The sequence below is a fragment of the Electrona antarctica genome (genome assembly GCF_951216825.1).
Source record: "Electrona antarctica genome assembly, chromosome: 18".
Taxonomy (NCBI): Eukaryota; Metazoa; Chordata; class Actinopteri; order Myctophiformes; family Myctophidae; genus Electrona; species Electrona antarctica.
The window spans coordinates 38,099,997-38,171,126 of NC_136799.1; the positions used below are offsets into that span (position 1 = coordinate 38,099,997).

Below are 71,130 nucleotides of genomic sequence, written 5' to 3' on the forward strand. Positions count from 1 at the left end.
TGCTCTGCTAGGCTGCACCTAAATCTAAACAGAAAATAGACATTTATCACAGATGTGTGCCATATCAATCGTTTTACTGAGATATGAGTTTAAGAGAACAAACTCAACAAAAAAAATCTACAGCCCTGAATTGCATTTGGTCCATTTCGGTCATGCGGCCGCATGCGCTTCTAGTGCAGAGGTAGTGAACCCATGTCACCCTCTGCTGGTGACAAATGGGAATGTCAATGTTCCCTTGTTTTCATTTGGTTGGTGACAATGAATGAATGAAGACTTGTTTGATACCGTTACTGGTCCATTACTTTTGTTGTTTTCTGAGAAAGGGAAAAATCATATTCATTATGTTATTTTTCCAAACAAATTGATTAAATTATTTCTCAGAGTAGGTGTTGCATTCTTCATATATTGATGCCAAGCTAATCAATGTCTATGGTGAATGGTGATAAACTTGCACAGGTCTTGCAATTATGATTGCACTGTTTGTTTTTTTATAATTTCTATCCCACAATTTTGCAACCCATTTTTTTCACCCAGTGTCAATTATCTAATGTAATCCTGGGCGCCACACTTCGTCTGCCAACCTGGGCGGACTGACCTCATGCTTCGTTCTATGCATGAGGAGTCCAAGCTGCTTCTTTTCACCTGACAGGGGGGAATTTCCCTGGCCGGACATAGCGCGTGGAAGGAACACGTTATTCCGACCAGTTCCTTTCCCCTCCATCAGGCGCCCCAGCTGGCCAGGGGGAGGTAGTCTAGAGACCAGGACTACTGTATGTTTTTGGTGAGGGTACCTACCTAGGGGACACAGGGAGAAAATGCAAACTCCACACAGAAAGGCCCTTTTGCCAACCCTGGCACTGATGACGCAGAGGAAGGAACACGCCCCCAGCGCCCACAGCTTCCCTAGCGGAAATCGAACCCAGGACCTTCTAACTGTGAGGCGACACTGCGACAGCACTACCGACTGTACCATGCAATGTTAAACATAAATACTGTGCCCAGGGCAAACTCACTACTAGCTAGATATCTATAGTATCACATATTGTACTAGGAACTAAGCACAAAATAACACCTGATGGAAAAACACACATTCTGTGAGTATTCTTTTTATTTAGCAGTCCTCATGGAACATAAAAACACTATGTACACAGGTATAAATGTTTAGATGACGATCTTAATTAAGGAATCATTTACCCATCTTATGTTTGTGAGTCAAACTGTTCAAAACATATAATTAAAAATAAACATCCAAACTAAAATAACAACTTCCTCAAAATTCAAACACTATGTACACGTTCCAACAAGCCACACTACAATGTGTAATAAAATGTGAAAGAAACAAAGTGACAGTAGCAAGACATTGGGAAGTTAAAACTGAACAACCTTCAATAAGTATTCAAACACTTTTTTTTCCTTTAGTAGAAATGTGAAAATTTGACTTTGAGGTCAAATACCGGTAGATATTCTGTAGCATTTACAACTCCCTATTGTTAAACTAAACTTAAAATAACACTCACATAACCCGTTGCGGTGTGATTCTGCTATGAAGCTGAAAATACACTGATCTCTCTTATATGTACACATAAGGCAACTGAAATAATATAGTTATGTTCACAAATACAAACTCAAATTCAGATATATAATATGTGACATCCAGTGGCATTTCACTGTAACCACACTTAAGCCCTATTAAAAACAAAACAAAAAAATCAAACATTTTCAAATCATTTTTTTCTTCACTTTTTTTTCCTTAGCTTAGATAAATAGTGGGTCTACGTGCTCACACAATGCGTTGCGATGCGACACACTGTAAGCTTATAGATCTAGCCATTTTCAAAAACGATATTTTATGTTCGGCTACAATGACCCCAACATAGGGAAGCCAGGGTTTAAGTGGTTATAGGAAATGACCACGTCATCCTTTTTGACATGTGGCAGTCTATGGCAGAATGGACCTAATTGTGGTAACACCAACATCAGAGTAGTTATTTTGATGAAGTGTGGTAAGTTGTATGTGATTTTGCTGTGTTTAATATATGTTTTTAGAAGCATCAGATTACAATAAGGGAAATTATTTAAGAAATCCTAATAAAGTAAGAGTGACAAAGGACCCAATTGTCAAAAAGGATGGAATGGTCACTTCACACACATGCCATTACCTGAGTACTGAGTTATTGACCACTTCTGACAGACCACTGTGATGAGATCAGTGCCATTCCACAGATTGAGGATTCCAAAAGCATACACTGGTTTAAAAACATGCTTCGTGTTAAAAACGATAAAGCAGATTAGAACGTATGCGAAATAAAATAAAAACAGACTTTCCCCTTTAGCTAACTCGCTTAACCTTCAAATATGAGAGGTGAACGTTGTTGTCTTTTCCCCCTCCCTTTGAAGTTTGAATGCGTTACTGAGATATTGAGTTCATATGACACCCTTAACTGAGAGCGTTGAGAGGTCAGGGGTTAAGGGCCATGGAGGGTTTGGGAGGGAGGAGGTCAGATGGGCTTGGTGGTGCTGTTGTAGACCAGGCGCTCTGTGTCCTCCATGGTGGTGACCTGGGAGCCGTTCATGGCCACTCGCTGGCGCTGCGGCTGCCTCTTCTTTCCCTTCAGGCAGCAGTAGGCCAAAACACAGAGCAGGATGAGGATGGCCAGTCCCAGGACAGCGGCTGCAATTATGATACCTGACAGAGAGTGAAAATATACATTGTGCACGAGGAGGTTATAACCAAGGGCAGGTGTAACCAAGGGCAGGTGTATCACAGTGATACGTTGTTTTTCACATACCCATAAAATGATTTGGTCACAAACACAACACAACAAACATTTTGATCAACATGTATTAATGCTGAGTTCTCAACCTATTTTCAAGCAGTTCGTTACAAATGCATGTAGTTAAGATACCTGGGTAAAATTAAATAAAATGTTTTTTTCATACCAAAACACTCATCAGTTATAACCATCAGAAAATTGTATCACTGTTCAGTCCTTACTAAGGTCAAATAAGGAAGATACATGATAAAGGTTTATTTTATAGATGAAACCCCACTTCAGGCCAACTAAAAGTTATTGTCAACATCAAAACAAAAAGTTAGACAGAGTAATTGTGTCATGAAGTATGTATGTTTAGTAAAAACTTTAACTAGTGTTTTGGTTAGCGAAAAATGTCAGGTTTAGATGGACAACTACGAATCAATATAGTATACCATCTGCTGCATTCAGTGCCTCAATGTGAAAAAGGAGACCTGGTTCCAAACTTCCATAGCAGTACTTCTGACCAACAATGGCCCACAGCACGTAAAATCTCATGGAGCAGAAAATGACTTTTAAAAGAGTCATTGTTAGGATGTCACTTAAAGAAAACCATTCTACAGAGACAATAGCCTCATTTTCCAGAGTTATGGTGTCATGAAATTACTCACCCATCTCGCCGTTAGACTCTTGCCGTTCAAACTCTTCCTTTCTTGCAAATATGTCCTTTTCTAAAAGTCAGAGATAAAACATATTGGATTCAGTTATTTCAACATCAGTTAAAACAATTTAAAAAAATCACACCAGTCTGAAGTGAGGGGCACTCTTATCATCATACATCATCTAATTCTTGCCAATCACAATTTGCGTCCTTACTTTTGTCTTCAATGTTTGCGTTTACACACCTTTGTCTTCATGTTTGTGTTTACACAGAGACCCTCAAAGCTGGACATAGGAGGGGCTAGCGCCCCTCAAAAATGTAATTTTACTGTTTTTGTCTTGTAAGATTTTTTTTTAAAGATTTCTTTTCTTTTCTGCCATTGTTGATAGTATCAAGTGAAGATGGACAGGAAAGAGGGAGAGAGAGAAGAGGAGAGACATGCGGCAAAGGTCGTCATGAACGGGACGGGAAACGAACATGCAACGCGTTGTCAGGCCTATGTGGCATGCGCCTGGACCACTTGGCCAGCGGGTGCTCCTCGTTATATTTTTGTGATGTCTAGAAGTCAACCCACGTGTTACTCCTCTGCAGGTTTTCAAACATGTCGCCTCATCTTCAAATCGGTTCTCGTTGCCTCTGCAGCCTCCGTAGTTGAAGCGGAAGCAAGCCAGATCAAGGGGGTTGTAGTACCACTTCGTCACACTGTCCCTGCAGCCACCTGTGTGGGGCGGATCTGTGCAGCGAACTGTGGGGAAGAGAAACATTTAACTACTTAAAAAACCCAAACTGGTGTCCCTATTTTGGGCATATCATTATAGGTGACAATTCTCAGTAGCCTATGCTTATACGTTATACATGTTGTAAACCAGTGTTGCACAGCAAAAATAGCAGATCATAAGCTCACGACACATTTGCAGCGTGTTGTGAGCTCGTAGATCTGCTATTTTCGTCATATGATGTCAGACTTAAGTGGTTATGTTCATTTCTTATTTATATAGCCATCATGTAAAATATCTCAAAAGGTATTCACGCTACCACATTTGTAATGGCTAAAAGACAAAAGAATAATAACAAAAAGGAACATTGGAGTGTCACACAACACTAAAATGTACATTCATACGCTGTACATAAATGCATGTTAAAGAAGCATAGGGGATGATACGGCCAAAATAATGCTAAGGATAATAAATACTATAGGTTTGGACTTTATATCTATCCAAAGATTTTGCATTTATAAATTTCCTTTAGAACCAGTTTTCTCTTTCTGTCAGTCGAAGTGATAGACAATCACTTCAGCAGCTGTGAAACACATATTTCAATCTTAAAGAACATTTTCAAATTCACCTTTTTGCTCGTCGACTGGAATTTGCAGCAGAATTCTAAAATTCTTGTCCACTGATGAAGGCATGAGAAACAGAAGTTAGGTTAGACAAGTCTTTCAAAGAAAACATTTTCATTGCTATCAAAAACCATCGCTGCATTTACGTTAGCAGTGAACCAGTATGAAGATTAAGCGTATAGTTTGCATAGACACCGCTCACAGTCTTGGCACTTTGCCTCGTCTGAACCGTCACTGCATTGTTGGACCTGGTCACACTCCAAACCCTTGTCCAGACAACAGTCGTTGGCGCAGGTGAACTGTTCAGCAGTGCATGGAGTCCCACATAGTTCTTCTGTAACACAGAAACAGTGTTGTGAATGGTTATGATTAGGGGCAACAATGGATTAATAATCTATCCGTATTGTGTCATTTTTTTTAAAGTTTAAAAAGAAAATGGTAAAAAAAACGATATAATAGTGAAATAAACTACAAGCTTATAAAGCTGTTATTTTCACTATTGTTGCACAACACTTGTGCGACAAAGTATAAAATAACATTAAGTACTTAACTTAATATACAGATTATTCGATTAACCATAAAAGTAATTGAAAGAATAATCTTTAAAAAGATCATAGTTGCTTGGAGCCCTACAAGGCGGGATTTTTGTCAGTTTAGCACATTCCATACACACTAAATATTAAATAAATAAAGCATTTTAACCAATAACTAAATATTGTATGATAATACAATATAACGAGTAAAGCTGCAGTGGTAGGAGGAGCCCGTCTCCGCTCTACTCTTCCATTGAGAAATGTAGACTGTGGTATCTGTTACAATGTCAATAAATGTAATGTAAAGGGGTTGGAGGTGGGCGCATTTATAAGCCTGCATTAACCCATTTAGACCTGAGGACGCATCTGTGTCATATTATAGCTTTTAACCCATTTTGGGCGGGAACCCCTTTTGGTGTTTTAACTAAGCATTATGTTATACTTTAGCTATTGAAAAATAGCAGATCTACAAGCTCATAGCGCGCCACCGAGTGGCGCGCTATGAACTTGTAGGTCTGCTATTTTTGAAAAATCGTAAAAATGCGGCACAAATCTTTGAATATTATATTCTTTCAGAGCGAACGTTTTTTTTTTATTTCGACGTCAGGCCTGAATGGGTTAAGTGGAGAGAGACAGGAAATGCATCAAGAGAGTAGGGGAATGATAATTCATCAAAAAGGTCCCGCCAGCAGGGAATCAAACCAGGCAGCCAGGGAGCAGCTGGGTCGTTTTGTAAAAAAAGAAATGTTTTAACATAAGGCGATTTAATAGTCCGATTGATACGGTCGCAATTTACTGCCGTGTCTGTTTATGTATGGTCCAGCGCTGTTGTTGACGTCATCAAGTTGAAACGGTGCCGATTGGCCGTAACCGTGGTATCAGATTTTCAACCGAGGCTAACATAGCCATAGACGGTCAGTCACCAGACCCTGAATCGCAAGAACACATTTTCTTTTTATGTTTTTTTTAATGGGCGTGGCTAGCGATTCAGGGGCTGGAGCCAGGCTAGTTGGATCCGGGTCCTCTGATTCCATCTCACGTTCACACACATTTGTATGCAATCATCATTTACTTAACAGAAATCACCTACTTTTGCCACCAGGTACCAATCCTCTTCCGGTTTTCTCACCTCCTTTTTCTGAAACGGACACGGCACAACATCCAACGTTTTTTACTCGGCAGTTCTAATTTGCTGTCTCCATTATGAGTGCATATATTCTATAAAACAAGAATATACTGCAGTGAATTTTGATCCAGCTATTGGTTGATTCACTGTAATATCAGTGATGTGGGATTTTAAGATACTACTACAGCTACATTGATTATATCTGGATGAGAACATAAGCTTGATTCATACAAATGGAAAAGAAAACAATAAAATGTACTGTAGTGTAGAAGATTAACCTGAATGCTCTGTGGATTATTTATGGTGGATAAATAGTACGAATCCAACAGATTTTTCTCAAAGAAATACTTAGAAACATGTAAACCTGACTTCAAACTACAATATCCCCATAACAAAGTCCAGTATAAGACGACGAGTTGATGACCTACCGGAGCCAGAGCAGGCAGTGACACACTCTTGGTTGGACAGGTAGTTGTTGTTGTTGGGTCTGCAGCCTCCAAAGTTGAACTGTTCACACTGCTCTGAGGCAGCGTTGTAGTGCCACCGAGGGAAGGAACCGCGACATGGTCCAATCTTCTTGGGAGCCATACAGTGGTCTGATGATGAGATAAACAACATGATATTTACATTTACGCTGGACCATATTAAAGTGTATATGATGATCTCGTACATATCACACCGCCATCAAAAATCTTGCATTTATTTACCAAGTCTGGGAGTTTAGCGACAGTCTCACCAATACACTTCACCAATAGAGGGTATGCGCATGCTTAAAGTGAATGGCACATCGAGTGGCAAATCGAGTGGCAAAGCAACAGGCAAAGTGAGTTTAACATTGTTTAATGCAATCAGATTTCTTTTCTGTGTGGATGTATGGGCTGTCAAGGCCAGGAAAGTAGTATTCTGCCACTCAGTAGGCGTTCCTGCATAACTTCCTGGTTTGATGATGATGTCACGCGCATACCCTCTATACACAATACACATCTCTAATTTACTTTTTAGTCTTTTCAGGGGTTTAGTTTTCAAAGAGTAGTCTTAAGTAATTAGTAGTGTGAACTGTGACTTCAAATGGGTAAACCGCTAAAATACATACAGAAAAAAAGAATACATTCATTTGTTTTATTCCCTTTTAGCAGACACAACCACATATACTTTAGGCTAGATATTGTACTAGAGTAAACCTATCGCTGCAAACAAAACTGATTATTGTGACCCGTCCTACACATTAATAATACTTTAGCTGGTTCTAAAGATCATATTTTACCATAACATGAGCCCAAAGGCACCTTTGTTGATACAATTCATACTGAATTCATGAATATGCTTTGGGAATGTTCCTTGACTTATCTTTTAATTATAACCGTCAACAATTTGTCATCATTAATGGTAGGTTGAGAGTGCCACTTTAACATGTGGGGTCCCCCAGGGATCTATACTAGTCAGTTCTCTATCAGATGCAGGGGTACCCAGTAAAGAGCTATAAAGCAATCTCATCAAATTTTACTTAAAATAATCATTTCAAACACAAGCTTAGAACCTATTTAGTTGAACAGATCACTTAATTTTTTGTTTTGTTTGTTTCATATATACGGCAATCATGTATTTTGGAAATTCTATATTTCTTGTTTACAATCATGTTCTGGATGTTTTATTGCGTCTTACATAGGTAGCAGCCTCGTATAAGCCCCTTGGGCTTTTTGCCTCATCCTAGCACTTTCCCTTTTCTATATTTGTTGTTTATTGTACTGTTTTTATACTGTGCTAAAAAATACAAAATAAATTTAGAAACCTGCCTACTTTTGACTAGTCCAAAAATAGATCTGTCTAATGTTTGATAGATGTGTGTGTGTGTGTGTGTGTGTGTGTGTGTGTGTGTGCGCCCCCCGGCGTTGTGGCACTTCAGTTTGTCCTGGCGTGGTGACAGACACACATGGGTGCACAAGGAAGTGGTGTCTCTTGAGCAACACTGACATGTTTATAGATTAGATGAACCAGTTATGCTTCCATGATGTGGCCGTTGTTGATGCACCATGTTGGCAAGGAGCACCGCTGTGTTTCATCCGAGCCAGTTCATGATAATGAAAATAGTAAAAACAACCTCAAAGCTACACTGTATTTTTCACAGTTTGGGTACTGTATGTTGTTGGCGACCCCAAGTGGCAGAGGGAGTTATCCGTTTTGACATACCGGTAATGTGCCACTGGTCAGCACAAGACCACTGAAGCTCATTGCAATAAATGTACAGAATTTTAACAAAGGGTGATTTAAAAAAAGAAAAAGGATTTAGTTTGTTTTAAAATCTTGCATATAGTGCAGCATTAAAACAAAAATGTTGACTATAAAAGCTAGAAGGAGCAGATCGAATCGATCTGCTCATTCGATTCGATACAAGATGTGGCAGCTACACAGTAAAATCACTATGAGATCAAATAACACTCAGGATATTATCGAGTAATAGGGCTGATATGACTTCTTTATTTCAGTGGAAGTCTAGTCGACTTCCACTGAAATAAAGAGATGCCTCTCATTCATTAAGCATGGACCTGTTGGGTTCCATGTAGCCTCAAGCCCCTAAAATTTGCACGTAAGCAATGTATTTAGGTGCAAATTTACCGAGACCGACATCTGGGGTCACTGCTGTGCCTTTGGCCTGTTCCATTGAATCACATTCCTAACACCACTCAGGCTTGTTAATGGCTAACTGAACCAATGAATGGTTAAAAGTCTTTCTTCCCTTTTCTCCAGACTAGATAGGCTTTCATTCAACCAGCAACATCTAAAGGATGGGCCTGACGTATTCAGAATACAGGACAAGAGATCATTGTTAGTATTAATCAGTGTTGAAGACTATCATGACGGTGACTACAGTCCTCGTTTGTGAAACCCGAGCTGCTGAAACCAGACCAACAGGTTTTGTGGAGTCAGGGGTGGAGAGAGACTGGGATCACGTCAGGGCGGAACGACAGAAACGAATCACAACCGCTGCTCGTAGTGAAACAACTGGCAGGTCTAAAACCTCCATGTTTTTCCTGGGAATTCCATCTCCATCCATTCTATTCCATGGAATGCCTACTCACTGCATAACGTCAGAGGCTAGCCACACTGAAAATCATGATTCTGCTTTCAGGTGGATAGACCAAACAGACGAAGACTAGCAAAATGAACAATATGTCACAGTACTGCAGTTAGTGGCCCCAACGCTTTCCTGAGATGGGGGTTTTCTGGCATGTTACTGAAATAGCACAATTTCCCACTCTTGATGGTATTTCAACTTCAAGATTCAATCCACGGGAGCGTGCTTTGACCTGTCTCATCACAACCAACACGGCAGGGCTTGTGTCTTGTTGTGAAAGACGCAAATAATACCAGAAGAGTTAATAAAATGAAGCGTAGAGTCCCTATTCTGGGTCATAAGTGAACATTAAAATCAAATAAGTATATAGGATTTAAGCGGTCTTAATGATATTTTAACACAAAGAGTATACCGAAGAAAGGGTTTAAAGCCAAGCATCTGTGTTACATCATCATTCCATCCACATTGTACTGAATAAATGTAATATAAATGAGATTGAGAGTTTTGCGAGTACAGATTCGTACAGCAATTTAAAGTACTGGTAATCTAGATATAAATTCTACCATTACATCTAATTTGTGTAGCCTTTTCATATTCCATTTTGCATGCATCCATCTATTTAAATGACCTTTATACAGACTATAACTATGGCATCCATACTGTAGCTCAGGCACGTGCACACATAGACATCAAAGGGGGCTTCAGCCCCTGCCCTTTTACCCGTCGGTGAAATAAATGCAAATACCCTCTCCTTTCCATGCCATACCCGATAATTGCTTTTTTCGGAACTCTCCTGATCTTGAACTCAGCATTTTGCATTGAAAGAATTTGTTTAGAAATCCATGTCATCGCCGCATCTCCAGTAGCCAACGAGTGCGGGGTCGCACCCTGGAAGATCTACAAGAGCTACAAGATCTACAAGCTCTCAATGCGTCGCGCTGCGACGCGTTGAGAGCTTGTAGATCAGCTATTTTCTTCCAAAAGTGCCCTCTTACGGAATTTCAGCCCCTGCCTCTCTAACACTCTCTGCACGTCCCTGCTGTAGCTTCACATCAGTCCATTCAATCAGGATCATACACACATCTTGTCCACATTCTGCAGAAGATCAAATCAAATTTGATTCTAAATTCTCACTTCCCTTTTTACCTACTTATTATAGAAATGGGTGTGCTAACTTAACAGATACACACCCAATTGAAAAACATCATTCTTCATACAGTTATCTTCTCCTTCAAAAAGATGGAAGGCTAAAAAAATACAGTAAGACAAAGTTAAGATATACTGTATCGAGTCCCCCCAGGGGTCTATAGCAGAACAGCTCCTTTATCCTCAGTCTACACACCACCAAAATCACTTCAAGCTGACATCTTGTTGCAACAGGACAGTAGGATACATGTCGTTGGCCCATCCTAACTATTAGGAGCAGTGTGCAGCCAGCTCAAAGGCAGCGCCTTGCTCAAGGACACTGGCAGATGTATGTTCCCAACATGCTTGTCTAGGCAGGAAACCCACATAAAAAGGCCTAGGTCCTTCCTGGCCTACATCCACACTAAGCTATTTTCAAACACAGCATCCATGCTACCCTGGTGTTTTTGACTTTTGAGCACTTAAACTATAGACATTTCAAAGCACCGCTAACCCCATTTTGCTGTGAAATCTCCGCCATTGCATTTTACTTTAAATGGGCAGGAATGGAGTCTTTTGAAAACATTCTTTGAATGTACAATCTTTGTGGGACTACTGTTTCATAGATATTGTAGCAAATGGCTGTCCAATTTATGATCGCACAACACGCTCCTTGCATCAAGATGTTGTCTGACACACACACACACACACACACACACACACACACACACACACACACACACACACACACACACACACACACACACACACACACACACACACACACACACACACACACACACACACACACACACACACACACACACACACACACACACACACACACACACACACACACACACACACACACACACACACACACACACACACACGATGTGAGTCTGTGTCCTGATCTTACAGTGGTAACAACAGATTTAAATCAATTACCCTAATTGAATAGGCGTAGTCTAAATAAACAATACATAAATCTTCTGAGTTGGTGAGGCAATAGTGCTAACCACTGAGCCTCTGTGAAACCACTAAATCAGTGGTTTCTAAACACATTTATGGGACATGACTGACAAGTAAATACGCCTTTTTTTCATTTACTACCTTTTTTGGAAGAAGACAAGAAGACATTTCTCTTCTGGGTCTCGGATTATAAAGGTTTGGGGACTACTGCCCTAAACCCTTCTAAATGGGTTGTCCCATACACACGTCATTACACTGCATCAGTGACAGATAAGAAAAGACATATGGGTATCATGGTTCTCTCACCATAAACTAAGCAGGTGACTCTTCAGAAATGTCACCAAATACCAAATACAAACATGACTCATGTTTGTACTTGAGCCAGTGAGTCAGTTCCACAGAATGAGAACAACCCCTCGTAGAATTCTAGCCATATTTCTATTCTGTACCCTTATCCTAAGTAAATAAAGTATTTTTGCAGACCTAGGAAGGAATGAACAGCCAAAACGTCCAATATTCTGTCTTCACTTACAGCTTAGTCTCGCGTTGCCAGACTGTTGCCTCAACAATCTGATCATGAGCAAGCACTAAAGCGGAATTGAAGCCTCTCCTTTGGCTTTACAGTCACACAAATTTATCCTAATATAAATCGAAATCATCTAAGCATATGTACCTTGCTGCTTAGCAGAAATGGAAACAAGAAATAAATAAATATATTATATATAATATATTTTCGTGAACGGAAATGGCAGGTTCCTTGGAGGTGTAGTTACAGACTATATGCATTCGGAGATTGTAGAATAGTTGTCTGGCTATGCGAGACTACTTACAGCTAAATGTATTGAAGAAGCGTTTTGGTCAAATGAACTTCATCGCAAGTCTTCAGGGTCTAAGTCTAGACAGTGTGTAGAATCGTTTCCTCTTCTCTACATTCTACTGTACGAGTGTACGTCTAACATACTTTCAAAAAAGAGAACTTCAGAAGCAACAGACCAGGCTGATATTGCTCTGTGAGAAATGCAGGGGCTGATATTTATTTTCTGTTGTATGGTTTTTAAGTGACCCACCTCACCCAGAATCACTCCTACTCTGACAGTACTACTGTAGAACTGTGTTTTCATTCACTTCATTTTAACATCTACTCTGGCTTTTTGGCCCTTTTAGTTCTTGTTGAGCCTAGGTGTTTGCCACTGTACATTAGCAAATAAGTGCATTTTGTCCATTACCCATCCTGATTCCTAACCATTAGGAGCATTCAGTGCCATTAATATAGTGTCCGTGAGCGGTTAGGGGTTAAGTGTCTTGCTCAGGACATTCAGGATACTTTGACACAGACTGGGCAAACCAAGACCTTTCCCATTCCCGTTATTTAGCTATGGCTGCCCCCTAATATCAGTAATATTAAGCTGTGGTCCTAGCCTTTTGAATGTATTTAAATGCAGTTTCATTATTTCAGTTATTATAAAAATCTTTTAACAGATATCTTTAAATATTGATAGAATATGCTGGCTATTGGCTCAGTCAGATTCCTAATACATATTTATTGGTGATAGAAAACCAACAATCAATCCCCTAGGATAGAGTAGCTACTCACCGTCAGACTGTTCAGGCGTTAGGACCAAGACTGTGATCTGAGTCGAACCGGTTTGGCCGCTGGAATCGGTGACAGTCAACATGAACTTGTACACTCCAGAGGTCAGATTGGACACGATGACTTGGTCTTCAAAGTTGGTTTTCTATGTAGCATGGAAAGAAACACCTTTAAAAACAGCACAAACCTCTAGGATTTGAACAAAGTATTACAGTCACATGAAAACATGCACACAAAAGGCATAGCAGCTGTATTTTACACCATAATTATTATCATTTAAAAAGAGTAATTCCCACTTTCTCCACAGGGTTAGAAACCAACAAAACGTTATCATATCTGTGCCCACCTCCATGACAGCGAAAGGGTTTCCAGACACTTGCTGCCACTGGAAGAACGCAATCTTACGATCGTCTTTGCTCTGGATGCCATTGAGCGTCACACTGTCCTGAGGTTGGACCACCTGGTCCGGACCAGCGTTAGCCTCGGGTGGGTGGTCATGCTCATCTGGAACGACACCACGGGTTCAATGTACGTGCATAGCAAACACGCACGACAAAATGAGGAGAAAGTTGCTGTCAGACAGGAATCATTTGTAACTACCGTGTACCGGTACACAAACAGTCGTTTACATTTTAGCCAACACGAGAGCACTGTTTTCAAAGCAGGTTCATGTGGCTGAAATGTTTTGTGCCTATTCAGCATTCACTTTGTTGTCGGTACCAGAGACAAAACACTTCTTGGAGGAGCCACCAGCTCTCACAGGACATGGTTTGTATAGAGAACAGAAACCTAAGCCTGTGACAGGAGACATAATGAAATCTGTGCATGTGTGAACATGCAGCGAGGGAGCATTCTCCCATCCGCCAGGGGCCTAAATAACAACAGATTATATGCCCGACTTTGAACCACCCAGGCCACAAAACAATCATTTTACTTGGATCACATACACTACAAAAGGGAGGTCAAATTGTTCATGAGTAAATGGCTCAAATAAGACCATTCAGTAGGACTTTTAAATACTACAATATAAAACTCTGGAACCTTATGGAGCTGTAGCTCCATTTGTACTGCTCTCAGGATACAGGAAGAGTGGACACCTAAAAACATTGTGGGCACCTCAATGTTAACCACTAAAACCGGGAAAGCATCTGTGTCGTTGTTTTAGATTTGGGCGTTGGTTGGATATTTAAAAAAATAGCAGATCTACATGCTCACGGTGCATCACGTCATGCTCCACTGGGAGCTTGTACATCTGCTATTTTTTAACATTTTAGAAAAATCTTGAAAGTGTGAGAACTACTGATTTTAGAAGACATTTGTAGAATGGGTCTAAAAATTAACATAACATATAGGACTTTACTTTGTATATGATTTGCATCCTCTGCCAGGTGACTTTCAAACACAGAGTCCCGGATGTAGCTGATGTATCCCTTTTTCCTGACAAATCTGCAGGCGTATTTGCCGCTGTAGAGGCAGTCGAAGATGTAGCAGGACTGGACTTTGCTGGTCTCCATCTCCTCCCCTGCCACCCCTCCGCTGCTCTCCATGAACGCCACATTGCAGCGGGGGTTCAGGCAGCAGGCGCGCACGCAGTCCTTGTAGCTGCTGACCTCCGGCTTGGCGATGAACGTCCCCCCGGCTTTCACAGACTCGTCCGCGTCCAGGATGAAGTCCTCCCGTCCCCGTTTGAACTGCGCCAAGCACTGCTCCCCAAAGCCCTCCTGATCCTGGCCATGCGTAAAGCACAGCAAGCAAAACAATAACACCTGGAGGAGGAGTCCACTTTTTTGGATCTGGAGATGCGTCATTGTTGTGAGAATTTATAAACTATTAAAATTAAATTAAAAATAGATAAATCCGATCTGGTGACCTGTTGGGAGAGAGATAGATGTTTAAAGGTTATAAAATAGCTCAAGGCTGTATTGCTGATTACTTAGCTTAGGACCCCCGCAGTGGTGTCCGGTTAGAACTTAAACCAGGATGCTTCGACTTCTGCCTTCTCCCTGAAGCCGACCCTCTATATATTCTCCGACCAGGCTTGTCACGATGACTAAGCCAGTTAGATCTATCCATATATGGTTCTATCCATATATGGTTCTACCATATCTATCGATATCAGCACTAGGTCGGCTCGGGCCCAAATATAGGGATTGTCGGCCGAACGGATAGCGGCGCGGTCTAGATACCGGAAGGTTCCCAGTTCGAATCAGCCGTCCGACACGTTAAAATTACCACCGCTGAAATGCCCTTGAACAAGGCATCAACCACTACGATGAAATGTGTTCTATGAGCAGGGCCTGGCTGGAAACAAGTTCTTGAGCTTAGCCCAGATACCCTGGGTAAATATAGATTTCATTTAATTTCATTTCATTTCAACATGTCATATATCATATAGCCCAACGTCCTAGTCAGAGTCTTCGTTACAAAGGTAGTTTAAAGGTTCTATATTGTGATAGTGCTCATTGCTATAGTGTGTTTGTTCAGTAACAGGGGACTCCATGTCTCTCCAGCTATATTTATTAAACAGAAAATGCATTTCAAGTCGGGATACCAATTTTATCCAATCAGGATATAGAATGCAGTCAGAGGATACAGATTAAGACAAGTGGAATTGTAAGTGATGATGACACAAATAAATGAGCAGACAAAATAGCTGTAACACTATAAAAGATTAAGCTGATAAATGGCTACTCTAGACTCTCTGGCTGAACTTCTGTCAGTCTACTTGAAAAATGTTTTTTCTGTTTATTAAAGAGCTGGAGCCTGGAGACAGTGAGACTCCTGTTACCGAACAAACAAACACTGTATTATATAGCAATGATTACTATCAGAATATAGTGTTTTAACATGTTAACAAAAAAAACGTTGTTTTAACCAAAAAAGTATCACTTACCCTACCTTTAAGTTAGATGGGAAATTATAATAACACACTAAAAGAGAGGCTAGTCAAGGCCGCTAGTCTAGTTGCGCTTTTCTCCTCAAATCATGTTTGAAGGTGAAAAAAGCCCAGACAGACAGACCTTTAGACTAATTTATGGTTGTAATTCCTGTTACATCTCCGACAATGAAAAGGGAGGCGGAATTCTCCAGAAAACACAAAAACACTTACCGGTTTGAGTCGAGACTCGAGACTTCTACGGAAAAAAACAGGAACAGGTACAGGAACGGAAGGTGGTGTAGGTACAGGAAAAGGTGCGTCGTCGTCGTCGTCGTCAGGTAGGCGTGCGGAGACGGAGACGCCACTCCCACAGCCATGACACGGACGGTCAGCAGTATCGACAATGTTTGTTTGTTTCCTTTTTTGATGTGTAGTGGTGGAGTAGAATTAAAAGTAGGCTACTGAAAATTGGAAATACTCCAGTAAAGTAAAAAAAAAAATACCTCAAATTGTAGGCTACGCCATCGCCTAGGCTAAATGTACAGTTACTTTTTATTGTCATCAACATTGCATAACATCACGCTTTTGTACTGGCCCACTCAGTGCTGTTATCATGAAATAATAGAGTACATTTTTAAATGTCTGGGCCTCTGGCTATAGCTACCTTTTATGGGCTATGCGTCAAACTGTTAATAAAATAGGCTATGCGTCAATTACAGTTCATAGCATTATATTTGCAGCATAATTTTGATTGGGGGTGGCTGAGAAATGTATAGAATTATAGAAGTTGATGATAAATGTAGGCGTATGTGCTGCCCAGACGATTTTAATTGTAATCCACAAGAGGGCACTATATTCACATAATCCTTTTGTTTTCAACTGGTGGTCCGTGAAGGTATTGCATGTGGTCCCTGCCCATGCATTTAGTAATGTAGGAAAGTGAAGATTTGTATTTTAATTTATTGTACTGACGACAAGTTGAGAAAGAATGGCGTAAATTACCTGGTGACATTATGATGACGCGTCAATGTTGTCAGTTACTGGGAAGTTGGACGTCAAGAACTTACACAGAAAAGGGAGTTAGAAGCTCAAGGGAAAACTACTGGATTGCCTGGTTGAGTCACCATTATAAGGAAAGGTACATTTTTCCCCCACCTCCCAACACAACAGTGGTCCCCAGGTTGATTCTCAGTCAGGGTGGTGGTCCCTGATTCATAATCAGTTGAAAACCCTTATCTTTATTAGACAATGAATTCCTGAATATAAAAAAGGGCTCTCATAAGAACACGTCCACACCCTCAGCAAATCTTAACCTTTTTAATTGCAAGGACCAACCAGCAATTTGATATGCATTGGGTCTCTGACCCCCCCTTTTTTACAGATGGTGTGGTCTGTCATCTGATACAGAATTATTTTACTGTCTATTGTATGTGTAGAGATTAAAATACCCTATATTCTATGTTACCTGGGGATCCCCTCTAACTCCCTCAAGGACCCCTGGGGGTCCCCAGACCCCACATGGGAGACTGTTCTGTCATTTGATAAGTAGAGTCATCAGTCATCTATAAATTATGTGATGAGACATAATAACTCCATCCATCTTCTCCATCCACCTTCCATATAGCCAGAGAGCATGAGAAACAAATAAATAAACCAATCTCTAACTTTAGAGTGGAGAGAGAGTGAATGCATTCTTAACTTTAAAGCCTCTTGAAATATGCCAGTAGACAAACAGATGAACACTGAATAAGCATAGATAAGGGAAAAAACAAACAAATACTAGCTTCTGGCTGCTCGCATATAAAATAGATCCAGTTTATCAACACAGTAACATTTTCAATGTGTAACTCTGAGTGTACAAATGCAAATCCAAATAAATTTGTACACTTTCAGAGTTAAATTACCGTTTACTCATTTAGCATGCCTAAATTGTGGAATCAGATTAAATGGCATGAACCATAGTCAACAAATGATGTAAATAGTCATATAAGTAGAGTGCAAAGAGAACAATGTAGCACTTCAAAGTAACTAGGATACCAGGTACGGTAAACATCAAACATTCTTAACATGTGTTGTCAATCAAACACAAATCTAAAATAACTAAAACATGTTAACAAGTAGTAGTATCTATCAAAAAGGTGACAAGAAGGGAGAGAAGTGTTATGGGTGAGGTCTAAAAATGAACACCAACACTCAGGATTTCATAGTAAACTGATGCTGGCTGCCTTTTCTCCCACCTATAGAACGAGATCACTCAGGCAGGGTGGAGGAGAGTTCTCATATCCAGACAAGCTGATGGAGTAGAACTGAGCAGCAGAGGATGGCAATGAATGAATATTTGTTTGCCTGGAAAGGTGAGCTTTCAGTTGGTCAATAATTCAGTGTTTGTAACAGACGGTGCATCAGCGGGCGAACACGCACAGCTACGCTGACTGATAGTCCCCTGCCAAGACAAAAAAAAAGCCAAGCCCATTGTTCATATCGTAATGGGATCTGTTGGAAAGTCCATGGGCCGATGTCTCCCTCGTCTCAATTGTCATAATTTGGCAGTGGAAGTTGCAGCTATGAATGTTTGACCGTGGGGTACTCCTGCTCCTGGCGACATTTTACTTTTTCAAACATTAAAAAAACAAAAACACCTGTTGGTTGATTTCCAAATGACCATAGACAGTATTTGCAGATTAATTTATTATTCATGACGACGTAACTGAGGCCGCCAATTTTGGCTTCAAGGCTTATTAAGCGTACACCTGATAATGGCTCTATAAGGGACAGGGTGAGTATCACTCCTGTGGAACCCTGGTTCACCTGTCAGGGGGACCCAGCCATTGTTGTTAAGTGTGGACAGACAGAAGAGAGAGAGGACCTTGCTATCTATAAACATTTTGATCTATTTGTCGTCATTGAATAATTGTTAGGGTATAGTACTTTTGGGATGTGTAGATTATTCAATCAAATATGTCAGACATGATGGCATGTGTCCAGTTCACATTACATTCATTACATCACATACATACATTACAGTCGTCAGGAGCACAACATTTTTGATCTTTGTGGATTTTTTCTCCATACTGAGTCAGCCACTTTCAACCTGGTGACCCAATTTTGAGCATGTGATTATAAGTGAAAATTCACAAAAAAAATCCAATCAAAATGAGCTAAAATAGCCAATTTATTATGCGTAGTGAGCTACAGATGTTTCGCTATTTTTTAAATAGGGATTAATCTCATAAATATGAGATTTAAAGCAATGCTTTTTCACTATTGCACTTGACTTGGCAAACTCAAATTTGACACATTGATACACCACATGAACCTTAGCTTCCCTATTCTGGGCATGTCATCATAATGGGTGAATATTCAGTGAACATAGGCAAACCTTAGATCTACAAGCAATTGTTTGTGTTGAGATTTGGTGTATAGGGAACAAAGGAGCGGGGGACATACAGACCCCTGGGGGACACTGATCAACAAAATATAGAGGGGTTAGTTTAGTTTAACTAAGAATTTCTTTAGTTGATGACAGTCCTGCAGGGTTGAGTTAAATGTAGCTAGCTGTGTGTATAAATGAGTAGCGTTGCAGTGCGTGGGTGTTGGCAACCAGGGCAATATTCCTGGCATTCGTTTGCCCTCTCACCCTTTCCCAAGTCGTTATCACCGCAATCGACCTATGCTCCTCACCATAGCACAGAGAGAGAGAGCAAACAACACACACACATTAAGTCAGACATGCAATCGTGAGTGGACACACACACACACACACACACACACACACACACACACACACACACACACACACACACACACACACACACACACACACACACACACACACACACACACACACACACACACACACACACACACACACACACACACACACACACACACACACACACACACACACAGGCGTATCTCATTTCCAGGAGGCAGCGGGCATTGCAAGGGGAGGGGAGGAAGGAAGGGAGGGCAAGAGATAGTGAGCATTAGAGAGAGAGAGAGAGAGAGAGGACGAGCAGAGAGCTGGCAAGACAGTGAGCCAGCACAAGAGAGAGAGAGACAGAGCTCAGCTACAGAACAGCAGATTCAGTAGGCGGTGGGGAAACGACAGCAGGAGAACAGAGAGAGACTCAGAAACAGTGCAGAGAGAGGAGGCACGAATCAGCCGCTGCGAGTGACTGTGCCTCTGTCGCTTGTGTGTGTGTGTTTGTGTGTGTGTGTGTGAGCGTTTTCCACGGTTCTCCTGAGGCCGTGGCATCAGACATGGCGTCGGAGCCCGCCGCTCCGTCCAGGGTGATGTTCCAGGCGGCGGACAAGGCGGAGGAGCCGCCGCACCGCAAGCTGGGCAAGCTGACGGTCAAGTACAACCGCAAGGATCTGCAGAAGAGGCTGGACATCGAGGAGTGGATCGACGGGCAGCTGCACCTGCTCTTCGACTGCGAGGTAAGAGCAGTGGGGAGGGAACACACACACACACGTGTACACACACACACACATGACACACAAACTAGATGCACACAAATAATGGCAGGTGTGGGAGGAGAGCAGAGGAGAGGAGGTGGTGAGGGGGTGGCTGTGGGGGTCCATCCATCATGCATGTGGGGTGGGGAGCTGTGATGTGTTTTGGCACATATATAGCTCTCTACGGGAAGGTTGTTATTAAACTATGAATTATCATCAGCTGTGCACAGATAAGATAACATACTCACAATCATTAGATATTACATGCCATAGCATGTTGCTTTATATGTAATGAATTGATGACAACAACATTTATCTTGCAGGACAATAATGAATACCGGTATCTTATCTTATATCTGACGACAAATTTTATATTGCAGGACAATAACAAATATCTTATCTTATATCTGATCTTTCTGGCTCAACGGAGGTAAGAAGTGATCAATGTAAGAGGAAGTTGGAAAATGTATTAGGAAATTGTACTTCAACCTTACAGTATAGTTGACTGGGAGGCCACCAGAGCTCTCTACTAGACCTGCTAGTATTTACCACTACACCAAATCTCTTAGCTGCAGATCTACAAGCTCACAACGCATCACAATGCAACGTGCTTTTAGATTGGCTGTTTTCGCCAAATGTTTGCCCCAGAATAGGGACGCTAGAGTTTGTGTGCTTATTTTATGAGCATCATTCCATTAACTTCTTATGCCCCCCCGCCCCCCGTACTGTATGCAAATATCCCTGTGGGTAGAATAAATTGTGTTACCACTAACAGGGACACTTGGATTACAGAACCAGATCCAAATTCCTTCCGCGCCGTCTACTCCTCCTTTCATCTGGCTTACTGCTGTTGATGCTACTGCACTGAATTTCCCCACGGGGATCAATGAAAGGTTTATCTTATCTTGCCCCAGAAACAAACAATTATGTCACACTTGCAGTCTGTATCAATCTACACATCAGTGTTCTTGTAACGTACGGTATGCACAGTATTGAAACCGGCTATGTCTCGGTAGCTTGGTGATATGTAAGGGGTGTGTACGTGTGTGTGTGTGTGTGTGTGTGTGTGTGTGTGTGTGTGTGTCCGCGCCGCTAAACAGATACTCCCACAGGGGATCTAGCTTTAATATTGAGATAGGATCTTATAGACAAAATAAAGCAATAACGCTAACATCATCACATAACAAATCATCTCTGATTTGTATTGTGATGTCTGTCTTAATCACTTATGCCTTATATACTTTGTTGAGTACAATGGAAACATGCCCTGCTGTTTTTTTATTCTTTTAGTATAGCTTTGCTGACTGTACTATCATACTGTTGTTAACAAACCAACCGATTCGAGTTAAAATCAACCGATAATTCCATGTAGGTTACTTATCAAACTGCATGGTTAATAAAGTATTCAATCAATCAAAAAAGGGGTTCAGCGTCTTGCTCAAGGGCACTTCCGACAGTAACTCTGGAGGAGCCCGGGATAGAACGGGGAACCTTCAATCTACCTACCTACCTCCAAAGCCACTGCCACCCCCAAACCACCCAAAATAGGGACACCAAGTTGAAAGGTTGTCATGTGCAGTGTGTTCTCTCTGAGAAACATTTACCTGCATGTCTGACTGCAGTGGAGAGTGCATGAGTATACAGCCTCTTGCAATTTGCCAGTAGACATACTTATCAACAGTAATATTATAGGCAAGGGAAATAAACAAATAATAGCTTCTGGCATGTAAGAGAGATCCGGTTTATCAACACAGTTAAAGTAATCAATTTTTTAACTCTGAGAGTGTACAAATGTAAGCACTTACATTTATCCATTAGTAACACTGAGAGTCAGTGTACAAATGCAAGCACTCCACTGGTAAAGTGGGGTCTGGGGACGCCCACCCAGGGTTCCAACACTTTAATCACATAAGTCCTATTTTGAAAATAGCAAAAGTGGCTAATCTGCAAGTTCACAATGCGTCACAATGCAACACGTTGAGAGCTTGTATATCTGCTATTTGCATTATTTATTTTGACATTTTCTGCCGACTGTGGTCTGACTAGTCTCGCATAGCCACTATTCCACAATCTCTGAATGATCTCTGAGCTGGCATCCGTTTGTCATTTCCGTTATAAAATATTTTTACGACCACAGGTTCGCAGATTACTATGAAAACCTGCAAAACATGTCAGTCTGTCAGTCGTTCCGTCACGCCACCATATATGGTCACGCCTCGTGACACGTCACGCCACCATATATGGCCGTCAGTCCATCACGCCTCGTGACATGCTCCATATATGGTTCGTCTCCATATATGAAGATCACAACACTGACCTCATCAAACCCTGGATAGCCATACATGGAGAAGACTGGGTCATCACCTAGATCTGCATATATGGAGCCGGCTAGCAACTCTACATCTGCCCTCAAACCTCAAACCCTTAGATCTCCATATATGGAGCTGACCTGTTCTGACGTTCGATCCGTCCTTCCTCTTCGTTGTCTCCCTTTTGACTGATACCTGTCCATTCAAACTCTAGACAGGCTCGCCCCAAAGTTATTAGTGCATCCGCACCGGCAGCAGGCGAAAACTAGAGTTCTTAACAGGCTTGAAAATTAAGGCTCGGCCCTACCTGGGCCCTCATCAAACCCTGTACACCCAAGACACTGCCCCCGCTGGCCTGGGCCGCGGCTGAGCGCAAGTGCTCGCCCAGCAGTCTGCCGTCACCCAGGCGGATGCAGCGAGCTATATATGCTTAGATGATTTTGATTTATATTAGGGTAAATTTGTGCGACTGTAAAGATGAAACGGAAGTGGGGAGGAGGCTTCACAGCCGCTTTATCGCTTGCTCATGATCAGAGCTTCCGTCCTCCAGACTGTATGATGGAAGCATTTGAAAATTGTGGGAGGCAACAGTCTGGCCACGTGAGACTAAGGACTGACTAACTATAGCTGTGTGGTAGATGAGATGTTTGCACTATAGGGGTGCAACAGTCAAACGAATTGATTTACCGTAATCTATTATTTTCAAAAAACAATAGATAACCGATCATTTATGAAATAACAGATTAGTAATCGATCCCTATTTGGGAATGTGATTAGGCGAACATCGTCAAAAGATACATTAAAAGAAAGTGAAAATAGCCGATCTACAAGCTCACAACGTGTCGCATTACGACACTGCTGTGCAACAAAATATAAAACATCTCTTATGTGGTTAATCGATTTGTTGATATATGTTTTGAAAAATATATATAAACTCCGCTTCTCAATTTTTCGATTAATCTGAAAAGTAATCGATGGAATAATCACTATATGAAGAAAATAATCAGGCCTAGTTTGCGGTGTGGGAGTTGATGTCATGTCAGCTCAGGGTGATGAATTTTGCATGGACTCTCAGGGGAAGGTTACTCTGCTGCTTCTCAGAGTCTTCCGCGTGGAAGCATTTACAGTCAGTCCCCAGTGTCACCGCCTGAATTATTTAGCTGCATCTCTAATTCATACCTGCCTTGGGATGGAGTGGCAGCCCTCCTTAGTAAAACTTTGCACCTTTTTTGGGGTGGGGACGACGACGATGACATCGAGCTGAATGATAAGAACGCATCAGAAATATAGTTTGAAGTAGTCGATAAAGTTGACATAAACGTTGTCTATGCTGGCTCCAAGTTTACAAAGTATAGTCCTGGTCATCTGTAGTAATGTGGAGTCATTCAGTGAAGGCATTGACGTCCTTGAGGGGGTTCCAGGAGGTCCCCAGTTAAAGGTTTTATGACATTAATTTTCATTTATTTTTCGTTAGGTTTTATGAACTCCTCAATTACACCCACACGACCTGAACTTTGAACATTCAGTGGATTTTCTGTGGTCTGGGGTTTTCTCTGTGTGTTCTGAAGCCCTTTGAGCTGCAATGAAAACAGGCAAAATCCCTCAACAGTGTCATCTGCTGGCAAATTCATATGTCATATATGGGATTTGAGGACTCTTACCTCACAGTCCACAGGCAGATCAGAGCACTTGTTTGAGCCAGAAAACCCCAGACCACAGAAAATATACCGAATGTTAAAAGTTCTGTTTTTTGTGGGTGCAATTGAGCTCAGAAAACCTAAAAACCTTTTTTTATGTCACGATCCCTTTAAATGATTGATAGTTAAAACCCAAATGGACTCTTAGAGGTTCGTAACTCTGAGAGTGTACTAATGTAACCAAATGGACCCGTACTGAGAGTTATGGGTGTCTGTGGCTCAGTGCATACCAAACCGGCGGTCCTTGAAATTAAAATGTTTTAGACCCACTGGTCTGCAAAACAAGCGGTTGAAGTTTCCTGTGTGACCTGAATGTCATTTGAGCTATGACCCATTTGGGCAACTGTCAAGTCTACTCAAATACATACAGTATACTAGGCTGTATCGGTAGTATTTCAAAGGGAAAGGCTTTTATGGCAGCCTTAAGGGCCGTTCACACTGAGCACTATTAAGATAACTATATCGTTCACCATTGTATTTTTTTTATAGTTGGTGTGAACTCTGCCATCCACTTGACGATTTTTAATACTTAACTATATTGTTGTCAATTTTTATCCCACGATTTTGTAACCCATTTTTCACCCCTGGCCTGTGTCAATTATCTTAAACTATGTAATTTATTCTAATTGTTATTGCAATTTACGAGCTGCGTTCGCTTCCCGCGTTCGCGCGTCTTACTTGTGATAGTGCTCAGTGTGAATGGCCCTTTACATTTAACCCAATCTCATGCCCCTAACCTGGGATGCACACGCAGATTAGACACACCAACGGACCGACATGTGGAAACAACGGGCACGAACATGCGGTCGAACATGCGCTGCTCCCGTGCTTGCGGTTAGGGTTTGAGGTAGCCAGGTAGGTTGTCGGTCTAATGACAGTCAGACCAAAGTATGTCTAAACTAAAGCCTGTTCCCCCCTAACCTTTGTTATTTACAATATTCATAATCATGTCTGCTGACGGTCAGTCTCCAAAAGGACCACGAGGTGAGCAAATTTCATCAAATAGTGTCCGAGTCAAGAGTATTTGAAAAATGTTGAATCTTTTTGAATTTCAGATTGGGGGCCCACGGCCAAATATATATAATTTTGGGGGTCCATCACACAAAAAGGACCCCAGGTCTTAATGGGTTAAAGCATATTTTGTTAGTCCTTAGACATACCAGGGGGGGACCATGAGACTTCATCTCCCATCACGCACTGTAGACTTTTCAAACGATACCATGGCTCACTGCGCGAGGTTAATGAACTGTGATCTCTTTGTTAGGGAATGTTTGGTTTGTAGACAGCTCCTGCCCCCTGACAGGAAAAAGGAAAGAGAAGATCTGATATGTTCTAATCTGCACACACCAGTGTCTTCTCACAATGGCCTGGCTTCCTGGACATGGGCTCCTTAACCACTTAAAACCCATATACTTTGTTGACAGGGGTCCCCCAGGGGCTTGTACTTTGCCCCTCCTTTTTTCCATCTACTGCAAATATACTCTACTCTTTGCTGAAACTAGCTGATGTAAGCCAAGCTTAACATTTCACTTCAATTGTTGTGCTTTTCAGAGGCTGCCCATTGGTCCGACGGCCTATGTTCCAATAGCCTGAAAATGTTAGGTTTGCGTCATGCCCAGGGGGTGTTCTTGTGCATCATGGCTGGGGGGTGTACTTGCACATCAAGCCGCTTCACGCTAGGAGATAGGCTCCTGCCCATACTGGCCACATAGCTCGGGAACCATTGGTTTCCAAGGCAACATACTTACTTTACTTAGTTATAATGTGCACCGTCGGACCAATGGGACATTGCATGACAGTGTCTTCAAAGATCACCCATTCTGTGGCACAGTCAATAACATACACAAGAGTTTGGGCTATCCTGCAGGGAAACCTGCATGAATCGATACAGTGGTGACTAAACTAAACTAATTAAACCGTATGAACCTAAACGATCTTGAAGTTTAGCGACACTGAGCTCATGGTAATGAATGTGTTTCAAAGTCAAGTGAAGGTCGATCCTTCACTCCCTCAACAAAAATCCCACTGCTCATAAGGCTGCTGCTCACTTACCCATACTGCAGTTTAACTTTGTGTTCCTCTAAGAGGCACTTCGATATTCATGAATTCATAAATAAGTGCCGACATTCATTTTAGCACCAGTCTAATGCTCACAACTTCAGAAAGTGCTGTGGAGTCATTTTCAGCACCACAGCTCTATTAAGGTGCCGTTTGCCCTCGACAATGAAGGTATGGCCTGATATAATACTGATATGCTATGATATACATACGACAGCCAAAATATCAGACCTACAAGCGTAGGTCGTGTTGCATCCGCAACGCGTCCTGAGCTTGTGGGTCTGCTGTTTAGGAGCATAAATTAGGTTCAACTATTATACCCGCTCCTTGCACCGAATGCTATGGAGCACTTTTAGAAGGTGGAGGAAGGGACACGTTGTGCTCCACTGTGACAAATGCACACATTCTGCAAAGCTCTCATTGATATTCAGTGGCGCTCTGTTGGACTCTGCAGTCATGGAACAGAGGGAACTGTGAAGCTACTTTCTACCTGCATCTGTGGTTTGCAGTATAGCTGTGCAAAAAAACATCAGCTTTCAGTCCTGCTTCAAGCAGCTCAAAGGGCCACCGTAGCCTCAGGGGTTCTCAAACATTTCCATGCCAAGGACCCCAAACAGCTATAGCCTATGGCTGCACCAGCCACCCCTTGTAGTGAAATGGCTTAAAAAACTAACCCACTTTGAAGACCTGTGATCTCTAGACCAGTGCAGTACAGCGCTGCCAGACAATTATGGTTTATTCTTAGGCAACAATTTTGCTTTATTTAGAACAGGGGAATCTTGCAATTATAGGTGGCTGACCCACAGTCCGGTCCACTATAACGGTTGCACCCCAAAGCCCACTTAGGCAGAAATCATCACACAGGCCACTGCCCTGCATTGTGCCATAAAAGAGACAGTCCCTCCTCAGCACAATCACCGCGGCGACTCCAAACTTGGCAGCATTTGTCAATTAAATTGTGGCAAAGAGGACTCTGTGGTCTGGCTGTAGATTTCCTCCACCACTCAGCACTCCCACATTGATTATCTCTCCGCTCAGCCAGAAAGCCCAGAGTGTGTGAAGCCCGTCTTCCTCACCAGCCATTAAAACTCCCCAACTGGAAAATACGTCTCTGAAATGGCTAAATATGAGTGTGCACCTGCTGACTCCAGATATCTCACTGCTCCCTCCAGTCAGCAATCGTCATGTCCTCTGAAAACGCTGAGGTTGTGAGCTTCATACACCAGTTGATTAGACTTCATATTTATACAGCTGCAGACTTACCTGTCACTGTTCCAAACTTTGCAAATGGTTCTCAATTATGTTTTTGGATCCTAGCTGCCATTACTGTATGATAACGATACAACTGTGTGGTTCAATTTATTACACGACTTGGGTTGAATGCTTGTTTCTGATTGGTCAATCGCTGAATTCAGCGGTGTGTTATTTCTGTATAATGACCGATCAGCTTTATAACAGACGGCTGTCTAATCAAAGCCTCAGAGCACCTGGCTGCGCTGCTTGGATTTTATGCTGTATCCAACATGACAGCCATGTAAACACACACACAATGTCATTTAGGCTACAGTAACTAAACATTGCTCTCAAGAATGTTTGTGAAAACACTTGAAGCAAGAAACAGATGAAGCCGCTTGACAGACGGCCTGCCCAACTGATGGGCTACTTTAATTACCGTAAGCGAGGAAATACCTAATTTTGTTGTTAATTTATTCATTAAGTATGCGTGTAATAAATAGGTCAGCAGTCATTATCGAGAAATAAATCCTGTAATAAATAAATAAATCCTAACAGGATGATTAGGCGCCGACGCAGAACGGAGGTGCCTAACCATCCTGCCTAATCATCCTTTATTATACCTTACTTATTACAGGGCTTGGTTGAATGCTTGATTCTGAATGGTCAATCACTCAATTCAGCAGTGTGTTATTTCTGGATAATGACCATTGGGCTCAATGACAATAATCAAAGACTCAGAGCACATACTGCGCTGCTTGATTTTAGGCCTATGCTGTATCCAACGGCAGGTGGTTTTGTTTTTGAAACCATTTAAAGCGAGAAATAGACAATACAGGAGTAGCTCAACCAAAAATTGATGACACTTAATTTGCACAGCGGCATTACTTCATTTCCTGGTTGTGTACACAGTAAAAATCCTGAGGGTTAACCACTTAACCACAAAAAGATACCTAAATAGACTTTTTTTTCACCTATGATGACATGCTCAAAATTGGGATGCCAGGGTTAAAGTGGTTAACTTTAAGGAGTTTGCTTTGTACAGTAGGTCACGTGAGTGAATCTGTGTCTCATGACATGTCTCTTTGTCTTGTTCCGTCTGTCCGTGCAGGAGGAAGAGATGCCAGAGTTAGAGATCGATATAGACGAGCTGCTGGAGCTGTCTGACGAAGAGCAGAGGACCAGACTGCAGGTGAGCAGTTGACACACTCTGATAACACACACATTTCACATTATTACCCGTAGCTGAGTGAGGCCGTCTCGTAACAGATTCAGAAGGTCGCCGGTTTCCCCCCCCCTGTCCGCCCAGACAATGTGTCGAAGGGCCCTGAGCAAGACACTTTTACTCACGCACCTCTTATCTCAGCTACCATGTAAATATGTCAATATTTAGTTCTTCTTGTTTGACCTCCTTTCACACCCTTATTCCCTTCCTTTCTTCTATGGAAAATAACGATACGATTCATTGGAACGATGCACAAAATGTATTTGACCCACTTCTTTACTTCTGTAAACTTGTGATGTGACAATAAAGCTGATTAGTTTCTGACACAACCCCAACTGCTGAACCTTATAGCGTCCCTATTCTGCAGATAACGTTCAGCGCAAACTTCCCATCTGCAAGCTCTCAACGCGTCGCAAACACATCACACAAAAAAACCGGAGGGGGCCTAGAGCCCTTGGCAATATGATCAACTATTTTTAGGGTTTAAGTGGTTAATAACGCCCATTGCTTCTAACCATTAGATTGGCTAAATGCAGAGGACATGCAAATGTACAGTTATAAATATACTCCCAAAACAATTAAAGGGGACTAAATTATTCAAACATAGTTTAAAAAGAGGCTATTTTTACAGTATGGTGCCAAAGGGTGCAGCAGTCTAGAAGAGGCTTCTTTGTCTATCTCTGCATGTCCCCACAAAATTACAGATTACAGCGAGCCACATACATAGCTGCTAGGCAGTACACCTCATGCTGAGCCACATACATAGCTGCTAGGCAGTACACCTCATGCTGCTAAACTCACATGAGCACAACACTTGTGATTCGTTCACAAACTGCACTCCTACAGTAACTTTCTATCCATACAGATTGTATAAGGAAGGTTAAAATTCCCTGACCTTTCCATGATCAAATTCCAAAATTCAGACTGTGGTACCAGTCACCAACATCGAATCCGCCACAATGGGATGATATATTATTTATGATCAACTATTGATCATTTTGATTTAAATTCTAAACCTACAACTTTTTCCCCACTTCTTTTTATGAAACATGATTAATCCAGTGAGTGTTCCATAAATTCCATGCTGGGGAAGCCCGTCTTCCAAACGCCCTCACTTCTCATTCCATATTCCACCCGGTTCTGGGCCACATTCCAGAAAGCCGTCGGGAAAAAAAAGAATTACAGTACAAGCACTTCAAAATATGACCTTGTTCATATTGCACACATAAACCTGGGTATATATCTAACTTAGTGGGGTAATAGCTTTACAATCCCCTGATCCAAGACGAAAAAAACCCTTGTGCAATGTTTACCGTGAAAGAGCAATGTCCACGCTGCGTCTCAGTCTAATATTTGTTTCTTCTCTTCAATAGGAGTTGTTGCAGGAATGTTGCAAGCCAAAAGAGGTGAGTCTCAAAGGAGATTTCCATTGCTTACAAGAAACCACATACATGAAACCACAGCTTGCAGATCAGCCACCAAATGAAACCTGATAGAGATCAAACGTTCTACAAAAGAATAAGATAATCCAACCGTGGTCTTTTGCTCCGCAGTCATCACTTGTTGCAGCACACAGTAAAGTGTTTAACATAGCTAGATGCTGCCTTTATACTATATTGTATCTTATATATATAAAAAATTGCCTTGCGGGTGAAAGGTGGGCATCACAATAACATCCGGATTGATTGGCCACCGGGTGTCACAAATGTAAAATCCAGATTGATTGGCCAAGGTTCACGTGATGTAGTGCTCTGATCAGTGATAATAGATTTTCAGGGCGCTAGCAGTGGTGGAAAGTAACTAAGTAGATTTACTTAAAGGAGAACTTCGGACTAGAGGGCTTATGGTAGGTAGAGGAAATAGCCAATAATGTGTTTTTGCACAAAATAACACCTGGACGGTGGGGACGTAACAACTACAAATAAAGGTAAGAAAGCCTTCTAGGCCCGAAACTCTAAAGTACTGTACTTAACCTGAGTATTTGTGAGTACTTTTACTTCTACTCCACTACATCTCATTTATTTGAAAACTTGCTACACGCTCACAATGGGTCGCGATGTGAAGCATTGTGAGCTTGTAGATCCGCTATTTTCAAAATATTTGTATACATTTGAAAACTTGAAATGAGACATTATGCATAATGAGTAGCCTACTTTTACTTTTGGGAATTTAAGTACATTTCGATTTTTTTATTTTGAATTCCGGACTTTTACTTGTAACGGAGTATTTCTATATTGTAGTATTGATACTTTTACTTAAAGGGGCATTCCACTCATTTTCAACATTTTACTATGTCATTAATATACCTTAGAGCTGTTGTGTGGAAATAATAAAAAAGTCCCCCCATTCTGTGTTTCCTAGAACTAGAGGTCTGAAAAAAAATCATTAACATGGTGAAACACATCTTGATGATGTCATCAAGATGTGTTTCACCATGTTAATAATTTTTTTCATAATTACAGTTCTAGGAAATACAAAATGGGGGGACTTTTTTATTATGTCCACACAACAGCTCTAAGGTATATTAATGACATAGTAAAATGTTGAAAATGGGTGGTTTTCCCCTTTAAGTAAAACATCTGAGTACTTTTTCCACCACTGGCCGGCGTGGCCGCTAGTAACTGGCACAGGCGCACTCCATTAAAAACACTGTTTTTATGGACACTGTTTCATATTTTCTCCCCTGTTCCTTTAGGATTTTATCAACAGCCTGGTGTACAGGATCAAGGGTCTACGTAAAATGTCAGGGCCCTTGAAGAAATAATGAAGGGTCAAAACAAGAAGTGAGACAATGTGAATACTCTGCTCTCCCCACGTCCTGTTATTCCCCATGTCCATTCAGTTTACATGTCAGTGGGATGTCCCATGCATAGCTATTCCCTACTGTATGTCCATGTGGTTTACATGTCAGTGGTGGGACCCTCTCTCCTGCACACATGGGTCAGTGTTGGTATAATACAGAATAACCTGTCATTAGGAATGTATTTTCTTTTTTATTTAACTTTTATTTATGGACAGTTAAAACTTTTGGACTCCCCTCAACATAGACATACTGTAGTGGGCCTGCGATAAAGACGTACAGTACTGTTGACTATTACTCAGATGGACTGTTTTTTTGTTCTATTTTGTGCAAGACTGTACATTTTTTGGTTGCCTATGTATGTACATAACTTTTTTTGTTCTTTTAACAGTGTTGTATGTCGAAATAAAAGAGAACATTTTCAAGACAAGTATGTGGATTAATAATCAAATAAATGATATCTGTGACATACAGTACAGGCCACAAAGTGAATGGTAATTGATATACACAGGCAGACAGACGCACGTACGTACGTACGCACGCATGCACACATACATGAACACAGGCTAAAACATTATCCCGCATTGGCCTGGCAGAGATAAAGACAGGGACAGAGACAATGGGCCTCATGCGCCAACCGTTCTTAAGAAGTTCTTAAGAGGAAATTTGTTCTTAGACCCACTTAGGAGGTTTTTAAGAAGGTTTTGGGATCCCTCAATCTTTTCTTAGCTGTGATTTGTTCGTAGGTAAGAACAGAATCTACGCACACTGTGGAGCACTCTTAGGGTGCCTTTTTCGTTCTTAAGTGCAATCTGAAAACATAAAGGGAAAACAGCGCCATCTGCATGATGCTCAAAGTTTGGTCTGAGGACCTCAAAGGGTCCTTGAGGAAGTTACAGGCAGTCCAGAATATTTTACCACTTTAATCCCATTTTATACTTTGAAAATAGCCAATCTTCAAGCTCACAAACGCGTCCCATTACTGCCCATTTTGAGCTTGTAGATCGGCTATTTTCAAAACATTTTGATAAATCTTTAAAACATTACCCTAGCAGAAAATATTTTCATATGGGGGTCTGCAGAATGCATGTCAATTTGGGGGTCCTTGACATGAAAATGTTTGAGAACCACTGGTGTAAAGTTCACAACCCAACCCAAACAAACGCACCATACCCACCACATAACCCCCCCCCACCCCCCGCCATCACCCCCCCCCCCCAGTTGACTATTGTGAGATAAATAATAAAATACATTCATGAATATTGAAAATATTAAAATATTGAAATGTGAAAATTTCTGTTCACTTCAGTACCTCCACAGTATTATTGATTTGTAATGTTTGGAGTCTGGTGTTCCACCATATTTAGACTTTAGTTTAGGTATTCTTGACTTCACTCAACTTTATTTCTATGTGTGAGGTCCTGTGAGCTGCAATCACACACAGGTGTGACTGCAGGCAAGGCCATGGAGTCATGCAAAACTACACCCACCTGGGTGAACACAGGTAGGAAAGTGAATTCCCAATGCCTTATATGGGATTGGTGGGGCGGTTCCCTATGGTAATTAGGATGCTAATTAGGATATGTGGGGCGTCTACCTATGATAATTTGAATGAACTGGCACACCCCTTCAAGTTACGAGGATTTGGATTCATCATCATAAGAACATGCTTACGAACAATTCTGCCTACTTAAGAACGTTTCATGAATCTGACTGGACTTCTGGTACCGTCCTGGTACCAGAAGGTAACTTTCAAAAATCATATTGTTGCTGTTGGGCACTGGGCAGAAGGACCTTGCATCTCCATGTTTTTTTGTATTTACATAAATGGATTTGTCATATGTCAGTGTCATGCAAAAGTAGCAAAAATAGCAGATCTACACGTTCAATTTCCCCATGGGAATAAAGGTTTTTCTTATCTATCTCACACTTCAGTCTTTAGCTAAGCAGTTATGTGCAGTGTTTTACAATATTGAAACTGGCTATAGTAGTTAGCATGGTGATGTGTATGTGTGTGTGTGTGTGTGTGTGTGTATTTACGATTATGAGACACTTCCCTAAGGGCCATAGCCACTTGCCCAAATGTGATGACCTCATCACATTTGTGAAGACGGCTATGGCCGTTTTTACATGCTACTTAAAGGATAATTCATATTTTACATTTTCAATGGTACCCCAACGTTCAACCCCTTAATTAATTTACCATGATCCACAATGTATATAATAATCCATTTTTAATATGTTATTTGGATGACCCTAAGGATCATCAATCACAAATAAAGGAAATAACTGATCTACAAGCTCACAATGAAAATAGCACATCTACAAGCTCATAATGCGTTGCAAGCAATCTGTTTTTTGTTATTTTTTCTTTTGAAATATTTTTTAGCTATGACATGCCCAAAATGAGGACACCTGGTTGAAAGTAATTAAGTCTGTATGTGGCTGAGTTTTATAAATATTTAACCAATGAAATTATTTTTAAAAAAAAAGAAAAACAAACAAGCTTGTGACTAAGTAATAACGCTTTTCCATGTCCGGAAAAGTAATGGTGACAGTATCAGAATATTATGCACTTGGCATAATTAAACCCAACATCTGCTGTACTGTAGAGGCTTCGAAAGACTGATTAACATGATGGAAGTGCTGGTACAGTATGTTGGTACTGGTACCAGGGCTAAATACAATGAAATCAAGGCCAGGGAGGGAGGTGCCCCTTTAACCCATTCAGGCCTGACGTCGAAATTAAAAAAAAAAAAAAAAGTTTTCTAAATCATGACAATTTTCGGAAAGATTTGAGGCACATTTTAACGATTTTTCAAAAATAGCAGACCTACAAGTTCATAGCGCGCCACTCGGTGGCGCGCTATGAGCTTGTAGATCTGCTATTTTTCAATAGCTAAATTATAACAATGTTTAAAACACCAAAAGGGGTTCCCGCCCCAAAATGGGTTAATGGTTAATGTGGTTAAACGCTAACGTGACATGGATGCGTTCCAGGTCTCAATGGATTAAGTATGCATCCATTAAGCCCCCCATCCATTTCCTGTGTGTGGTTTAGTGTACGACATGACCAGGCTAGGCAAACACACTAACAACCTCCATCTGGGTCCAAATGGAGCAAACCCCTGGAGGAGGCCGTAATTACAGTCTCGCCTCCGTTTGCCAGACAGTAATGCACGTTGATGACACTGCACTCTGGCCCTTTTCCCTGTCACACACACACATACAGGGCTGTTTGGCCGAGGGAGCCATTATACTAATTTACAGGTTTCTCCACCATCTTTTCCACCACTGCCAAAAGAGTTCTCAACAGGCCCGAAAACTAAGGCCCGGCCCTACCTGGGCCCACATCAAACCCTGTACACTCAAGACACTGGCCCCGCTGCCACCCTTAGATCTCCATATATGGAGCTGACCTGTTCTGACATTCCATATGTTGATCTGACCTCATCAAACCTTGTACACTCAAGACACGCTATAGGGCCAGCTTCTCGTCCTCAGGCGTCTTACTGGTTATAGAGGTGAGTGATGTTTTGACGGCCACAGGAAGAGACTTGGTGCTCGAAATGTCATTACTCTAGTTTTATTTTTCGTACATGGTACTGCCAACCCGTGACATTTTCATACTGTACAAGAAAGAAAGAAAGAAAGAAAGAAAGAAAGAAAAGAATCGAGAAAGGAATTAAACAAACCGAGCTGTGGCCATCAGAGGATGTCACTTAAGAGTTAAGACGAGGCTTACAGCGTCTCTACAAGCTTCACATCTTAAATTGATATCACACACTGGGACAAGAAAGGCAACAGTAATGTCCTGGTCTCATCTTAAATTGATATCACACACTGGGACAGGAAAGGCAACAGTAATGTCCTGGTCTCAGCCAACCAGAGATTACAACGGAGACCGCCACTGTCTGCCAAGAGAAGACAAAAGCCCTCTGTAATCATTTTAGACCGCCGCTGCGGTTCCCCAGGCAGGGTCTGACAGGAGTCTGAGATGACACATCATCCCAAATGAGCTTGTGACAGGTGTGTGTGTGTGTGTGAGTGTCACAGTGACAAATACAGTACAAACTGTGAGAAATGGAAGCCACAACTAATCAAAGAAGTGCCTTTGTTGTCCATGTGAATTGTGAAGTGACACATACAAAGATGTGGCAGGTTAACCACTTATATAAGCCCTAAATACTTTGTCATATGATGGATTGTTAAGATAGCCGATCTACAAGCTCAAGTGTTGTACACTTGTAGATTTGCTTTTCTTTGTTTTGCCTAAAGTGACATGCTCAAAATAGGGATGCCAGGTTGGAAATGGTTAAACCAGCTGAAAATCTACAGTAGCAATACATTACTGCTAAAATTAGATCCTACTCTGCACTCACAAGCTGTGCCTACATTAATGTAGTAGCTCTGAGCATTACTGGAAATAATAGGACCTGTATTTGATATTACACCATGCATTACATCACATCATCAGCACCGTTAACTCTAATTTACCCTCACATTCATTTTATATAAATAATTTGACCACGGGAATAGATACATACATCATAGCGTTTACTGACCTCAAGTAGTTCATTCTCTGCTAGTTAATATTACAGCTGGTTCCTCATCTGCTAGTACTGCACAAAGCAGTCCTTACCATTCCTGGAATCCACACACACACAAATGCAACTTTTCAACTGCTCTTCTTGACAGATTACACTGGATTAGCAACATGATTACACATTCGGCATTGTTTTAAATAAATAAATCCGAGCCGTTACCTCCAAGATATATATTCCAGCTAAGGCTAAAACATAAATCTATTGGCAGCTCTTGGCAAGATACAATGATGCAAAACTCCTCCTAGTTCCACTCTTAAGTCTTCTTCTTCTTTTTTGGTGCAGTGTAGCTGACGGTGCGATGTTCCTTCCTCTCATATTTATCATGGCCTTCGCTGTGTGGGGGAGAGAAATTAGTGTTGATTGGTCATTCATCATACTAAATACTTTGTCTTTATGATAATTCATCATACTACCGTACATACGTTATCGGTTTGATAACAGGGCTGTCACGATCATGAACCGTTACGCGAAGATTAATATTCATACCAATAATTGCGATTAGAGATTTAATGGTGTTTATGGCATTGGACATTGGAATAAATAAAAATGACATTTATGTTTACCTTTAAGCTTTGTAAACCAAACTTGCACAGGGCAGATATGACAATAACTTAAATATACACAGAAATTACTGACAATGAGCGGTACCAATAATCTAAATAAATAGGCCATATTTAATAATTGTATACCTTCAAAATAAAAATACAAATAGTGGTAATACAATAATAAAATGTTATGTCGTAATTGTGGCCTATCTGATAATTCATCACACTATATACTTTATCTGTGTGCTATTTAGCAACATGATAGCCACACATGGTTTTCATGCCAAATCATACTGTAGGCAACTCCTTTCAGGCATCAAAGTATTGACCGACTTATAACATTGGGTTTGGGTTCATTAAAGGGGTGAAATGTTTTATTGAATAATCAATCAATAGAAACTTCACCAAATAAAATTAGCAATCAAATAATCGGTTTAGTGATGTATAATTAAATATGTATAGGTCTAAAACTAAAAACACCTAATTAAATGTGAATGCTTGTCTTTTTTTGTGTGAATATTATAAAATTAAAAGTTATGTTTTTGATTGCTGGGAAAACATATTAAGAAGTAAGTGCAACTTGTGATGAGTATTATATTTATCTTCATTTTGTGTTTATTACCGTAATATTTTATCCTACTTTTCTAGTCTAAATTAATCACATATGGGTTAATCATCAAACAATAAGAAACATTATCAACTGATGAATCGATTAGGAAAATAACCAACAGCTGGTGACATAGTTTGGGGGTCTTCTACGTTTTTCAGTCCTTAGCTGAGAGAGAGATGAAGCAGGGACACCCTCTACAAATTCATGTATAACACAGATAGACCTGGAACACCTTTATTATACCTTTCAAACCGGGAACCCCTTTTGTGAATTTATATTTGAAGTTTTTCAGAAAACTGCCTCAGGTCTAAATGGGTTAATTTGATGTTGTAGAAAGCTTCATAATCTTGTTTGACAGCACTGCCACGTTGTAATCATGTTAATGTGTATTTTAAGACATTTAACCACTTAATCCCTCAATACTTTTTAACTTGACCTTTCACTCTGTACCTTTTCCTCACCTCGCCTCACGCCTCGCAGCGTGAGGCGTCGAGAGCTTGTTGATCTGCTATTTTCGGCTAATGTTCCCCTCAGAATAGGGATGCTTAATGTGTCCCATCACACAAAGATTTGTAGGCACCTCTGTAGTAACTCTGAGGGACCCCCTTGGGGGCCCAGACCCCCTGTTGAAGACCCCTAGCTTATCATTATAAGACATATGTGGTGGTGGTGGTACCTGAAGCAGCGGCTGCAGAACAGATCTCCATCGCAGGTGTGACAGCGGAGCGTGGCGTCGTGGTTACAGATGCAGCACCAGGGGAGTTCCTCCTCGTCACTGTCTGGTGACGCCGCCGGACGGGTGGTTTGGACCGGAGCCGCCGGCACCTGGACAACGTACCAGATACACAGAAAGGATTGTCCAGGACCGACGTAGGCAACACGACGTTGGAACAGGCAAGCTCATAGCGTGGCACTCGGTGCCATGATATGAGCTTGTAGACCTGCTATTTTTCAATAGCTAAAGTATAACATGCTTAAAACACCAAAAGGGGTTCCCGTCCAGAATGGGTTAAAAACTCACACTTGTGTGAAGTGAGTGGCGCTCTTATCATCATACATCACAATCCGTGCTCAGCTAATCAAATCATTGTATGGGGTACACACATTGCTCAGCCAATCAAATCATCGCTATGGGGTACACACATTGCTCAGCCAATCAAATCATCGCTATGGGGTACACACATTGCTCAGCCAATCAAATCATCACTATTGGGTACACACATTGCTCAGCCAATCAAATCATCGCTATGGTGTACACACAAACACACAAAGCTGGGCAAAAAGAAGAAGAAAAAAGACCCCTCACATTTGTATGCCACGAATTCTACTTTCATTCCAATTCTGAATTCTGACTGGGGAGGGAGTCTGAGAGATAAGTGGGGTCTAATGATCATTATACATCCTGATAATTATTTCAAAAAGAAAAAAAGACAAAATAAATAAAGTTGTTATTGTATATGGACAATCAAGATCTGTTGGAGACATTTTATGTTGATGTGGTGGCATAATTAACCTTATGAAATGGCACACTGACTAAGGAATTAAAAACATGGCACTTCATGTCAAAAAGGTTTCCAACCCCTGGTCTAGGAACTCTATCTGGCCAGATAAACAGATAATTTAAATTGTGTTCTTAACTTCCTACAGTGTTTAATACCTTTTTCTTTGAAGCCTCTGTTGTTTCTCTGTTCCTTGGGCCGCTGTGCTCCAAACGTATGTTGTAGCCACTGGCCTCGTCCAATGTAGCTTCTTCATCGAGCTACAACACAAATGATATGTGTTTCAGTATGGCTTTTTTATTTTGAATAAAATAGGCAAAGTAGCCGCCCGTTGTGGGTGACCTAAGTAATGTCAATGAATTCACAAAGGGTGCTCGGTTCAGTCAGACCAGATGACATCCTGTCTACACATTATTAGGAGACAACGTGAATCAAATTAAGTCAAGTGTGATGTAAGATATGAACTCTGAAACCGGTTTATCATGCATGAGTAATGATCAAAGCTCCTCTATTGCATCTTCTGTTCCAGACCTGTTTTAATACTCTCTTCACAGCCTCCTCCTCGGTCTCCTCCTCACTGTCAGGGTGCTGCACGTCTTCCATAGTAACTAAAAGTCAAGAAAACAACATTAAATAAAAACTCTAACCGTCAGCTACACTGCACCAAAACAGAAGAACAAGACTAACAACAGGTGTGTGATCACTTAACGGTTAAGTGATCACACACCCATGTTGTTAGTCTTGTTCTTCTTTTTTGGTCGGGGTTACTTTTGTTCACATCAAACGGCAAACAGTACGTGGCCTTTTCAAACGGCACACTAAAGTGCCGCGGCACACAGGTTGGGAATCACTGACTTAACCCACTAAAACCTGAGGCAGATTCTACAAATGTCTTCTAACCATTGACATAGAAACATACGGATTTCAGAAAACCGATAGGCATAGAAGGCATTTTTAGAACCGGCCTCAGGTCTTAATGGGCTAATAATCAAACTAGCAGATTAACACAGAGATCAATTGGAAGTCAATGAGCAGGAAGTGCACACAAAGATAACACGCTGTACCCTTGTCCGGGTCCTGTCCCTTGAGCGTGGCGATTCTCTTTGCCATCTGCAGGATGTGGTCCTGGGAGCAGCTCTCCTGCTTCAGCTCTTTCATGGCTTCGTCCAGCAGTCGGTTCTTCTCAGCTTCCATCTTCCCCAGCCCGTCCAGCACTTCCTCCAGGTTCTCCTCTGACCTGCCATCCTCCCCTTTGTTTAGGTTGTTCATGGGGCCATCCGGACCTGCGAAAGGTTAACAGTAAGTTGGGTACTTACATTAGGGAGCATAGATAAGTCAATGTTCTGAATATAGTGTTCATGTGGGTAAAGTCCATAACCACTTTCAACCCAATCTGGGAACCCATTCTGTAAAAAAAGGGGGAGACAATATGTATTTGTTTTTGCCTCCGGGGGCACCACCTCATATTTTGTTCTTTTTCTGTTAGCAGAATCTGTCTGGAGAGATTACGTTCAACCTGGCATTGACAATGCCATTGTCAAATATTTTCAAAAACGTTTAAAACAATCATGAAAATAGACAATCTACAAACTCGAACAGCTATTTTGTCTGTTTTTGAAACAACCTTGTCAACCTAATTATATTTAGTATTTATTTATTCAAGTGTGTCATGTCTACAATTTCCACAATACTTGGCAGCTACACTGAATGCACTGCAGTGCATGATGGACAGCAGTCACACGTCACTTTCATTGACTGAAATTGAAACGTCAAGCTGAAACAAGGGAATAATTCAACACCAGCCTTATGGTAATGATAGCAGAGAGTTCACAACCCAACTTGGCCCCGGATAAAGTAATTTGCTCTCCAAGCAATCTATCCATCAAGCCCCGTTTTAAAATACAAATTCTAAAACGGGTAGTCCCAATACTTGATACTGATTGGCTAGTTACCGCCACGTGACCGGTGTAAATTTCACCGATAACCCACACCTTCAATCACTTTATTTCATTCGCAGCTGATTCCGCATCTCTGTAGCTGTACTGGGGAAGGGGAGTGCTTGATTGCCTTGCAAACACATGCCGTGCGGGCGTCTAAGCGCCGCCCGGCTCATATGACTGTGAATGTGTGGCTCCAGGCGGCCCCGTAAAGACATCAAGCGCTATTCTCCCGTCACATAGCCTACTTGCAGCAAAACAAGGAAGTGATGTGGCTCGCTCTGGTGGTGCAAAGCGTAGCTACTTTTGTGAATTTTATAGTTTTATTAGGTTAATATTGCTATATGTTTGTAACCGTTTTAGAAAAGCAATAAGCCACTCGAGGCCCCAGCTTACCGGGTATTTTACAATGGCTGGGAGGGTAGAAGACCCTCGGCTGCGCCTACGCCCCCAGCCATTGTAAAATATCCGGTAACCTGAGACCTCTCATGGCTTATTGTTTTATTTTGGCCAATAACTTCTTTACATGGTTTTATAATTATTTCCCCCTTTCATCTCAAGGAAATGATCATTTGTAATGTGTGTATAGATTGTTTTAAACATGTTTATGTTGAAATAAGTAATTGATTAATGTCTTTATTGATCATGAAAACAAAATCATAATGTCATGTATGATTTATGTCATGATGGCCATTTGACGGACACAATGCTCAAAAATAGATATTCAAATGGTTTTAACTTCTAACGCACAGATGAGATGGACTCTGAATCCGAAGGGAAACTATTGCTAAATAACAACTCACAACCTTGGGGGGTTTCTTCTTGGTTGTCTATAGCAGCTTCCTCTGTCATCTGAGTTATCAGGGAATTGGCTTGTTCTGTCTGGGACCTGGTATCTGGAGGCTGATGCACCTGCACACAACAACACGCATGATGTTAGGTTTTATTCAGACTGCAGGCTAAATCAATTTGTTTCTCAAATATGATCTTTAGGACTGACTGATAAAAAAACAATCTGATTCCAATCTTGATAGGCCATAACACCTGCTCTGAGCTGTCAGTCTGAACATAGCCATAGCGACATTGAAGAACGGTGACAGATCAGTTCATTACAGTGTGTAAGAGAGGCCTTTAACAATGGAGTAATAGGACGGGACTTGGCTCACTGGCGGGGGAGCTTGAGAAGGCGGAGCTCTGCCCTGCAGGGCAGCCAGACGGTCCTCCATGTCTCGTTCTGAAGGCACTGCCTGGCTGGGAGCCTTCAGAGCAGCAAGACGAGCTTCTATCTCTTTCTCAGATGGGATGGACTCTGTACGACGAGTCCAAATCAAAAGGGAAAAGGTCGCAAAATAAACACGTTTTTAATGTTAACACAGAATGGTGGCATCTTGTGGAGGATTTCTGTTACTTGGTTGCAGTGGTGTAAAGTGACTAAATAACGATAAATGTACAATTTTGAAGTATCTTTACTTACTACTACAATTTTCAGTATTTTTACTCTACTCTACTCTACTCCATTACATCTCAGAGGAAGATATTGTACTTTTACTCCACTACAATTATTTGTAAACTTTTGTTACTAGTTACTTTGCAGATATAAATTATTATAGATTTCTATTCATTTGAAAACTTGTGAAACAGGACATTCTGCATAATGAGTACTTTCGACTTTTGGTACTACATCAAGTCAATTTTGAATTTCTGACTTTTACTTTTCATTGCAGTATTGACATTTTTACTTAGTAAAAACAATTGAGTACTTTTTCCACTACTGCTTGGTTGAGTGTCTTCTTTCAGCCTCTGAAGCCTCATGGCGATGTCATGGTCTTCTTTACTTAGGCCTTTGGTCGGCACGAGGCCTGCATGGGCATTTCTACAACCCCCCTGGGCAAGAGGCTGTACCGTCTGCCCTTTAGCCTCAAGTGCAGCAACCCGTCTGGTAAACAAAAGGGTAGCATATCAATTATTTAACTAATAAGATAAGATAATAAAAACAAGATAAACTGTCATAGCAGCAACAGCAGTAATAATGAAGGAGAGGTACGGGTAAGTATTAAATGGGTGTGTCTGATCAAATTAATATCAATTCAAATATCTAAAACTTAAAATCTGTCTGGGGTGCACAAAAATAGTCAGGGTTCCAGCCTGATTCGATGCGTTCCGTGGATTTGTTTTGTCACTCGCTACTCAGTCTGGAAAGGGTCCTATCTCCAAGGTAGGCGGGACCCGTGGCTTCTGATTGGTCTGTGGTGTGAACGCAGTCAAATACCCCTTTAAGGGCCAAAAAATGCTGCTGGTGCAAAATATCTGCACTGGATACTTGAGTGAGTGAACATACTAATAGAGGGTATGCGCATGCATAAAGTGAATGGCAGATCGAGTGGCAAATCGAATTTAATGTTGTTTAAAGTCATTTAATTCAATCAAATAGGACATTTCTGTTTGGATGTATGGGCTGTCAAGGCCAGAAAGTAGTTTTTTGCCACTCAGTAGACGTTCCCGCATAACTTCCGGGTATGATGATGATGTCACGCGCATAGCCTCTATAAAATGCATCTGTAATGCAGCCCTTTCACGGCACCTTATTCCTCGATTGATGCTAGCGATTGTCCAAGATATGCTACCATGCAGACATTAGGGGTGGGACGATATGGGTACCTCACGATACGATATATATTGCGATATTAGGCCCTCGATAACGATAATATCACGATATTCGATATATTGCGATATTTGCGATATATCGATATATTGTATGAAATTTCATCAACGATATATCACGATATCTGCAACTACAAAATACTTGGAACTGAAAAAACGCTATTTTCGTGCTCGGACACAAGGAGGGACACACACATAGCTGTCTATAGTGGTTGCACCACTCAAACACAAAATGAATACTCAATAAACTCCCCCTTTGCCTCATACCCTCATCATAATACCTCACAAACACCACCAACTGACCATTATCACTAGTATCATTATAATACCTCACAAACACCACCAACTGACCATTATCACTGGTATCATTATAATACCTCACAAACACCATGCACCAACTGACCATTATCACTGGTATCATCATCACTGGTGTCAGTGGACTTGTCCACTGCTGGGGAAATGCATTCTGCATTTTGTATTCCCACAAAGCTGTTTGGACAAATCACCATCCAGTAATTCAGTACTTCTGGTTGCTGTGGAATCTGAGAGTGGGATTTGCTTTATTTTAGCTGTCATTTCCTCCTATTCTAAACATGTTGTTCATCACTTCATTATGAACAACATTTAAAAAAAAAAAGATATATATAAATTTATTTTTTTCTTCGATATCGATATTTTAATAATCGATATCGATTATTTATCGCGGGAGGACGTATCGATATATATCGCAATATCGATATTTCAGCACACCCCTAGCAGACATATCTTGGTCACTCGCTCTGATGTTTGTGTTACTTTGTTTTCTTGACCACAATGTAAGACAGTAAATTAGATACTGTAGCATATTATTTAAACAAATGTGTAGGTTCATTGTATACCTGGTATCCTACAGTTTCAATGTACAGTGTTATTTTGATAGTGTATTGTTAAGACTGTGATGCAGACTCAAATTAACCAGGAACCTATCCTGGTTAATCAGGGATCCTAGCTTCTATGTATGTGATTGCCTTGCTTTATTGTAAGTCGATCTGGATAAGAGTGTCTTCTAAAATTAAATTAATAAATACTTAAGAGTGTCATGATTTATCGATTCATACTGACTTTTTGTAGTTTTCTGGAGGAGACCATCTGCCAGCATCTTCTGCGGTTTTCCCACTGACAATAAAGAAATCACCATAAAACACTATACTGTTATGGTGGTGTATTAAATGTGGACAAGATCTGACATGGACAATTCATATGATCTACCTGGTGAGATTTCCATGGCACTGCTTGCAGACCTTCTGCTGGGTGTTGTTGCAGCGAGGAACCACAGCAGTGAAGTTCACACATCCTGAGCAGAATGACCGGCCACAGTTTTTACAGCCAACCTGCCACAAGAATCATACAGTGACATCATCACCACCATGAATTTCTTCCTGTCTTTTTATTCCATTTAATAACAGTGACAAACTAGAAAAAGTGCCCTTCGAGGCACAGGTCTCCACCAGGAGTAAAAGTGCAGTGTATACAGTTGGAGGCCATCGATATTGTCCTGTTCTTTTTGCTGAGGTTTGCGTGATCTGCGCAAAAGGACAGTTAACCCATTTTGGGCGGGAACCCCTTTTGGTGTTTTAAACATTATGCTATAATTTAGCTATTGAAAAATAGCAGATCTACAAGCTCATAACGCGCCACCGAGTGGCGCGCTACGAGCTTGTAGGTCTGCTATTTTTGAAAAATCGTGAAAATATTTATTTCAGAAAACTGGAGGATTTAGAAGGATTTTTTTAAATTTTGAGGTCAGGCCTAAATGGGTCAAATAATAAGGGACAATATCGGTGGCACCCAACTGTACATAATGTTTAGAATACAAAAGGTGTACACAGATCGGTGGAGTTATAGGTGAAAACATGAATTGGCCTGTTCTAGCGCCACCATGAGTCTGATTAGAAAAAATGTAAGTGGCATTTCTCCTTGGCCTAGTGGGAATGTGTGTGCATCATTTCACAGACATTGCATGCTGTGTTCATGATCTGAGGCATTTTGTTCAAAACGGACGAATCCTGCAAACTTTGGAAGGCAATCTTAGCCAATGGGGATGGAATATGGGAAAGTGGACAAGTCCGTGTTGATCATATGACTATAGAGATAGTGTATACCGATTTGCGTGATGTATGGATAAAATGTGTACGAGTAATATAAAAAAAACAATCTGTCAATAAAGTATACGTTTTGGAGCAGATGAGTGTGCGGGTTATTTTCTCTTTTTCTGATGCTACTTTTGAACCCAGCAGTGATGTGCGTATTCTACTAGTTTTTGTACGAGTACCGGTAATATAAAGACATGTGTTTTGCAAGAGTCTGCCTCATGGTGGCGCTATAACAGGCCATTGTGGAAAAATTGGGGCAGAGGTTCGTCGTTGGCATCCAGGGAGTGTGTGCACAGTTTGGCATGGACTGGGCCAACGGTGCGGGAGATTAGCTGTACGCAGACGGACGCGCGCGCACAGACACACACGGACAGACACACGGACGGAGTGCAAAACATACTCTCTCGCCATGCCTTCGGCCTGGTGGAGACAATAACCCCAAAAGAACTAAAGGGGAATGAATTGTGTTATATTATTATTATATATTTTCACAGAACTTTTGATTGATTGAATACCTTATTAACAGATTAGTTTGCAAAATAGTATAATAAATAATACATAAAGTCCTAAGGAAGGGCTTTCCATTGTGGTCCCGTGTATTGACATTTAAAGACATACAAAAACAACAGAAATCATCAACACCATTAGCAATGAAACGTATAGTATATGTACAGAAAAACAATTGGGGAAGGTGTCAACTGTCAAGCTTAAGACCTTTCTAGGACAAATTGCAGACAGGTGCTCTGGTTTTGAAGGAGGTATAGGGGAGCCACTTTGTTATGGCTGTTGGTAGGGCATTCCAGAGTTTATATATATCTATGGGGCATTCCACATGTTGGTGGCATAACAAACCCGAAACCCCATATTTGTACCGAATCTGGGTTGAACGAGATCAGCAGCTGATCTCTAATCTCTGGTGCTGTGTCTGTATGCGTCTCTCACGTTGCTGAAGTAGTTTGGCAAGGTACCGATCGATATCCCTTGTGGATATCTTGGATTGATTGATTGATTGAAAAATGTATTAACAGTTACAGTACATTTCAAGCACAAACTCAATACAAAGGCTGTTAACTGTGAGTGGACGACCCAATTAAGCATTACACTTGTTTCCAATAGGGTCCACAATGTTCAATTCATCAAAAACATTTAGAGACGTACAAATAGACACTTCTATATAGACAAAGGACAGAACAGGAATTCATCATAGAATAGGACAAGACTTGGAGACCATTGCAAGTTGCTGTACCCTACCCTGAGCCATCACACATTCCCACGGTAGAAGCCTTGCATTGCACTTTCTTGGGATAAATAAATTAATCTGAATATTATTGTAAAAGTCTCTTTCTTCCAGCATAGCTGTGTGTAAACCATGCATGCACTTTCCAAAGAAAATGCAAAAAGTAGAGTTGGAAAACGTAGGAAAAGCATATATTGATATTCCTCTTCCACTGTGACTTGTTTATAGAAACCATATAGCCCTGAAACATGACATGACATGGCATGTCATGTTTCAGGGCTAATAGAAACCTAGCCCCATATGTGCCCTCTCCCTACGCTCATTCTGTAGCTCCGAGACAGAATGAGCGTAGGGAGAGGGCACATATGGGGCTAATAGAAACCATTCATCCAAATGTTCTCCAAAAACGTTACATGCATGTTGATGTTGATTTATATTGTTGTTTTGGACATTCTGAGCATTTCAGCAGCGAAAGATTCCCGGGGGTGTGGCACTTGCATTTAACTGATCGTCAATTATTTACAGGTCAATCTCAGTGTTTTTACCATGATGTGAATGGTTCTATTTCAGTCACCCGCATATGACACACGATGCACAGTTAAAACGTCTAATAAATGTCTAATAAAACGTCACACAATTTATGCAAAGTCATTCGGGCTCACGTCGATATAATCAGAGCACAATCTGACCTCTTTCCTGAAGAGAGTGAACTTTGACGCACAGCTGTAACAACGGTTATCCATTGTGCTCCAGGTATTCACGTGGTAACTAAATATTTAAAAATAGTAATAATTAATTGTACTGTTGTCGTACGTATAATCAGGGATAATTGCTTAAAACTGAAGCGCTAATAATATTATTTTCGTAAGGTGCATTACACACACACACGCCTAATCAAAACAGGAAGCATCCCGGAAGTGGCGTTGTTGTTCTCTACGCCACTGCGAGACGGTGTCGCTCGCCCAAAAAGAACAGATCTACAAGATATCACCGCGTCTCGTTGCAACGCGGTGATATGCTGTAGATCTGTTCTTTTTGGTTCGAGCCAATCGACTTTGAGATGACGGATTTCCGCTACCCGTCGCTCCTCCAATCAGCTCCGTGCAATCTCTCTTCGCGGCCTCAGTTCAAAAATGTTAACCTCCGGTTCTCGTCACACAACACAAGCCTGCTGGTTCCCATTGTGAATGAACCGGTGTGATCCGGTCTACAGCCCGCCCTGCTGTGTCCGCTGATCTGCACGCACACATACATACATGCACGCACCTTTTTCCGTATCCGCTCTAGACACCCGGGCCGGATCACCAAGCAACGAACCGAGTCAACCGACAAAAAAGCGAATTCTATTGCTGTCTGGTTGAAAAAGGACAACACGACTTCACAACAACGTTAGTGCGTCTTCATGTGGATCTAAAAATCTGTGCAAAAAGAAGGAAAAAGGTTTGTAAAACATGTAGTTTGTTAACCGCTATCACGATGATCATCACACGGGTTTGTTTTGAAAACGTGTTTTGTATGAAAACGTTTTTTCGGTGCGAACAAGCTCTGCAGGACCGTTTGGGAGATCATGTGCAGCTAAATTGAGCTAATGTCGTTAGCTACAGCAGCATTGGGGCCTAACGTTTTCACATTCTTGTCACACAGTGACAGAGTATCTATCAATTATCAAATGATATAATGCAAGCGGTGTAGTAGCCCGTCTCCGGACCCCCCGGGTTGAGCTCCTTTGGACCTACCACGTAGGGTCCGGTCTCACCGGATTCAAGCGACATGGGATGCAATCTGATTTCCCCTGACTTAGCCCTGTGCTGCGGTGTGGGTGTCACGCTGACATATTCCAAACGAAGCATATGAACGCTATAGGAGACAACGAACCATCTGACCCCCCCCCCCGCGAACGGCTCAGAAGCCGTTAAGTATTTTTAATGTTTGTACGACCGCTTTGGCAGCTCTGAAATTCTCTCTTCGGTCCCTCCTTGTTGACATCTCGGTTGGCTAGCTGCGCCTACGGTTGGCTAGCTGCGCCTACGAGGCGCGTAGGGAGGCGCTGCTAGCCAACCGAGATGCTGGAGGCGGTACAATGGGATGTCAACAAGAGAGAATTTCAGAGCTGCCAAAACGGTCGTACAAACATTAAAAATACTTAACGGCTTCTGTGCCGTTCGGGGGGGGGGTGAGAGGGTTCGTTGTATCCTATAGCGTCCATATGCTTCTTTTGGAATATGTCAGCGTGACACCCACACCGCAGCACTGGGGTAAGTCAGGGGAAATCAGATTGCATCCCATGTCGCTTGAATCCGGTGAGAAGGAACCCTACATAAAGTCATCAAAATGTCAGAAACTTTAACGTAGGGTTCCGAAAGGAGCTAGCGGTGTAGTAATGCTGGTTGATTACTTTAACAGTTTGCATGCACAGGGAAGTACAGTACAATACAAGGTCTGCAAAAGTTTTAATACAACTAAGTAAGCTAATACAAGTTATAATACAACTAAGTTAGCCCAGCTACGAGAGTCTAAATCTTGGGCTACAACTAAGTAAATGTAGTACACGTTATACGTAAGTACGGTCATAATAAGTGTAGTGTAGGGACTTTTTTAAGTAAACCTGCATCAATCACAGTCATTGATGAATAAGGAATGAATATAGTCAGAATATTAATACATTATCAACTGAACAATTTGCATTCATGAAGCAGAAACATGAATCCAAGTGTAACTCAAGTATGCAGTGATGTAAATACGTTTTCAATGTAATGGGTCACAGGATCCAGGGGTGGTCTTTCTGGACGGGGTCATTTTATGAGTCCTACTTCAACGACATTAGATTTAGAGTACAGTACTGAGTACAGTATTGCATCCAAGGACCCCCGGGGGGTGACATGATTGTGTCCTTTCTCAATTTAGTGAGTCTGGAATGATGCAGGATGCAGACTATTATGCATCACTGAGTATATTATAGTACATAGGCTACCGGGTACTGCATTAGCCTGATTATCAGACTCTGAGCTTCCTTCACTCAGTGGAGTGGGTGGAAACCAGGCTACCGGTAATACTGCATTACAGTAAATATTATAATATGGTTAACTGTAGCCGCAATTTGCAACACTAGATTTTTTTATAATGGGATGACGAATCTAGAGTTGCAATACCCTCCATTGACAGCCCATTGATCCAAATCGAATTTTCGATCTGCTTCTATTAAACAACGTTAAACTCACCAACATTGCAGCTGTAGGGCCAGCTTGAATTATCCTCTTTCAATCTGCAAAGCGTTTGTTTGATAAAAATCCACCATAGACATGTTATGAGCTACTTTCTGACTGACAAGAAATGCTGTGCAGGTGATTGTGTTGGAGTTTGGAAGCGCTAGTCAAAGTCACTGAACGGGCCGCCCTACGTACTAACTGTTTCGAATTTGCACATAATGTATTATGCAGGCGGCAGCAGCACGACCCGTTAATAATAACAAGTGCTGCCAAACTCCAACAAAAAAAAATATCACAGCACAGGATTTCTTACCAGAAAGTAGCTCATAAGATGTCTACGGTGTATTTTTATGAAAGAAACGCTTTGCAGATTGAAAGAGGATAATTCAAGCTTGCCCTACAGCTGCAATGTTGGTGAGTTTAACGTTGTTTAATACAAGCAGATCAGAAATTCGAGGTGGAGGGTATAGCAACTCTAGATTTATCCCATTATTAAAAAAATCTAGTGTTGCAAATTGCGGCTAGGTTAACTGATGATTCTGATCTAAGTAAATTCTAAAACGTGCAATTTGTGCAAAGAGGTGTTGAAGAGACGACTGTAATTAACATGTATTTTTGTCTGTATGTCCGTGTCAGCTTTCTTTTCATACACAATGGCAGAAGGCGGCGATGTAGAATGGGAGTTAAGTAAAGAAAACATTCAGCCTCTGAGACGGGGCAGAGCTATGTCAGCTTTACAGCTGGCTCTGCAGGAGGGAACGAGCCCCATCATCCAACAGCAGAAACAGTAAGAACACTGATCAGACATTCAACAATGTAGAACTGTACACATTTTACAGTTTACACCATGAACTGTGTATCATGTCTCCAGATATGATACAGTGATTTATTGTGCTGTGGTTTCCCAGGGCCTTTGAATCTGAGTTGCGTGTGTATGAAGGAGAGGATCCACTCGATGTCTGGGACCGGTAAGAGAGATAATACAGATCACATTTCTTATATTAGATTAGGTAAAAGATTATACTCTTGGATATAATTTAGTTAGGTTTTGAGTTAGGTAAGGTTGGAATTACATTATTTCGGATGAGGTTTTAGTACAATTATATATTTTTATTATACTGCCAAATTACAAGTTGGCGACGGGAAGAATCCTCAAGCAGAACCAGGCCTCTAATTGGGAAGCCATCTGCCTTGACCATGTCAGGGTAGACACAAGACGTTCATAAGAGTTCAGCTTCATGTGGATTTGTGTTTAATCAGCTATATAAAGTGGACCGAACAAACATTCCCTCAGGGGGGAAAGGAGAGCAACCTGGCTACGCTGTTGGAACGAGCTGTGACGCGATTCACAAAGGAAGAAAAGTATCACAGTGACCCCCGCTATGTTGACCTCTGGATCAAATTTGTAAGTGACCTTTTTTTCTTGTACACAAACAGCTTTGTCCAACATGTCATCGCAGACTATATCTAGTCATGTATTCCAATATTGATATTGCCTAGCCTTACACTTGAGTATAACAGTAATTACCTTTGTCATACATGTGTCCTTTATCTCTTATCAGGCGGAGCACAGCTCAGAGCCCATGGATATTTACAGATACATGCAGGCCCAGGGAATAGGAGTGACTCAAGCCTCCCTCTACATCGCTTGGTCGGAGGAATATGAGAAACTAGGCGACAACCGTAAGGCAGACATGGTCATCCAGGAGGGATTCAAGAACTTTGCAGAACCACAAGAGAAGCTCATGGCGTTTCGCAAGTACGGGTCAACATGAATCGTTTGTGCACAGTAATGATGACATGACCTGCTTTGAAATGGCACTGCATTTTTAAGCCCAACCGTTTTTCCTGCACTCTTCCTCCTGCCAGGGCGTTGCAGGCACGTGTGTCCCGTCAGGTGATGATTGCATTGCAATTGTTGGAAGGCGACAGCGATGAGGAGACCAAAAAAAAAGATCTTTAAAAAAATAAATAATAATGTCTTCTAAAATTAAATGAATAAATACTTAAGAGTGTCATGATTTATCGATTCATACTGACTTTTTGTAGTTTTCTGGAGGAGACCATCTGCCAGCATCTTCTGCGGTTTTCCCACTGACAATAAAGAAATCACCATAAAACACTATACTGTTATGGTGGTGTATTAAATGTGGACAAAATCTGACATGGACAATTCATATGATCTACCTGGTGAGATTTCCATGGCACTGCTTGCAGACCTTCTGCTGGGTGTTGTTGCATCGAGGAACCACAGCAGTGAAGTTCACACATCCTGAGCAGAATGACCGGCCATAGTTTTTACAGCCAACCTGCCACAAGAATCATACAGTGACATCATCACCACCATGAATTTCATCCTGTCTTTTTATTCCATTTAATAACAGTGACAAACTAGAAAAAGTGCCCTTCGAGGCACAGGTCTCCACCAGGAGTAAAAGTGCAGTGTATACAGTTGGTGTGAGCGAGTGCAGGTGGACGGGTTCAGGCCGCAAGGTGACAAAAGAGGGCTCAACTATCCTTTTCTCTGGAAAAGATGATGCACACTCCAGTGGTGTGTATGCACACTCATCGCAAGTAAGGCGACATCCAAATCTCTCATGGAATGGGAACCCATCAGTGATAGACTACTCAGAGCAAGGTTTGACTCTCGATATTGTAAAATGACCATCTTGCAGTGTTACGCCAGTGTAACAAACGAGGCAGAGGAGGAGACCAAGGACAACTGGTACGAGCAATTGCAAAGTGCAGTCTCCATGGTCCCACAACATGACATGCTCCTGATAATGGGAGATTTGAATGCCAAAGTTGGAAATGACAACAACGGGAGAGAAGGTGCAATGGGGCGGCATGGCTGTGGAACCATCAATGACAACGGAGAGAGGCTTGTTGACTTCTGCATTAGCAACAGATGCAAAATAGGTGGAACCATCTTCCCCCACAAAGACATCCACAAAGTAAGTTGGAGATCCCCAGATGGGCACACGGTCAACCAGATCGACCATGTGATTGTCAACAAGAAATGGCAACGATCTCTTCTGGATGTCAAAGTCCATCGGGGGGCGGATGTTGGCAGCGACCACCACCTGGTGATTGCCAAAATCAGGCTAAAACTCAGAGCAACACCCAACATCAAACAGCGACGCAAAGTGTTTGACATCAACAAGCTTCTTACACCACAAGTCCAAAGAGAGTTTACCATCAAGCTTAAAAACCGTTTCAGTGCACTAGAAGAAAATGGAGATGTTGAGAAAACATGGGGGAACATCGCAAAAGTGTACAAAGAAACAGCAGAGAGTGTCATAGGCTTTAGGAAGAAGGGAGACAAACGATGGATAACACCCCAGACATGGACGAAAATCGATGATAGGAGGAAAGCCAAAGACAAACTGCTGAGTGCAAAGTCGCCCCGGCTAACTGAACGTGCAAAGGAAGAGTACAAGGTGAAAGACCAAGAGGTCAAGAGGAGTGCCCGAAGGGATAAGAGGACCTTTGTGGAGAACCTGGCAAGTGGCAGAGACGGCTGCAGCTAAAGGGCAACTCAGTATAGTGTATAGGATCACCAAACAGCTAAGCGGTTTAAGGAACACCTACACTAAACTAGTTAAGGATAAACAAGGTAAACTGATAACAACTGAAAGGGAACAAGCAGAAAGATGGGCCCAACACTTCGAAGAAGTGCTCAATAGACCAGAGCCTGAAGAACCTGCAGACCCAGAACCTTTGGATGACATTGCCATTAACACCGATCCTCCCTCTCAAGCTGAAGTACAAACTGCAATCAAGGAGCTGAAGCGGGGGAAAGCCCCCGGAATTGACATGCTACATGCAGAAATGTTGATGGCAGATATCCCCACAGCCTCCAGGGTGCTGACCGACCTCTTCGCCAAGATATGGGAACACAATGTCATACCAAAGGACTGGAGCAAGGGCCTTATATGCAAGCTTCCTAAGAAAGGTGACTTGAAAAACTGCGACAACTGGCGAGGTATAACACTCCTGTCCGTCCCTAGCAAGGTCTTTTGTAAGATTCTTCTAAAGAGACTTGATAGTGCCATAGATGTCAAGCTAAGAGAGGAACAGGCAGGATTCCGCAAAGGTCGAGGTTGTATCGATCAGATCTTTACACTACGCAACATCATCGAACAGTGTAGTGAGTGGAATGCCCCCTTGTATATAAATTTCATTGATTTTAAGAAGGCATTTGACAGTGTTCATCGAGAGAGCCTATGGAAGATCCTAAGGGCATATGGAATACCTTCCAAAATTGTTAACACCATAGGGACATTCTATGAACACTTTGAATGTAGTGTCATACTTGATAACACCCTGACAGAGCCCTTCCCTGTTAAATCTGGAGTAAGACAAGGATGCATCCTCTCCCCTATTCTGTTCCTGATCACCATTGACTGGGTTATGCGTCAAACAACATCAGACCGACCTCGTGGAATCCAATGGACCCTGTTCTCCTTTATGGAAGACCTTGACTTTGCAGACGACCTGGCAGTCATGTCATCCACTCGCAGCCATCTCCAGGAAAAGTCTGACCGGCTATGCAATTATGCAAAGCAAACTGGTCTGTACATTAACCAGAAAAAGACCCAGGTGATGTGCATCAACACCCCAACAGCACCTCCAATCACCATCGATGGAGAGACATTGGAATGTGTTGAAGACTTCACATACCTTGGAAGCCTCATAAGCAGAGAAAGTGGAACGCAAAAAGATATCAAGGCGCGCCTAAACAAAGCAAGAGGTGCATTATAAACATTATAGCCTCAAAACCAAACTCAGGCTCTACAACAGTAATGTTAAGGCTGTACTGCTATATGGCTCCGAGTCCTGGAGAGAAACCAAAGAGGATATGAAAAAGGTTGACGTCTTCCATAATGGCTGCTTACGCAAGATCTGCAACATCTTTTGGCCAAACAAGATCTCAAATGACGAACTTTATAAAAAGACTGGCAGCTCTCATATGTCCCTTGAGATAAAGAGACGCAGATTAAGATGGCTCGGTCACGTACTCAGGATGCCCAACGAAAGGGCACCCAAGGTTGCCTTGAGATGGACCCCAATTGGGAAAAGAAAGAGAGGCAGACCAAAGAACACCTGGCGAAGGACAGTGATGATGGAGCTGAAGGAGATGGGTCTTACCTGGGACGAAGCACAGGCCAAAGCACGAGACAGGATCCAGTGGCAGTGTATGATTGCGGCCTTATGCCCCAACCGGGACGAAGAGGATAAGTGAAGTATACAGTTGGAGGCCATCGATATTGTCCTTTTCTTTTTGCTGAGGTTTGCGTGATCTGCGCAAAACCCCTTTTGGTGTTTTAAACATTGTTATAATTTAAGCTATTGAAAAATAGCAGATCTACAAGCTCATAGCGCGCCACGAGCTTGTAGGTCTGCTATTTTTGAAAAATCGTGAGAATATTTATTTCCGAAAACTGGAGGATTTAGAAGGATTTTTTTAAATTTTGAGGTCAGGCCTAAATGGGTCAAATGACAAGGGACAATATCGGTGGCACCCAACTGTATACATAATGTTTAGAATACAAAAGGTGTACACAGATCGGTGGAGTTATAGGTGAAAACATGAATTGGCCTGTTCTAGCGCCACCATGAGTCTGATTAGAAAAAATGTAAGTGGCATTTCTCCTTGGCCTAGTGGGAATGTGTGTGCATCATTTCACAGAAATTGCATGCCGTGTTCATGATCTGAGGCATTTTGTTCAAAACGGACGAATCCTGCAAACTTTGGAAGGCAATCTTAGCCAATGGGGATGGAATATGGGAAAGTGGACAAGTCCGTGTTGATCATATGACTATAGAGATAGTGTATACCGATTTGCGTGATGTATGGATAAAATGTGTACGAGTAATATAAAAAAACCAATCTGTCAATAAAGTATACGTTTTGGAGCAGATGAGTGTGCGGGTTATTTTCTCTTTTTCTGATGCTACTTTTGAACCCAGCAGTGATGTGCGTATTCTATTAGTTTTTGTACGAGTACCGGTAATATAAAGACATGTGTTTTGCAAGAGTCTGCCTCATGGTGGCGCTATAACAGGCCATTGTGGAAAAATTGGGGCAGAGGTTCGTTGTTGGCATCCAGGGAGTGTGTGCACAGTTTGGCATGGACTGGGCCAACGGTGCGGGAGATTAGCTGTACGCAGACGGACGCGCGCGCGCACAGACACACACGGACGGAGTGCAAAACATACTCTCAAAACATACAATAACCCCAAAAGAACTAAAGGGGAATGAATTGTGTTATATTATTATTATATATTTTCACAGAGCTTTTGATTGATTGAATACCTTATTAACAGATTAGTTTGCAAAATAGTATAATAAATAATACAAAAAGTCCTAAGGAAGGGCTTTCCATTGTGGTCCCGTGTATTGACATTTAAAGACATACAAAAACATACAAGAAATCATCAACACCATTAGCAATGAAACGTATAGTATATGTACAGAAAATCAATTGGGGAAGGTGTCAACTGTCAAGCTTAAGACCTTTCTAGGACAAATTGCAGACAGGTGCTCTGGTTTTGAAGGAGGTATAGGGGAGTCACTTTGTTATGGCTGTTGGTAGGGCATTCCATCTATGGGGCATTCCACATGTTGGTGGCATAACAAACCCGAAACCCCATATTTGTACCGAATCTGGGTTGAACGAGATCAGCAGCTGATCTCTAATCTCTGGTGCTGTGTCTGTATGCGTCTCTCACGTTGCTGAAGTAGTTTGGCAAGGTACCGATCGATATCCCTTGTGGATATCTTGGACAAGACTTGGAGACCATTGCAAGTTGCTGTACCCTACCCTGAGCCATCACACATTCCCACGGTAGAAGCCTTGCATTGCACTTTCTTGGGATAAATAAATTAATCTGAATATGAATTGTAAAAGTCTCTTTCTTCAAGTTCCAGCATAGCTGTGTGTAAACCATGCATGGTAACCACTTTCCAAAGAAAATGCAAAAAGTAGAGTTGGAAAACGTAGGAAAAGCATATATTGATATTCCTCTTCCACTGTGACTTGTTTATAGAAACCATATAGCCCTGAAACATGACATGACATGGCATGTCATGTTTCAGGGCTAATAGAAACCTAGCCCCATATGTGCCCTCTCCCTACGCTCATTCTGTAGCTCCGAGACAGAATGAGCGTAGGGAGAGGGCACATATGGGGCTAATAGAAACCATTCATCCAAATGTTCTCCAAAAACGTTACATGCATGTTGATGTTGATTTATATTATTGTTTTGGACATTCTGAGCATTTCAGCCGCGATAGACCAATTCCCGGGGGTGTGGCACTTGCATTTAACTGATCGTCAATTATTTACAGGTCAATCTCAGTGTTTTTACCATGATGTGAATGGTTCTATTTCAGTCACCCGCATATGACACACGATGCAGTTAAAACGTCTAATAAAACGTCACACAATTTATGCAAAGTCATTCGGGCTCACGTCGATATAATCAGAGCACAATCTGACCTCTTTCTAGCCCGTCTCCGGACCCCCCGGGTTGAGCTCCTTTGGACCTACCACGTAGGGTCCGGTATCTCCGGCTTCAAGCGACATGGGATGCAATCTGACTTTCCCTGATTTACCCCTCTGCTGCGGTGTGGGTGTCACGCTGACATATTCCAAAAGAACCATATGAACGCTATAGGAGACAACGAACCTTCTGACCCCCCCCGCGAACGGCTCAGAAGTATTTTTAATGTTTGTACGACCGTTTTGGCAGCTCTGAAATTCTCTCTTGTTGACATCCCATTGTACCGCCTCCAGCATCTCGGTTGGCTAGCAGCGCCTCCCTACGCGCCTCGTAGGCGCAGCTAGCCAACCGAGATGTCAACAAGGAGGGACCGAAGAGAGAATTTCAGAGCTGCCAAAACGGTCGTACAAACATTAAAAATACTTAACGGCTTCTGAGCCGTTCGCGGGGGGGGTCAGAAGGTTCGTTGTCTCCTATAGCGTTCATATGGTTCTTTTGGAATATGTCAGCGTGACACCCACACCGCAGCAGAGGGGTAAATCAGGGAAAGTCAGATTGCATCCCATGTCGCTTGAAGCCGGAGATACCGGACCCTACGTGGTAGGTCCAAAGGAGCTCAACCCGGGGGGTCCGGAGACGGGCTAACCTCTTTCCTGAAGAGAGTGAACTTTGACGCACAGCTGTAACAACGGTTATCCATTGTGCTCCAGGTATTCACGTGGTAACTAAATATTTAAAAATAGTAATAATTAATTGTACTGTTGTCGTACGTATAATCAGGGATAATTGCTTAAAACTGAAGCGCTAATCATATTATTTTCGTAAGGTGCATTACACACACACACCCCTAATCAAAACAGGAAGCATCCCGGAAGTGGCGTTGTTGTTCTCTACGCCACTGCGAGACGGTGTCGCTCGCCCAAAAAGAACAGATCTACAAGATATCACCGCGTCTCGTTGCAACGCGGTGATATGCTGTAGATCTGTTCTTTTTGGTTCGAGCCAATCGACTTTGAGATGACGGATTTCCGCTACCCGTCGCTCCTCCAATCAGCTCCGTGCAATCTCTCTTCGCGGCCTCAGTTCAAAAATGTTAACCTCCGGTTCTCGTCACACAACACAAGCCTGCTGGTTCCCATTGTGAATGAACCGGTGTGATCCGGTCTACAGCCCGCCCTGCTGTGTCCGCTGATCTGCACGCACACATACATACATGCACGCACCTTTTTCCGTATCCGCTCTAGACACTCGGGCCGGATCACCAAGCAACGAACCGAGTCAACCGACAAAAAAGCGAATTCTATTGCTGTATGGTTGAAAAAGGACAACACGACTTCACAACAACGTTAGTGCGTCTTCATGTGGATCTAAAAATCTGTGCAAAAAGAAGGAAAAAGGTTTGTAAAACATGTAGTTTGTTAACCGCTATCACGATGATCATCACACGGGTTTGTTTTGAAAACGTGTTTTGTATGAAAACGTTTTTTCGGTGCGAACAAGCTCTGCAGGACCGTTTGGGAGATCATGTGCAGCTAAATTGAGCTAATGTCGTTAGCTACAGCAGCATTGGGGCCTAACGTTTTCACATTCTTGTCACACAGTGACAGAGTATCTATCACTTATCAAATGATATAATGCAAGCGGTGTAGTAATGCTGGTTGATTACTTTAACAGTTTGCATGCACAGGGAAGTACAGTACAATACAAAGTCTGCAAAAGTTTTAATACAACTAAGTAAGCTAATACAAGTTATAATACAACTAAGTTAGCCCAGCTACGAGAGTCTAAATCTTGGGCTACAACTAAGTAAATGTAGTACACGTTATACGTAAGTACGGTCATAATAAGTGTAACCTGCATCAATCACAGTCATTGATGAATAAGGAATGAATATAGTCAGAATATTAATACATTATCAACTGAACAATTTGCATTCATGAAGCAGAAACATGAATCCAAGAGTAACTCAAGTATGCAGTGATGTAAATACGTTTTCAATGTAATGGGTCACAGGATCCAGGGGTGGTCTTTCTGGACGGGGTCTTTTTATGAGTCCTACTTCAACGACATTAGATTTAGAGTACAGTACTGAGTACAGTATTGCATCCAAGGACCCCCGGGGGGTGACATGATTGTGTTCTTTCTCAATTTAGTGAGTCTGGAATGATGCAGGATGCAGACTATTATGCATCACTGAGTATATTATAGTACATAGGCTACCGGGTACTGCATTAGCCTGATTATCAGACTCTGAGCTTCCTTCACTCAGTGGAGTGGGTGGAAACCAGGCTACCGGTAATACTGCATTACAGTAAATATTATAATATGGTTAACTGTAGCCGCAATTTGCAACACTAGATTTTTTTATAATGGGATGACGAAACTAGAGTTGCAATACCCTCCATTGACAGCCCATTGATCCAAATCGAATTTTCGATCTGCTTCTATTAAACAACGTTAAACTCACCAACATTGCAGCTGTAGGGCCAGCTTGAATTATCCTCTTTCAATCTGCAAAGCGTTTGTTTGATAAAAATCCACCATAGACATGTTATGAGCTACTTTCTGACTGACAAGAAATGCTGTGCAGGTGATTGTGTTGGAGTTTGGAAGCGCTAGTCAAAGTCACTGAACGGGCCGCCCTACGTACTAACTGTTTCGAATTTGCACATAATGTATTATGCAGGCGGCAGCAGCACGACCCGTTAATAATAACAAGTGCTGCCAAACTCCAACAAAAAAAAATATCACAGCACAGGATTTCTTACCAGAAAGTAGCTCATAACATGTCTACGGTGTATTTTTATGAAAGAAACGCTTTGCAGATTGAAAGAGGATAATTCAAGCTTGCCCTACAGCTGCAATGTTGGTGAGTTTAACGTTGTTTAATACAAGCAGATCAGAAATTCGAGGTGGAGGGTATAGCAACTCTAGATTTATCCCATTATTAAAAAAATCTAGTGTTGCAAATTGCGGCTAGGTTAACTGATGATTCTGATCTAAGTAAATTCTAAAACGTGCAATTTGTGCAAAGAGGTGTTGAAGAGACGACATGTAATTAACATGTATTTTTGTCTGTATGTCCGTGTCAGCTTTCTTTTCATACACAATGGCAGAAGGCGGCGATGTAGAATGGGAGTTAAGTAAAGAAAACATTCAGCCTCTGAGACGGGGCAGAGCTATGTCAGCTTTACAGCTGGCTCTGCAGGAGGGAACGAGCCCCATCATCCAACAGCAGAAACAGTAAGAACACTGATCAGACATTCAACAATGTAGAACTGTACACATTTTACAGTTTACACCATGAACTGTGTATCATGTCTCCAGATATGATACAGTGATTTATTGTGCTGTGGTTTCCCAGGGCCTTTGAATCTGAGTTGCGTGTGTATGAAGGAGAGGATCCACTCGATGTCTGGGACCGGTAAGAGAGATAATACAGATCACATTTCTTATATTAGATTAGGTAAAAGATTATACTCTTGGATATAAGTTAGGTTTTGAGTTAGGTAAGGTTGGAATTACATTATTTCGGATGAGGTTTTAGTACAATTATATATTTTTATTATACTGCCAAATTACAAGTTGGCGACGGGAAGAATCCTCAAGCAGAACCAGGCCTCTAATTGGGAAGCCATCTGCCTTGACCATGTCAGGGTAGACACAAGACGTTCATAAGAGTTCAGCTTCATGTGGATTTGTGTTTAAACAGCTATATAAAGTGGACAGAACAAACATTCCCTCAGGGGGGAAAGGAGAGCAACCTGGCTACGCTGTTGGAACGAGCTGTGACGCGATTCACAAAGGAAGAAAAGTATCACAGTGACCCCCGCTATGTTGACCTCTGGATCAAATTTGTAAGTGACCTTTTTTTCTTGTACACAAACAGCTTTGTCCAACATATCTAGTCATGTATTCCAATATTGATATTGCCTAGCCTTACACTTGAGTATAACAGTAATTACCTTTGTCATACATGTGTCCTTTATCTCTTATCAGGCGGAGCACAGCTCAGAGCCCATGGATATTTACAGATACATGCAGGCCCAGGGAATAGGAGTGACTCAAGCCTCCCTCTACATCGCTTGGTCGGAGGAATATGAGAAACTAGGCGACAACCGTAAGGCAGACATGGTCTTTCAGGAGGGATTCAAGAACTTTGCAGAACCACAAGAGAAGCTCATGGCGTTTCGCAAGTACGGGTCAACATGAATCGTTTGTGCACAGTAATGATGACATGACCTGCTTTGAAATGGCACTGCATTTTTAAGCCCAACCGTTTTTCCTGCACTCTTCCTCCTGCCAGGGCGTTGCAGGCACGTGTGTCCCGTCAGGTGATGATGAAAATGTTGGAAGGCGACAGCGATGAGGAGACCAAAGAGCCTGAGAGAACTTGTCTGGTGGATCTCAAACACAGGGGCAAGAAAAAGGCTATTGTTCCTATCAATAGAATTGGGGCAGTACTCCGTAAGTCCCATGCAAAAACACTTTTACTGCACAGTATTCTACTGTACCTCACCTGATACTACAGTAACGCAAGAGAATAGACTTGGTTTTGACATGCAGTCGGCGGATTACACATTTATTTTGCGTTTGTTTCATGACAGCTAACAAGCAGGGTCTGACTGTCATGTCACAGGAGCCCCCAGCTTCCTCAAATGGCAATAAGAACAGTCACTTTGTGGTTTATGATGAGAACAAGGCTCCGAGTGCTGAGCCTTCAGGACCCAAGTTGGAGGCCTGGGTGGCCCCGCCACCAGTGAGGGGAAAGGAGAACGATCAAAAGCCTGAAAAATGGTGCGATGTCAAGGTAGGAGAACTTCAGTGCTTATGTGGTATATTGGCTGGTGAATGTCATTAAAGGGGCATTCCACTCATTTTCAATATTTTACTACCTTAGAGCTGTTGTGTGGAAATAATTAAAAAAAGTCCCCCCATTCTGTCACATCTTGATGACATCATCAAGATGTGATTCACCATGTTAATGATTTTTTTCAGACCTCCAGTTCTAGGACTTTTTTTTTATTATTTCCACAAAACAGCTCTAGGGTATATTAATGACACAGTAAAATGTTGAAAATGAGTGGTATTCCCCTTTAACCGGTGGGATCCTTTTCAACATTTCCTTTATTTGTGTATGCAGATGCCCCCCAGGTCCAGATATGGCCATCATGCTGTAGCCCCTCCACCTCCTCTTATGCCAGCCTTCCAGCCATTTGTTGAGGAGTCGGACCAGCCTCCAACAATGTGAGTGCTCTCATGGATTACGTCCTCTTACATGGGTGATGGATTTTTTTTGTGTCAATTATTTTATTGATTGTAATGTGGAATAATTGAGATGCAGGTATTTACTTTTTCAAATCGATGTCGTTTTTTGTTAATTCCTGAATTAATGTATTTGACGATCAACTTCATCTAGACCACCGTGCAGAGGTTGTGTGTGGTTTGTTTCATCTGTGGTCCTCCTGAGATGTACCATATGCTTTGTTTGCCTAAGGACTCCGCGTCACCTCAACCCTTCAGTGAACATGGTCTTATCGGTACGCAAGCCCGGCAGAGAGGACGAGACCCCTCTGAAGAGGCTGCAGGGACGACAGCAGCAGCAGGAGGAGGCAGAGGCGGGGAAAGCACAGGAACGGTCCATGTACTGCAAGGAGCTCCTCCATAGCGGCGGCACAGAGTTCTGCTTCGAGGAGATGCGCGCTGAGCGCTATCGCCAAAAGACGGCCCATCATGTACACGAGGGAGGTTCAAAGGACGAAACTAGTACCGGTGCTGGTGTCTGAGGAACTAAAACAAAGAAACAAACACACTTTATAAGTTGTTTTCTCAACATTTCTCTATTCCTTTTTTTGCCAGGTGCTAACCTGGCTTATAATCACTACTGGGGCTAGTAGGGACCTAGTAGACACTTTTTCATGATTGCCTGCCTTGTCTCTAGTCTAGGCTACCTCTAAGCCAATCGTTGACTTGCCCATAAAACCCTTCGTCTGAGTGGAATCTGCAGATTCTCAACGGCAGCCATTGTTGTTTACAAACATGGAGGGGCAGAGACTGAAAACTCTACTATGGCACAGGCACAGCGATTATAATTATGGCATCTTGCTGCGCCTGGCAGTTATTTATTTGGCGCCCCTAATTGTTTGTCAAAAAACTGGTGCTTTTACATTTGGTTTCAAAGGGCATTTTATTTTTTGTATATAGTTGTGAATATTGAACTGTTCAAAAATATAAACGTGACTGCTGGCTATTGATCAGTTTTGTGCTATAGCAGGATTACTATCTTTCATTTTCATTCATTTTATCCGGTACTTTTATGCAGGATCTTTTAACATACTTGTATTCATTTTGGTTTCCTTTCATTTTGACTTTTTTTCTATCTTTTGTCTCATATTTACTCATCATCAAGTGAGTCGGATATTGTTGTAGATGGGAGGATGTGTCAGTGACATGATTCAGTCTGGATTGTGTCTACGTATTGGTCAAACGTCTTCTCCAGCAAATGTTGTATTGATGTTCAATAAACCTGAAAAAGTGGTTGCATGATGCTTAGCATGATTATTATTTCTTGATGAGATGGTAAGGCCGTTGTTATAACGCTTTGTCAGCAGAGGGCATGCAAGAGAAGCAGTGGATGCAGTGAGTTCAAATGGCCAGTTTCTTCTCCTGGTAATGGTATTATGATTACTAGCTGGGTGCAAGAATGGGAAGCTGGCAAGCATAAAAATCTATTCATACTTTGAGCCAAATATGCTAACATTGGTATATTTGCTATCATATATTATTCAGTGAGATTACAAAATATAAACGAAATATAGGTATAAAGAAAGTGTCATTAACTGCCATTCCACTGTTTTTATTGATGTTATTCCTTAGTGTTTTGTCCTAATACAAATAATTAAATTTGTTCTCTTCCACCCCATGTTGGGTAGAAAAGCGCTATATTCATTTGAGATATGATTATGCAGTGGTTGGAAGTTGTCTCCCTATACTCTTGCAATGAGAAATGTTGACTGGTGTAGGATAGGACACCAACTGGTAGACAATGTCAAAGTTATTTGAAGGATAGGATACTCGATGCGCTGCCAGTGACATACAGAACTTGTCTTATGACTGAGCGGGCCTGACTTTTTTTAACCAGAAAAAGAACATGATATTATGATAAGAATCATCCAAAATCCCATCTATATTGCCCTATTTCCCAGCCATATCTGACCTCCAGTACTAATAACATCTAGTTAGTATTTGTGTCTGTATGTAATTTCATACACTTTCTGGCAGGTTGTCGCAAGATAAATAAAATCTAAATTTAGATGGCCATAAACCGCAGGATTACTTACTATAATTAAATCACTAAACTTAGTGTTGTGCATACAGGATATCATTGTGTTTTATGTAAACTGTTGGCAGCGATTTACTATGTCTAAAACCTTTCTAGGATGAAATTAAACCAGTCAAAATGTTTAATTGTCATCCCGTGGGAGGTGGCACTGAAATCATGGGAGTGGACCTAATCTTCTGTGATGATGATGACACACACATACTTATACTACTATAACTGAGGAACGCACCGAAAATATCAAATCGACAAGCTTAGTTCACATATGAGCTTGTGAGAATCTGGAAAATTGTACATCACATTGTACTATACTGTGAGGATATATTGTCCCCACAAGTATATTAATACGAGTTACAACAAGTATGCACATGCACACAATCACTCACTCCAAGGGCAGACTGATGAATGAGTAGACGATAGGTGGTTGCCTTATTAGCAAATTAAATCCCTTCCTTTGCCATGGTGAGCAGATCATCAGACCTAGTTATTAAAGAGACCACTATACTAATGTACAGTTGGAGGCCATCGATATTGTCCTTTTTGCTGAGGTTTGCGTGATCTGCGCAAAAGGACAGTTAACCCATTTTGGGCGGGAACCCCTTTTGGTGTTTTAAACATGTTATAATTTAGCTATTGAAAAATAGCAGATCTACAAGCTCGTAGCGCGCCACCGAGTGGCGCGCTACGAGCTTGTAGGTCTGCTATTTTTAGGATTTTAAGGATTTTTTCAGGATTTAGAAGGATTTTTAAAAGTTTTGAGGTCAGGCCTAAATGGGTCAAATGATAAGGGACAATATCGGTGGCACCCAACTGTACTGTGACACTGGGTGAAGCCACTTCTCCAGCCACTTGGTCTTGTAGAAAAGCTTACTTCAACGTCGTACTGGAAATATTTAACCACTAAACCTGACACTGCTGTAAAGCAAATACAGCAGATATACAAGCTCACAATGTGTCACATCACATTGCGGCGTGTTGTGAGTAGATCAGCTATAGTTTCGCTGTATAAATTAAGCACATAGGCCTAGGCTATATTTGAGAATTTCTACCTATAAACATGCCCAAAATAGAGACGCCAGGGTTAATGTGGTTAAAGCTGCTGTTCTGCTGTTCTTCTCTACTGGTGAGAATTTAAAAGTATAAAGTTTGCCTTGGTACGCAGTAAAGTCCTCAGTGTTCGATTAACTCAGAAGGGCCCATGCACTAAAGACCTTGACAGAGTCCATTTGGTTAATTTGTACACTCTCAGTCAACTTAACACTTGGGATTTTCACAGTGTTCTGAAATGGCTGAAATTCAGCGACAAATGAATGATACAACACATGATACACTATTATAATATTATAACAACACAGCATAACCACATCATAATGCATCATCTATGTCTACGGCTTGTTATTTGGCATCTCATGAAAGCAAGCAGCCACTGATCCAGATTGCTCTTGAGACAGAAAATCTATACATCTCTCTCTCTTCGCCCCCCCTCCACTCTCTCTCTCTCTCTCTCTGCAACAGAGGGACGACGCTACGCTACAAGCTAGCTACCTAATGGCCTTCAGAGAGTCCCCTCAGAGGAGAGCTTTTGTCCAGCATTGTTACTTTGACAGACAAACACACTCAGGCTGTATCGCCTGTGTTTTTACACTCAGTGCTCTTAACCTATTTGTACGCTTTATATTTACACGCACCAGTTAACAGCGAGCTCCCTAGCCAGGCTTTACCTCACTTTCAAGTCCTAGTAAAACATGTCATGGGGCCAGCGAGCGTGGGAGGGGACTCAGTGGTGGACAATACTCAAGTAGATACTCAGCTATTCGAAAGAACAAATTACAAAGTGCATTTTCTATAGTTGACATCAATGCATTTATAGACAAAATAAGAATCAGACATTTTGAGGAATTGAGGAACTGTTTGAAGTGGTTAATTATATATTTTTGTAAGTTTGGGTCCCAAGAGTCCCTTCATAGAAATGTAGTTGCGTCAAATATTCCAGGTAGGTTCAGGGAGACATGCAGGTTTTTGAACTGTCCACACAGCCCTCCTTCAAGATGTGGGTAGACAGAAATGGTGCCAACTTAATTATAATTAAGTCTTGAGGAGAGTGCTCCTTTGAGTGCAGTAGTACTCAAGTAAATGTACTTACTAGTTACTGTCCACAACTGCTTTCAAGTCCTAGTAAAACATGTCATGGGCCAAGCGTGAGAGCGGACTGCACTTGACTATTCTGACATCGAGAGACCCCCCCCCCCCCCCCAAAAAAAAGAACTCCAGCATCATCAATCATTAATCCAATTCCATCGCCAAATGCTGTGATTGTGCAGTGGTGTGCTGCCTGGAGGAGGAGACAAGGCCAAAAGGACCACGATCTTTGTGTCTTTCCCTCACACATTTTCATGATTGACCGTCCTGGACTCCATTATCACCCGGAAAATAGCATTGGATTTGAATCTCAAAACAACATTGTTGTTGTGAGTTTAGCACTATATAGGCCTATATAGCCCAAGGCTCCTGCCATGGCCTGTAAATATCTATGGCTTAATCTTTAGCCCAAACAATGGTTAGAATTAATACAAGTCTGTATAATTTAAGAGGCTCAGGGGCTTTCATTTAAACAAATGCATACAAAAGGTTTACCTCTGCATTGTCAGTGTATAAGCTCTTTTCACAATGGCAGGCCATTGCTTTCCCGTTTCATCTAAGTGGAGAGAGTCAATGTTTTCATCAGCAGTAGTGGCTGGCTCATCAAGCGTAACAATGGCCCTGACAAATACAAAAGATCAAACCTTCTTAGCCTGTGGAGTCCTTACAGAACCTTACAGGCACATCACAATGATGCACCATTGCACCAGGGTGCATTATTCTCCTTGTTACAGCTTGACAATTTCCTAAAATTATGTTTGCTCTGTTCTTAAACACAATCTAAATAAAATCTTCACAATTAGCAAAAATAGCAGGGTTTGGAGGTCAGCCGTTTTCATCATGAGACAGAATCATACAAAGTATAAAACAGTGCGTCATTAAGAGTGGTCAATACATATTGGTCATAAAGATGCTCATCAGAGTCAAAGTAAATGAGGGGGGCCACATCTGCCAATTACCCCAAGTGGCAAAGTCGGCACAGCTGTTACCTAAATTGGCCACGACTCTTGCCTGTGTTTATTTTCTCCACCAGGCCGAAGGCATGGGGAGAGAGTATGGTTTGAGAGTATGGTTTGTCTGTGTGTGTGCGTCCGCGTCCGTCCGTCAGTCCGTCCGTCCGTCCGTCCGTCCGTCCGTCCGTTACCAGCTAATCTCCGGCACCGTTTACCCGGTCGATGCCAAATTTTGCACACACTCCCTGGATGCCAACGATGAACCTCTGCCCCAAATTTTCCAGAACGGCCTGTTATAGCGCCACCAGGAGGCCGACTTTTGTAAAACACATTTTTTTCATATTACTCCTCCAGATTCTGTCCAAAAATCCCGCAAATCTTTACACAGCATCTCTATAGTCATGTGTTCAAGACGGATCTGTCCAATATTTCATATTCCATCCTAATTGGCTAACATTGGCTTTCAAAGTTTGCAGGATTGGCTCGTTTTGAACAAAAAGATTGCAGCGTGCAATTTACTTGAAATCTTTCACAGACTTTAGGAATATATCCCACCCTTTTCACATTGGCCTGTTATAGCGCCACCAACAGGTGGATTTTTGCAAAACACATTTTTGGAACAAAATGCCTCAAATCAATCAATTGCCATCCAAAGCATAACAAGAAATGGCACCCTTTTCACATTGGCCTATTATAGCGCCACCAGGAGGCCACAACCTGACCTGGCCTGGTGGAGACCTGTGCCCCGAGGAGCACTTTTTCTAGTTGGTTCTCAACCAGTGGTCCAGGGACCACCAGTGGTCCTTGAGGGGGTTCCAGCTAAAACATGGAGAGTTGGTAACCAATGGAGCTGTAACTATTGCAAAATGAAACCAAATGGACCCATTTTACGCTCTCAAGAGATACATTATTAAACATGTTAAACATCTGCATTATTTAATTTAGAAGAAGTCTACACAATTACAATATTTGATCAATGTTTGCCTGTTATCTCTCCCATATGGTATCACATCAATACAGCATGGAATTGTGGACAAATCATGCTATCAAATGGGGGTTTGTGGCCTAAATATAAACCACCAGGTTACACTCTCAGAGGTACGGACCCCAGACCCATAAGTGTCCATCTTGACGCCCTGGTGGTCCCAGGACCCGTCTTTGAGAAACACAGATTTAAATCCCTTATAGTGCCCTGACAAGCTGCTCTCACATCAAAATGCCATGCATTACATATGTCCCAAATCTGGCTCCGTTTGCTATTTCTGCGCAACGTGACCCTAATACGTTGTGCTGCCGAGTGTCTGGTCTTAGCTGGCTTATAAATTATTCAGGAAACGATTGCGACTGAAAACAGAAATGAACGCGGCTCGTTCAAACCGCCAAGACGACGACGATGAGAGTTGCTGTATTTATCTCGCCTGAGGATTTTGGGTCATGGTTGTCACAAAAGTGATTGTGAGGAGGATTCTCCCTTCCCTAGGAACGGCCTAGCACTGTGCCAGTCCCCCCAACGCCACAGTGGCCACACACACACGCCCAAGCACACGCGTGCGCCCACCACCACCATCTGCCATCCCTGAGTCTGACCCTGTCATTCCATGGATAATGCATCTGACTGAGTAGCACGCTGGGTGAACACAGCACCCTCAGTCACTGGCCGTGTTCTCATATCACCTCATCACGTGTGTGGACGAGATGGAGGGATGGCATGGCGTTGTTGAGAGGGGGGGCAGGTGGATGAAAGGTATCCCAGGTGATGCCTCCAGAAGCCCTTCTCCTCTTACAGTCACTAGAAACCAACCCAAGCTCTCACACGCGCACACACACACGCGCATGCAGAGCTATCAATTCAGGGCTACTGCAAAGACAGCCCAATGAGAGTGTGGGGGGAGGTATAGGGAAGAAGGGGAATGATAAAGAGTGAGAGAGAGCGAGTGAGAGAGAGAGGGGGCGAGAGGGAGCGCGCGCGTGTGTGTGCGTGTGTGTGTGTTTGTGTGTGTGTATGAGAGAGAGAGAGAGAGAGAGAGAGAGACTGAGTGAGCCAGAAGAGCAGAGAGAGAGAGGGGGGATGGAAGGAGCTCTGTGAGGCTGTGATATTCTCTCCTCCTGGATGTGGCTTTTTTTTCCTCCGCGGTTTTGTCTCTTCATTGTCTGACCACACAGCGTCCCCCCCGGGAGCAGACAGCCACTACGCGGACGGACCCGTATACGCAAGCTAGAGGAGCCGAGCCTGGGCATGAATCGGCCCCAACAAAGAGCCTTTGAGATGGCAGCGCGTGCTTCTGCCTGGAGGGCGGAACGCATCATGCTTTCCCAGGCAAGCGGCAGCCTGCAGTGCGCGGTTGCTTGAGAGGAGAGCCAGCCTTCCTCATCGCTGGCTGAGTCTGTGTGTGTGTGTGTGTGTGTGTGTGTGTGTGTGTGTGTGTGTGTGTGTGTATGAGAGAGGGAGTGTGGCGTGTGTGTCGGCGTGTGGTGGGGGTCTGGGTATGTGTGTGCGTGCAAGCGTGTGTAAATGTGGGTGCGCGTGAATGAGTGTGTGTCTAACAGTGTGTATGTGTGCACTCTTCGCTCGCAAGCCTTCCTGGAGGAGAGAGGAGGCTCTCCTCATCGCTGAACGGCAAGGTAAGAGAAATTACTGCTATATATGTATTTTCTACTGAGCCCCCGGTTTTGCAACCCCCCCCCCGATCTGTCTCTCTCTGTGTCTCTCTCTCTCTGTCTCTCTCTGTCTCTCTCTTTCTTACACATCAAATGTGTAAGTGCAGAAAAGAGAAAGAGAGGCTTAGCGTCATTGATAAAGAGTGGGCTACCGTGTGCTGTCTGGCTGTGCACTAGGCACCAACGGAGGTGGAGGAACAGAAGAAGAATGCAGTGAGGTGGCCAGGTGGTGATGGTGGAGGTGATGGTGATAGGGAGGAGAGC

The 71,130-nt window shown here is 42.0% G+C and overlaps 5 protein-coding genes across 9 annotated transcripts; 3 read left to right on the forward strand and 2 right to left on the reverse strand.

The window, feature by feature from the left end:
• Positions 1-1,076: 1,076 nt before the first annotated feature.
• On the reverse strand, positions 1,077-16,421 carry spint1a (serine peptidase inhibitor, Kunitz type 1 a). 3 transcript variants are annotated; one of them, XM_079527257.1, is made up of 11 exons: positions 16,283-16,421; positions 14,534-15,043; positions 13,520-13,677; positions 13,177-13,318; positions 6,841-7,008; positions 6,377-6,424; positions 4,956-5,084; positions 4,759-4,809; positions 3,989-4,159; positions 3,425-3,484; positions 1,077-2,686 (listed from the first exon to the last, which is right to left on the reverse strand). In XM_079527257.1, the coding sequence occupies exons 2-11, from the start codon at positions 14,979-14,981 to the stop codon at positions 2,499-2,501; spliced, it is 1,563 nt and encodes a 520-aa protein (XP_079383383.1). In that variant the 5' UTR covers positions 14,982-15,043; positions 16,283-16,421; the 3' UTR covers positions 1,077-2,498. The 3 variants fall into 3 exon arrangements, with proteins under 3 accessions (XP_079383383.1, XP_079383381.1, XP_079383382.1); XM_079527255.1 differs by having other exon boundaries at positions 4,956-5,087; positions 16,283-16,420; XM_079527256.1 differs by lacking the exon at positions 16,283-16,421 and adding an exon at positions 16,072-16,239 and having other exon boundaries at positions 4,956-5,087.
• On the forward strand, positions 16,359-32,265 carry ppp1r14d (protein phosphatase 1 regulatory inhibitor subunit 14D). 2 transcript variants are annotated; one of them, XM_079527258.1, is made up of 6 exons: positions 16,359-16,456; positions 18,295-18,405; positions 20,313-20,494; positions 28,921-29,001; positions 30,408-30,440; positions 31,730-32,265. In XM_079527258.1, the coding sequence occupies exons 2-6, from the start codon at positions 18,372-18,374 to the stop codon at positions 31,796-31,798; spliced, it is 399 nt and encodes a 132-aa protein (XP_079383384.1). In that variant the 5' UTR covers positions 16,359-16,456; positions 18,295-18,371; the 3' UTR covers positions 31,799-32,265. The 2 variants fall into 2 exon arrangements, with proteins under 2 accessions (XP_079383384.1, XP_079383385.1); XM_079527259.1 differs by lacking the exon at positions 16,359-16,456 and having other exon boundaries at positions 18,391-18,405; positions 20,300-20,494.
• A 2,586-nt stretch (positions 32,266-34,851) lies between these two features.
• zfyve19 (zinc finger, FYVE domain containing 19) lies at positions 34,852-47,965 on the reverse strand. Of its 2 annotated transcripts, none has more exons than XM_079527747.1 (11): positions 47,752-47,965; positions 44,942-45,063; positions 44,795-44,848; positions 42,793-42,968; positions 42,199-42,341; positions 41,839-41,944; positions 40,160-40,378; positions 39,627-39,703; positions 39,254-39,355; positions 38,273-38,421; positions 34,852-36,773 (listed from the first exon to the last, which is right to left on the reverse strand). In XM_079527747.1, the coding sequence occupies exons 1-11, from the start codon at positions 47,803-47,805 to the stop codon at positions 36,695-36,697; spliced, it is 1,281 nt and encodes a 426-aa protein (XP_079383873.1). In that variant the 5' UTR covers positions 47,806-47,965; the 3' UTR covers positions 34,852-36,694. The 2 variants fall into 2 exon arrangements, with proteins under 2 accessions (XP_079383873.1, XP_079383872.1); XM_079527746.1 differs by having other exon boundaries at positions 41,836-41,944.
• Positions 47,966-48,216: 251 nt separating this feature from the next.
• Positions 48,217-52,356, forward strand: LOC306942349 (mitotic checkpoint serine/threonine-protein kinase BUB1 beta-like). The gene is made up of 6 exons (XM_079528200.1): positions 48,217-48,502; positions 50,905-51,055; positions 51,177-51,236; positions 51,529-51,673; positions 51,831-52,027; positions 52,138-52,356. The coding sequence occupies exons 2-6, from the start codon at positions 50,922-50,924 to the stop codon at positions 52,229-52,231; spliced, it is 630 nt and encodes a 209-aa protein (XP_079384326.1). The 5' UTR covers positions 48,217-48,502; positions 50,905-50,921; the 3' UTR covers positions 52,232-52,356.
• A 6,526-nt stretch (positions 52,357-58,882) lies between these two features.
• On the forward strand, positions 58,883-64,323 carry LOC306941991 (mitotic checkpoint serine/threonine-protein kinase BUB1 beta-like). The gene is made up of 9 exons (XM_079527642.1): positions 58,883-59,174; positions 60,870-61,020; positions 61,142-61,201; positions 61,490-61,634; positions 61,777-61,973; positions 62,084-62,244; positions 62,385-62,587; positions 62,921-63,024; positions 63,275-64,323. The coding sequence occupies exons 2-9, from the start codon at positions 60,887-60,889 to the stop codon at positions 63,561-63,563; spliced, it is 1,293 nt and encodes a 430-aa protein (XP_079383768.1). The 5' UTR covers positions 58,883-59,174; positions 60,870-60,886; the 3' UTR covers positions 63,564-64,323.
• Positions 64,324-71,130: the final 6,807 nt, after the last annotated feature.

Bases quoted from the DNA above. Each gene is read 5' to 3' on its own strand.
- spint1a (XM_079527255.1), bottom strand. From the start codon at position 14,981: ATGACGCATCTCCAGATCCAAAAAAGTGGACTCCTCCTCCAGGTGTTA. The intron at 6,425-6,840 runs GTAGGTCATCAA...TGTCCGTTTCAG, and splicing joins CACTGCCTGCTCTGGCTCCG to AAAAAGGAGGTGAGAAAACC. The intron at 4,160-4,758 runs GTGAATTTGAAA...TCTTCCCCACAG, and splicing joins TCCAGTCGACGAGCAAAAAG to TTCGCTGCACAGATCCGCCC.
- ppp1r14d (XM_079527258.1), top strand. From the start codon at position 18,372: ATGGCAATGAATGAATATTTGTTTGCCTGGAAAG. The intron at 18,406-20,312 runs GTGAGCTTTCAG...CCGTGGCATCAG, and splicing joins ATATTTGTTTGCCTGGAAAG to ACATGGCGTCGGAGCCCGCC. The intron at 29,002-30,407 runs GTGAGCAGTTGA...TCTCTTCAATAG, and splicing joins AGCAGAGGACCAGACTGCAG to GAGTTGTTGCAGGAATGTTG.
- LOC306942349 (XM_079528200.1), top strand. From the start codon at position 50,922: ATGGCAGAAGGCGGCGATGTAGAATGGGAGTTAAGTAAAGAAAACATT. The intron at 51,056-51,176 runs GTAAGAACACTG...GTGGTTTCCCAG, and splicing joins ATCATCCAACAGCAGAAACA to GGCCTTTGAATCTGAGTTGC. The intron at 52,028-52,137 runs GTACGGGTCAAC...TCCTCCTGCCAG, and splicing joins AAGCTCATGGCGTTTCGCAA to GGCGTTGCAGGCACGTGTGT.
- zfyve19 (XM_079527746.1), bottom strand. From the start codon at position 47,805: ATGGATAACCGTTGTTACAGCTGTGCGTCAAAGTTCACTCTCTTCAGG. The intron at 42,342-42,792 runs GTACTCAATTGT...CTCGTCGTACAG, and splicing joins ACCAAGCAGTAGTGGAAAAA to AGTCCATCCCATCTGAGAAA. The intron at 36,774-38,272 runs GTACCACCACCA...TCCCCCACACAG, and splicing joins TTCTGCAGCCGCTGCTTCAG to CGAAGGCCATGATAAATATG.
- LOC306941991 (XM_079527642.1), top strand. From the start codon at position 60,887: ATGGCAGAAGGCGGCGATGTAGAATGGGAGTTAAGTAAAGAAAACATT. The intron at 61,635-61,776 runs GTAAGTGACCTT...ATCTCTTATCAG, and splicing joins TTGACCTCTGGATCAAATTT to GCGGAGCACAGCTCAGAGCC. The intron at 63,025-63,274 runs GTGAGTGCTCTC...TGTTTGCCTAAG, and splicing joins TCGGACCAGCCTCCAACAAT to GACTCCGCGTCACCTCAACC.